The 53,835-nt window shown below is 43.6% G+C and overlaps 2 protein-coding genes across 4 annotated transcripts; one reads left to right on the top strand and one right to left on the bottom strand.

Annotated features, from left to right (window-relative positions):
- Nucleotides 1–12,088: 12,088 nt before the first annotated feature.
- Nucleotides 12,089–30,892, top strand: VBP1 (VHL binding protein 1). Of its 3 annotated transcripts, none has more exons than XM_039489734.1 (6): nt 12,089–12,215; nt 22,472–22,596; nt 24,386–24,452; nt 24,938–25,036; nt 28,402–28,540; nt 29,620–30,892. In XM_039489734.1, the coding sequence occupies exons 2-6, from the start codon at nt 22,490–22,492 to the stop codon at nt 29,688–29,690; spliced, it is 483 nt and encodes a 160-aa protein (XP_039345668.1). In that variant the 5' UTR covers nt 12,089–12,215; nt 22,472–22,489; the 3' UTR covers nt 29,691–30,892. The 3 variants fall into 3 exon arrangements, with proteins under 3 accessions (XP_039345668.1, XP_039345667.1, XP_039345669.1); XM_039489733.1 differs by lacking the exon at nt 12,089–12,215 and adding an exon at nt 16,155–16,308; XM_039489735.1 differs by lacking the exon at nt 12,089–12,215 and adding an exon at nt 16,722–16,864.
- Nucleotides 30,893–34,989: 4,097 nt separating this feature from the next.
- RAB39B (RAB39B, member RAS oncogene family) lies at nt 34,990–50,215 on the bottom strand. The gene is made up of 2 exons (XM_039489238.1): nt 48,824–50,215; nt 34,990–37,996 (listed from the first exon to the last, which is right to left on the bottom strand). The coding sequence occupies exons 1-2, from the start codon at nt 49,036–49,038 to the stop codon at nt 37,570–37,572; spliced, it is 642 nt and encodes a 213-aa protein (XP_039345172.1). The 5' UTR covers nt 49,039–50,215; the 3' UTR covers nt 34,990–37,569.
- Between the last annotated feature and the right edge of the window lie 3,620 nt (nt 50,216–53,835).

The following is a 53,835-nucleotide window of genomic DNA, read 5'->3' as shown; positions in this document are numbered from 1 at the left end:
ATGTATATCTGTGCTGTGGAGCTGTTCCATAGAATGTTGTTATACTCTTGGAATTGTGTGCCAAAGAATTAAAAATTCTGTAAAATTTTGCATATTTTGTCAAAATAACACACTATAATCACCCCAGTTTCAATTATTTTGGTAATTTATTTCAAAATACCTATTAACAAGTACGTCAACAATACAGACAACAGCAAAAAACGATTCCCTTACCAGCAGAGTTAAAGAAAGCCTTGTTACAACTCAGTTCCAGTTGAGGAGTGCTGGAGGGGGCTGTGTGGGACCCCCAATGCCCTGACATCTGAACTTCCATCCTATTCCAGAGCCTCGTTGCAGGGCAGTCCTATCCCAAACACCAGCACCCCCTCCACCCCGGCCCAGACTCCACCACCTCCTCCCCCCAGATCCCAGCCATGGAGTACCACCGGCCCAGACACCAGCGTCCCCTTCCCCCTAGAGCCCAGACACCAGCACCCTCAGAGCTTTTACTCCCCGAAGCTTCTTTACTGCCCTGCCAGGGGGTGTGGTGTGGTGCAGTCCTGCCTTTCCTCGCTCCTTGCCAGAGTTGGGGTCCTTGTCCGTTCCTGGGAGAATGAGCATCAAGCAGAGCGTGCAGCCTCCAGGCTAGGCAGACCCCTCTCTGCAAGCTGGGCTCTACAGAATCCAGCAGTCCCTAGTAGCAGCCAGCAATTCTGTGGGGGAAACGGAATTCTGCAAAATTCTGCATTGCGCAGTAGCACATAATTCCCCCAGGAGTAAAATGTATGCTTTGATCCTAAAAGTGGAGCTTGGTAGGCAGTCCCTTGTACCTGCACATAGTCCAGGGAAGTTGACTGTACTCAGCTCCTAAATATTCACTATAACTTATATAAAGACATATTCTTAAATTATTTGTATTATCATAGCACCTATGAACCTTAATCATGGACCAGGCCCCCATTGTGCTAGGTGCTGTACATTAGGGTGACCAGATGAGAGGGAGAAAATATCAGGACACATTGGGAGGGGGTTTGCCAGCAGAGCAGCAAAAAAAAAAAAAAATGCTGAGTGTTGCCGGCAGAGCAGCATAAATAAATAAATAAAAAAGCGAGTGCTGCCGGCAGAACGAAATATCGGGACAAATTGCGTCCTGACCAAAGATCGGTCGGCACACGGGACAAACACCTAAATATCGGGATGGTCCCAATTTTATTGGGACGTCTGGCCACCCTACTGTACATACCCACAACAAAAATAAGACGTCTTATAAAAGGTTACAACCTAAGTATAAGACAAGAGACAACAGATGAATGTAGATTGACTCACTGATGGGAGTTTACAAGGAACAGAGAGTCAATATTAGCATGATAGGCACATTTTGTAATCCAGCAGAAGCCACCTTTAAAGTACACCGGACCCTCACTAGAACACGGGATTTGGGATCCATGCGCTGTACCGCATTAATACGGGGACCATGTTAAAATGAATTACAATTAAAGTAATTAAATTTGGGATCCATGGCCGTGACTGCATTATATGCGAATTTGCAATATATTGACGTGTTCTAGCGAGGGTCCGGTGTATTATGTATAATCCTTAGGACCAGCTCAATTTCATATGTAACTGTAAATTCTTAATCCCTCATTTGCTACCCTTTGTTAGTTTCCGTATCCTTGTTCCAACTTCCACCTTCATCTGTGCACAGTAAAGAATATTTGCTTGTTCACTTTAAACAAGAGCCCATGGCAAAACCAAAAGGGTGAGATGTTCACACTGTTGCCATAACTCTGCTCCTGCTGAATTCAGTGGGAATAATGTTAGGGCCAATCCCACCCTATATCTACAAATATATGTTGGTACTTCCTTGTCTATTTGTCAATCTTAATTACAATTTCAACATTTTTAGCTTCACTGGTTGCAGCTGACCCTCCTTTAAACATTCTGAAAATATACTATATACCCTTAAAACTATTTTGCTAAATACTTTGACTATAATTAGAACTACTTATTTTTACAGCATATACAGAAATCAAATGATGAGGGAGGTTTGGAAACAGGTACGCTGTAGTGTGGTTTAAAAAAAATGTATACCTTTTTAAAATGCACAATAGGCTTGGAAAATTGTCAATTTCCTGAATTTTCTTTTGAGTTTCTGTAGTACATTTATTTCCTACTAAATTTTTGTTGAATTAAAAAGTATACGTAAGACCCGGATCCACAGAGACTCTAGCACCTAAAGTCCAGATTGAGGTGCTCCTGTGACCCACAGAATTCCTGCACAGTTGCCACAGAACCCTCTAAGGTGCCTAAACTCACTCCTCACCTAAATTTAGATTGTAACAGTCCCCAATGTGTATTAGTTTGTCTCTGTCTCTGGGCACGCACACTGCTGCTTCAGGCAGGCATGTGGATGCTTATCTCACCTCTTAAGCCCCACCACCATCTTCAGACCAGGTGAAGGTAAGCAGGGCAATGCTTACCTTTGCCCTTGAGACACAATCCAACTCTACATAAAACAGATATGCTGGTTTGGGTCATTCTCAGTCTCTAATATGGAAGCTGTTCCATTTTGTTTAAATATGCATTGGGCTAGAGACAGAATGATTCTATTCCAATGGTTAGGCCACTCACCTGAGGTGGGAAACTCCTTTTCATATCCCTTCTCATTGGGCAGAGGGGGAAAGTGAACTGGGCCTTCCTGCATCCTGGGTGAGGACCCTAACCATTGGGCTAAAAATGAAAGAGGACTCTTGTCTTTCTGGGCCCCCAATCTGTTTGGAGTTAGGCATGCACTGCTGCTGCTCTTGCAAGAAACACTTTATGTGCCCAGCTTCAGGAGTGGGTGACAATTCATGGCTGTGGATCCCAAGCAGAGATAGGTGCCTCCCTTCAGCCCAGGCTTAGGGCTAGTCCACACTTGAAATGCTACAGCAGCACAGTAAAGCTGTAGCGCTTCTGTGTAAACATTCATTACAGCCACGGGTGCAGTCCTCCCATCAGTGTAGTTTATTCACCTGCCCGAGAGGCGGTAGCTAGGCCAATGGAAGAGTTCTTCTGTCGACTTAGTGCCGTCTATACTGGGGGGGATAAATCTGCTTAACTGTCCCTCAAGGGTGTGGATTTTTCACACCCCTGAGCAACATAGCTAGGTTGATTTAACTTTTGAGTGTAGACCTGGCCATGGACACCTAATTCCCTGAGAGAGGCAGGGCTTGGGGGACACCCCACACGTCAGCATCTGCAGTTGGTTAGCTTAGGTGCCTCCTTGCCTAGCATGCTGGCTTTTTGTAGATTCTATTCTCTGACCTCTCTCTCTCTTCCCACTTTATTGTTTAGAGAGCACTTAACGCAGGGTTTGTGGATTCCACTGGGTGCCCAGGCACCCAAAAGTTACGCATTACAACACTGAGTGTGGATCCAGGCCTAGCCTTTTTTCAAATACAGCCAAGTTTTTTATTACTGTCTTGGATTAATAAACCATTTGCTTCCGATAAGTGAACTGAATTCAGAGACTGAAACTTAGATTTGGTCCCTGAATGTCCATATCTTGTTATACTGTATTGTTGTACTAGTAGCTGAAAGCCCATTCTCTCAGATGGTGTGGCAGTTGAGCCAAGCAATCAACTGCCTGTGCAGTCTTTCATACAAACCATGCATATTAGCTGTAGAGTAAGTGGTGATTGAGCTAAGTCTGATGTCAGGATAGACATATGCCTGACTGTAGCTGAACACCAGAAAGGTGTAATTTGTTAAATCAAAGTGGCTGCGGATTTAAAATGTTGGATGGTAACAGACTATGAATCTCAGTGATGATTGAACCTGGTGATCATTTAAACAGAGTTCTCAACCATGCTTGGAGCTGTTTTTTCCATCATTTCACACTGACTCAACAGCCATGCTAGGCTTCAGAGTGACACACAGTGACACTTCTGGAATCTTATGTAGATTCTTGCACTTTCTTTTGAAAGGAAGAAAAATGTAAGTATTTCAAAAGCTTAGTGACCAAGTAAGAAATTATTTTTTCCTCATCTGACCTCCTTGCTTTTTCTTTCCGCGTGGCCTATGCCATCTCAGAAGTTAAGTCAGGGTTTCTGCTGCCCTCAAATGGAATAATTAGTGAATTGGAAAACACGTCTGCCCTATTCTCTTGTTCATAATTGCACAGGTATCCAAATCCAGACTGACAGTTGTGGAAGTACAGAACACTTATTATCTGTCTCATGAGATTAATCTTTGGAAAGAGTAAATTAAATTGTATCCAGGCTTAACAGCAGTGGTTGTGCTGGCAGAAGGTACAAGGTCACTCTTCTTAAAAAAGCAAAATAGTTTTCAAAAATTGTATATTGTACTTGAGCAGCATCTGTTTAGCAGAGATGTGCTTGAAATGCAGTCCACAAACCTCTAGAGGGCTTTGTAACTAATTTATACTTTCCTCTCTCTTCCTCCTACTCAGTTGGTGTGCTCCTAATAGCTTGGCTCCATCACTGCACTCTTCCCTGAAATTGCAGCTGCTAAAAAGCCTTTGGCAAATATATTCAAAAATAGGAGCACAAAGTTAGGCCCCAGAATTGATAGACTCATAGTCTTCAAGGCCAGAAGGGAACATCTAGTCTGACCTTCCGCACATGGCAGGCTACAAACCTCACCCACTCACTGCTGTAATATGCTCATAACCTCTGGCTAAGTACTGAAGTCCCCAAATCTTGATTTAACGACTTAAAGTTACAGAGAATCCACCATTTACGCTAATTCAAACCAACAAGTGACCCGTGGCCATTGGAGATATTTGCTAATAGCAGTCCCAGATGTCATCATACACTTACCCCCCATAAACTTACCAAGTTCAGTCTTAAAACAAGCAGGGCCGGCTCCAGACCCCAGCGCGCGAAGTGCGCGCTTGGAGCGGCATTTTGCCGGCAGGGCGGCAGCCAGCTCTGGCGGACCTTCTGCAGTCATGCTTGTGGGAGGTCCACCGGAGCCGCGGGACCAGTGGACCTCCCGCAGGCATGACTGTGGAGGGTCCGCTGGTACCGTGGCTTCGGTGGACCTCCCGCAGGCATGACTGCGGAGGGTTCGCTGGTCCCACGGCTCGGGTGGACCTCCCGCAGGCGTGCCAGCAGATGCTCCACCGGTGCCGCGGGACCAGCGGAACCTCCGCAGGCATGTCTGCAAGGGGTCCCCCGGAGCCGCGGGACCGGCGACCACCAAAGCGTGCCCTGCGGCGTGCCGCCCTGCTTGGGGCGGCGGGATTCCTAGAGCCGCCCCTGAAAACAAGTTAAGTTTTTTGCTCCCACTGTTCCCCTTGGAAGGCTGTTCCAGAACTTCACTCCTCTGATGGTAAAAAATCTTTGTCTAATTTTATGCCTGAACTTATTGATGACCAGTTTATATCCATTTGTTCTTGTGCTAGCATTGGTCTTTAACTTAAACACCAGGGAGGGAGAGGAGTTATTTATCTCTGATGTATTTTTAGAGAGCCATTATATCTCCCTTCATTTTGTTAGGGAGCTTCTTAAGCCTGCTCTTGTAAGGTAGATTCTCCATTCCTCTGATCATCCTAGTAGCCCTTCTCTGCATCAGTTCCAGTTTGAAATTAATTCATATTTCTTAAAGAATGGAGACTAGAATTGCACAAAGTATGCCAGATGAGGTCTCACCAATGCCTTGTATAATGTTAATAACTGTTCCCTCTCTCTACTGGAAATACCTTGTCTGACACACTTAGGATTGCATTGGCCTTTTTCACAGCCGTGTCACGATGGCTCGTAATCACCCTGTGATCAACCAGTACACTCAGGTCTTTCTCCTCCTCTGTAGCTTCCAACTGATATGCCACCAACTTATAGCAAAAATTCCTATTGTTAGCCCCAAAGTGCATAACTTTGCACTATTAAATTTCATCCTATTTCTATTACAAATAAGATTGGTCCTAAGATGGATCCCTGTGGCACTCCAGGAACTCCACCTTTCAGCATGACCCATTGTAGTCTGCCTTTCAACCAGTTCCTTACCTACCTTTTCAATTCTCATATTAATCTCATCATCTCCAATTTAACTAATTTCCCATGTGGAACTGTATCAAATGCTTTACTGAAGTCCAGGTAGGTTAGATCTACTGCATTTCCTTTGTCCAGAAAATCGAGTATCTTCTCGAAGAAAGAGATCAGGTTGGTCAGGCACTGTCTACTTCTGGTAAATCCATGTTGTATTTTATCCCAGTTACCGTTTACCTCTGTCAGTATCTACTCTCTCTAACAGGGAGTTTCACAAGGGAGTTCTCCAGGTGAAGGAGGAAATAACCCCAACTATACATACAATATGATGGGAGCTAATTTAGGTACAACAAAGGAGGAAAAAGATCTTGGAGTCATCATGGATAGTTCGCTGAAGACGTCCAAGCAGTGTGCGGCGGCAGTCAAAAAAGCAAACAGGATGTTAAGAATCATTAAAAAGGGGATAGTCTCCATCTTATTTTCTATCTTATTGCCCTTACATAAATCCATGGTATGCCCACATCTTGAATACTACATACAGATGTGGTCTCCTCATCTCAAAAAAGATATACTGGCATTAGAAAAGATTCAGAGAAGGGCAACTAAAATGATTAGGGGTTTGGAACCGGTCCCATATGAGGAGAGATTAAAGAGGCTAGGACTTTTCAGCTTGGAAAAGAGGAGACTAAAGGGGGATATGATAGAGATATATAAAATCATGAGTGATGTAGAGAAAGTAAATAAGGAAAAGTTATTTACCTGTTCCCATAATACAAGAACTAGGGGCCACCAAATGAAATTAATTGGCAGCAGGTTTAAAACAAATAAAAGGAAGTTCTTCACACAGCGCACAGTCAACTTGCGGAACTCCTTGCCTGAGGAGGTTGTGAAGGCTAGGACTATAACAGCGTTTCAAAGAGAACTGGATAAATTCATGGAGGTTAAGTCCATTAATGGCTATTAGCCAGGATGGGTAAGGAATGGTGTCCCCAGCCTCTGTTGGTCAGAGGGTGGAGATGGATGGCAGGAGAGAGATCACTTGATCATTGCCTGTTGGGTTCACTCCCTCTGGGGCACCTGGCATTGGCCACTGTCAGTAGACAGGATATTGGGCTAGATGGACCACTGGTCTGACCCAGTACGGCCGTTCTTATGTTCTCTTTCAAAATTTGTTCTAAGACCTTGTGTACAACTGAGGTCAAACTAATGGGCCTGTTGGTTCCCAGATCACATTTTTGTCCTTTCTTAAATATAGGTACCATATTAGCAATTCTCCAGTCATAGGGAACAACCCCTGATTTTATGGATTCATTAAAAATCTTTGCTATTGGACTTGCAATTTCATGTGCCAGTTCCTTTAATATCCTCGGATGGAGATTGTCTGAGCCCCCCGATTTGGTCCCATTAAGTTGTTTGAGTTTGGCTTCCACCTTGGATACGGTCATTTCTGCTTCCACCCTGCCACTGCCTCCAACCTTCTCATTAAAATCTTAGGCAAAGTATTTGTTTAGGTGTATCTTTAATCTCCATTCCATCCTCAGTGCTTAGTGATCCCACTTCATTGTTCCTTGTTTTCTTTTTATTTGTATGACTAAAGAACCTTTTACTATTGATTTTAATTTCCTTTGCAAGATCCAGCTCTGCTTGGCTTTTGGCAGTTCTCACTTTCTCCCTACACTTTAACCTCCAAGAGGAAAGTTTCCTTGCTGATCCATCCCTTCTTCCATTCCTTGTAGGTTTTCTGCTTTTTCTTAATAACTTTTGAGATGCTTGTTCATCCAGCTTGGTATGCAACCCTTCCCTATGAATTTTTCTCCCTTGCTTGGGATGCAGCCTTCAGATACTTTAAGTCAAAGAGGCAGAAACTAATTCCAAGCCTCCTTGAGTTCTTCAGTCCTGTCGACTTCTGTAACAAGCATGCATTTTTGAAATCAAGAACCCTAGCTGCAGACCTATTTCTGTTTATCCTTCCATTTAGTTTAAACTGAATTAACTCATGATCACATAAACTATGGTTGACCTTTACAACTAGTTCTTCTTTGTAGTCCTCACTACTTACTAATAGGAAATCTAAAATGGCATCACCTCTCATTGATTCGGTGACTGATTAAGAAATCTGTCAGCTATCACATCCAGGAATATCTGGCCCTACCATTATTAGTAGCACTTGTTCTCCAATCTGTATCTGGGAAATTAAAATCTCCCATCACATTCCCACTACTATTTATTTAATCAAAAATATTCTCTGTCCGTAACCAGATAGGCTCCTGGGGGTCTATAGCAGACCCCAAACGCTATACCAGTGGTTGTAAAGATAACCTCTGTTACCTTTCTTCCCCAAAGTGATTTTAATCCCAAGAAATTCTGTTTATCCACTCAATCATTTCTAAATTCTTTACAATCTACCTTGTAATTACAATACAAGTACTACTCCACCTTTTATTTGTCTTTCCTGAATAGCACATACCCTTCAATATTTGTATTGCAGTCATGACTACTGTTCCACCATGTTCCTGGTATCCCTACAATCCCTGCCTGCACCAGTAGTTCTAGTTCCTTCTTTTTGTTACCTAGGCTCCTTGCATTGGTGCACAGACATCTTAGTTGTTTCTGCTTGGCTTCATCTAGATTCCTTGCCTGATTAGGTACAGTCATTTAACTGCCAATATCGCCTGTTGCTGTCCGTGGGATTGGCACTATGTTTCTTCTAGTTGTCCAGGCTCTTACACTCCGTTGTTCCTTTCTCCATTGCTGTATCCTCTTACTTGATTTTTGTCCTGCTCTGTATTAGGATGAGGTGTGGAGATTGAATGTGCATCTCCCAACTGTCTCTCCCAAATTCCTAGCTTAAAGCTCTTTTAATCAGTTGTGCCAACTTCTATCCCAGACATTTATTGCCCTCCCTACTCATGTGGAGTCCATCTCACGAGAACAGTCCTCTGTCCACGAATGCCTCCCAGTAGTTGAAAATCCCAAAGCCCTCCTTATAGCACCCTTTGCCCAAGCCATCTGTTGAGCACCATAATCTTGTCTGGTCTTCATTGTCCTCTGTTAGGGACAGGTAGAATCCCACTGAAGATCACCTGAGCCTTCATTTATTGTAAGCATCTTCTCTAGCCTGGTGTAGCCTTCCTTGGTGCGTCCCAACAAGAATCTAGCAGTTATCATTTGTCCCCATGTGAGGGGCAATCTGGATTCTTTCCTGATCCCAGGAGGATCCTCTTTAGCCTTAGCTCTACATTGTGTATCTTTGTTCCCAGCAGACCCTTCTGCCTGTGTAGACATAGCCCCAGAGAACAATTGAGCAACAAAACTTTTGTCTTTCATAGGTGTTTTTTAAAAAAAAACCCAACAACCCTGAAAGACAAAAGTTTTGCTGCGACAAGCGCCAGTGTTAACAGCATGTTGTTGGTAGGAGCACTCTCCTGTCGACAATACAAACGCCGCTCATTGGGGGTGGAAGTTTTTTGTTGGCAGGAGAGCCTACAAACAGTGGCTACACGGCGTGACTTAGTGGCACATCTGTAGCGAGACAGCCATGTTGCTAAAAGCTGTGTCATGTAGACATAGCCTGGGTCAGCTTTGGTGACAGGCTTGTCTGTTCTTATAGGGAGTCTCCAACACGTAGACCTCCCTCTTCCTGGTTTTTGTGTGATTCTCTGGCCTTCCCCCTTCTGTTCTTTTTGGCTGCAAGTCTTGTCTCCTGCTCATGTTTAAGTATCTATAGAAGTAGCCTGACTTCTGAGGAATTCTGAGCACTTACTGCACCCTTCTGGGAGCAGCTATCTTTGCAAATCTACATACCTAATAAAGTGAGGCTCCTACATCTATATTTACCTTTATTCTCTCTTTTTTTAATCTCTCCCACTTTTCTTCATACTGTTCATGTTGCTTCTCCTTCACAAACATGTCTGTGTCTGTTTTGCCTTATCTGCTCACTGTGGCTTTTTTCATTCTCTCATCCTCTGTTTGCTAAAATACACTCTAGTCCCTCTGCATTGTGTGGCTATTTAGGATGTTCTAGAATCTAGGTTACCCTTATTAATTCAGCCATTAACCTGAGGAGTCAGAGAAAAAGACACCTTCTTGATCTGGCTTGCATAGCTGCATGCCACCCAGTGAGACAAAGCAATTCACTACCATTCTGTTGGGAACAATTCCTGGCTAACTGATGTTTATTGATGCAAAGGCACCCGGCTACACCCCTTGTACATCACAAAAGAAAGATGCATGTCGCTATGGAAACTAAAAAGGAAGAGCACCAGCTATGAAGGATACTTACATATAACAACAGAAACATACAGTGTGCAAAACAAATGCCTGGGCCATAAAGGCTCCGACTCCCATGATTAAGCAACGCAAAGCATAAGTGATAACAGGATGGCATAAAGGGCATGGAATTTCTGAAGCAACTTTCAGACCTACACTTCTGAGTGTAATTAATAAAAGGAAGTGCCCAAGTATCCATGATTTGATGACAAAGAAATAAAAATACGGACTTAAGAATTGCTAATGTGCATTACTAGTGACTGAAAGGGTTTTTTGGCGTGCGTGTGTGGTGGGGGAAGGTGCTGGCTAAGGAGAGAACTATTATGGGAATACTAAACAAGCTACAGCAATCTCTAACTGTTCCCTTTCCCCCTCTCAAAGTAGTATGAAGAGATACAGTGTCATTTTCATAAGGTTAATAGGCTAGTTAATTCTCAAACAAGTAATTGCAAAGGAAATAAAATGTGGAGAAAGCACAAAGCTAATGGAAGTGATGAGTCTACTCAAAGCTGTGAGGAGATTGATTCGGGGCATTGTGCAAGTGCAGTTTGGAGTTAAGAGCATCATTTTTTATTATGTCCAACAAAATGTGATAAATGCAAAATTTCCTGATGAAATAACAGATTGGAGTCAAGTTTATCAAGCCCAGGGACTTTAGATTTTGCCCTCTATCTTAACCTATCTCCCTTTCACTGGCATATTTAATACTGGGTGTGGTGTGCCATAACAATGAATAAACATATGGCAGCTTCTTGATTTCACATTCAAATTTGACATTTAAGTCATATAGAAATAGTATTAAAAGGCCTGAGTTCTACCTATATTCAGCTTCCACTGTTTCTAACACTAGTGGCCCTATTTTGGGCAGGTTTGACAGGCCCTGTTAAATCTGCATTAGCGGTTAGTTGGTCATCACTTTAATATCAAAGCTGCATCTCCTAACAGGCTTTCAACTGATGCATGAGTTTACCTTAGCAGGCAAAACCGGTTAGTCAACTGTAAACTGATTTGATTCATGTTGGAACAGGGACTGTCTTTTTGTTCTTTCTTTGTACAGCACCTAGCACAATGGGGTCCTGGTTCAAGACAGACTCTTAAACAATATAAATAATAAACCCAGCCATATAATAGTAGCAAAACTGTACCTCTGTAATGCTATTATGGCTCTTAATAGCAACAATATGGTTGACTTTTTGTTCAATCTTTTTAATTTCTTTTGCAATGAGTAGAAAACACAGTTGTGAGGTTTCAGCCCCCTAACTAACATCAAAAAGCAAAATCAAGATTATCAATAAAACTTTGCATGCAGAGAGAACTGGCTGAATGCAGGGGAGTTCTGCAGGGGTCATGGGAAGAGTGAGGGAATTCTTTCCCTGCAGCCCATCATGTGCTATGTTAAGAAAAGCTGCTCTGCAAGCAACTGCAGTGAGGGTCCACCCGACCCTGTGTCACCCTAATTAGTGTCATCCCCCACTTCTATGGGAAGTATTAGCCAATCAGCCAGTCAGCTTCACCTTCAAATTTCCTGTGCATGCAACCTGTGCCAGAGTTCTTGCAAAGTGCAACTGCAATAACATAGTAGGGCACCATGCTTTTTTGCCTCCATGTTCAGACCATATGGGTTGTTCTATGCTCTCTGGCTGTGGAGAGCAGATTTGCCCCTAGTGTTTACAACTGAATTAGTGGATGTTGCTTGTATGTAATGGGCATCTGCCCCATGCTGCCCTTTAAGGGGTTAATAGAGTGTGAAAAGCAGCCAATAGGAGAGGAGCTCTGAGGAGCAGCCAATCAGGGCCTAGCAGGCCCATATAAGAAGAGCTGCTGGGACGAGCAGATTCAGTGGTTCCCTGGAGCTCAAGGAGGGAGGATTGCCTTGCAGGCAGAAGAAAGCTAGTACTCTGGACAGAGCAGTGTTGGGCAGGAATAGGGGAGCGAGAGCAAGCTCCTGCTGGCTGCTAAGACTAGTATGCTGAGGTCCTGAGGTAAGGGTGAAGAAGGTGCTGGGATTGCAGGGAAGTGGCCTGAGGAAATGTACTGAGAAGTTGGAGGGGATGCAGCAGCATCTTCTGGGTCCCTGGGCTGGGATCTGGAGTAGGAAGTGGCTGAACAGTTAGACTGCAGTGTTGGCCTCCAGAAGTGGAGAGCACAGATTGTTGTATGGCTGCAGGGCAGTATCACGAAGAGGATGCTGCAATCCTTAGAATGATGTGGGTCCAGGAGCAGAAGTGGTGGTAGACAAGATACCACCAGGAGTGGGTGTACCAACCTGATCCCTAAAATAACCAGCAGGTGCTGCTAGTGTGATGAATGGATCCCTGTCACATAGCAGAGGAATATCACTTCTATGAGATTTAGGAGCTCTTCTTGATGGGTATATTCTCCACTTGTGTAGCTTCCAAAGTTTAGGTCTCCTGAACCACTTAGAAGCAGCACTGGAATAGAGAGCTGCCACCAAGTGGCACCCAGAAGCTGTACAGAAATGGTGCTTTCTGCCCCATACCACTGCCAACACTATCAGTATGGCAACTGAATCATGTTTCCTGCAGTCTTGAATTCCAAAGGAGGTTCCTCTCTGTCTCCTTTGAGGGCAGCCATGTGGAGAACTCCCTGAGCAACTTCATGGGGCGGGGCGGGCTGAGGCAGAAAAACACATCTATGGACAAAAGGGCAAGTTGCAGGCACATAGAGGAGCTGGAAATTGGCAAGGAAATGACCATTTTTATGGAATTACAAGACTGATGTCTTAGGTAGCATCTTGACAAAGAGCTAAATTTGGATAGAAGCATAATAATATATTATACATAGGGACCTGAGTAGCTATTGATTATAAAAATGTTAGGAGGCTTTTTTCAATTGTATCCTGTCATTCTCATTACTTGCCAGACTCTCTGTTCTTTTCTGACTTGCAATCTTCCTATGAGGGGGTTCCTAGAATTGAAATATAAAGGTCAAATAGCATGTGGCTTTCAATTATTTATTACAGAAGCATACAAAAAAATAAAGTGAGCTTTTTAAAAAAGACAAATTTTAGCTTGATTGACTGGAGCTTGAAGTCCACCTACCAATTACAAGTGGAACACATTTTTATAATTTTGAAGTACAAAAATAAGTTATGAAGTGGTGCAGTATGTTAGAGTCAATGTAGAGAAAGTGTTATAGTACTCAGCACATAGTATGCATCAGTTACTACCTCAAATTTCTGCTATTTCTTGACTGGTTGAAAATACATACATGAATGGATCAAAGCCTCAGCTACATCAAAGATCAAAGTTTGATCTATGAACAATTGTGAGAGTTGTGCCCCTTGGACAATGCAGATCACAAAACCAGATGATGCTTCTGGGATCTGGAGACAAAGCATTCTCAGTGGAAGGGAGCTGGTTATGGAATAATCTCCCAGAGGAGATCAGGGGAAATCAGAGTCTGAGCACCTGTGTGAAACACTGCAAACTTTCTCTTTGAGAGAACCTCTCTACCATAAGTGACACTCACACTACGAATGCCCCCTTTATTCTTAAACTCCTACCACTCCACACAACCTACTCCCAAGTAGAGTTTTAATCCCAGAGAAGGAAAAATGCCAGGAATTCCACTGACTATTGATTCTACATGGAAGGTAGGAATGTAAATATCTGTTTAAAAAGTTAACTTTAAACTATTACAATTATCGTTTAATCAGTTAACCAATTAAAGGGAGAGGGGTTAGGGCCACTGGGGCTCCTCTGGCTGGGGTAGATGGACTGGTGTGGGGCCAGGGCTGCTCCAGCTAGCTGGGGTCAGCACAGCTGGGGCTGCTCTGAGTGGCTGGACTGAGGCTAGAGCTGCTCGGGCTGGATCTGGGGGTGGGTTGGTTAACCGGTAAGACTAATGCTTACCAGTTAACCGTTTTAATATTTTTACATCCCTAATGGAAGGTGCTCAGGATCCCTAACCTATGGTGATGGGCAGCAGTATAAAACCCTATCATTGAAAGACATAAGATACACATGCTGGATATGATTAACAATGCTAATTTAAGCCCTGAAGCCTTGTTTTGCAGGAAGTGACATTCCTGTAAACATCACTATGCTAACAGACAGGGCCCCCCTGGGGTGGGGGCAAGTGGGGCAATTTGCCCCAGGCCCCACAGGAGCCCTGCAAGCCCTGGCCCGGCGGTGGTCTGGGTCTTTGGCAGGGGGGCCCTTCAGTCGCTTGGGGGCTTCAGCGGCATTTTGGCAGCGGGGGGCTCTTCAGTGCTACTGAAGACTCAGACTCCCACCGGGTCAGTACAAGCACCACAGCTTCCCTGCATTACCCCAGGCCTCCTGAATTCTCTGGATGGCCCTGCTAACAGAACCATAAATATACTATCATGTGTTTTGTAAAGTCATGTCAGTGCTAAGGGTCTGTAAAGGTGGGACCAGCATCCAGTTCCACAATCCTTTTCACAAAAAACTGGAGATCCTTCTTCCAACATGGAAGAAGAAGCTCTTTGGGGAAAGAGGCCCAGTTATTTATTTTAGAGAACCAACACACAATGCAAAGCTTCTTCATCAAGCTCCTCAGGTTCCTCATGCTCCTTATTCAAAACAAGGTTCTCAACACACACACAAAAATATAGCATGTTTGGCCATACATTTAAAAATTAGCTGTGCTGGGCCTTGTTAACAAAATATAGTAATGCCCATTCCCTGGAGGCACAGCTATGTTAAATCAGAACTATCCCAAGAATTAATACAACAGTAGATGGTGACGGTCATCAAACCTCAAATAGGCTGTCAAGTATCTATCATGCTGAAGACTGATCTGAAGGTTGGTGATGTGGGAAGCACTTTACTTGACACATTTCCCCTTTCCTGCCTGAACCCACCAATCATAATCCAAAAGATGGTAACAGAGGCCAACAGCAGAGAGATGAGCACCAAGGAGAGATGGGAGGTTGAAGGAGGGAGAGAGTTCAATGGGATCATCAGCAGAGCCCTTGCTGCTCCTAACAGTGCCCTGTCCTAGAGCCCTGCAGCAGGCCTGTGATCCTGCAGGACCTGCTGCTGTAATAGTGGGGGATGGGGGAGGTAAAATGTAATTTGTTGCAGGTGGGACTGGATGGACTAAAAAAACCCCAGACCACAGCTGCTGACTTTCCAGTGTGCCAGGGGTGATTAACCCCTGGCTCTGCGTCAGGTCCTGCCCCCACCCCACTCCTTCCCCCAGGGCCCTGCCACCTAACCCGAGTGTGCTGTGACCTCTCTCCTCCCACCCTGCATGCCACAAAACAGCTGATCTCGGCAGGCAGGAGGTGTGGGGGGAGAGGGGAAGCACTGATTGGCAGGGCCTGCGGGAGGGAGGTGCCGGGGGGGAAGAGGGGAACTGATGGGGAGGGGTGGTTGCCGATGGGTGCTCAGTACCCACCACTTTTTCCCTCTAGGTGCTCCAGCCCCGGAGCACCCATGCAGTTGGTGCCTAGGCACTGGACTGTATTGATTTGTGGGAAAACACTAAATCTCTCGCCAGTTTGTCATACATATGATTTCAGCAATGAAAAGCAAGTTGTTTCAATGCCTCCGTTCCACAGGTGGCCAGGAAGGGGCGCGCCTCCTGCGCAGGGAGGCAGCACAGGCAGTAAGACCGCCCCGCCCCGCCCGGCTAGAAACCCCGCGGCAGCAGCAGAGCAAGGGGACAGCACGCGGCTGGGACTGGACCACTCTCTCTCTCCCCCCTTCCCTCTGCAGCCCCCTACAGCGGCAGCGGTTCCCCTCTTCCAGCCCAGCGCTACGCCACGCCCACTAACACTACCCTATCCCACCCACCGGACCCCGCCCATTCAGCTAAGCCCCACCCATCGCCGGGCCCACCATACCCTGTCAGTCAGAGCGCGGCAGCCAATGGGCGCGGAGGGGAGGTGGGCTTCACGCTGACGCAGTGACGTAGGGCTCGTGTGGCTCGGCGGAGGCAGGCCGCGCGGACGCACGGCACGCACCGCCGTCGGTTCCCCAAGATGGCGGCGGCCACCAGCGGCGAGATTTGTTGCAGCGAGGCGCCCGCGGGCGGAAAACGGGGCCACCTGGGCATCCCCGAGGCCGTGTTCGTGGTGAGAGCCGCGCCCGGCCCGCTAGGGGGCCGCGGGCAGAGCCGAGCCGGCGGCGCCGCGGGGGAGATGGGCCCGGTCCCGGGGAGGGGGCACCTGGCCCGGCCCCTCGGCCACGCCCCGGGGTCCCTGCGCGGGCGTGGTTGGCTCTTGCCCGTCTGCAGCTCTCGGCGGGGGGTTCTGCCCGGGCGGGGGCCGCCCCTTGGCCCGTAGCTCCCCCGGGTTCGCGGGTCCTTTGCGCTGGCGGGCGGGGGCTCCTGGGCCCCGTTTCCGTGCGGCGGGGGCAGGGCTGGTGCTGAGCAGGGGGGCTGCGCTCCGCGGGGTCGGGCGGGTCGCTCAGGGCGCGGGTCCTGCTGTCCCGTCTGCGCTGAGAGCAGGCCGGGCCGCTGGGGCTCACAACCGCCATCGCTGGGGCGCTTCCTGGGGCTGGGAGATAAATAACCCTCGTGGGTGCAGTTCTGGATTCAGCATCGTCGCTACTCGGTCGTGTCATCTGCCTGCCCCAGACTCGGATACTAATGCAATTTATGGTGGCGATGGGTGCGCGTTTAGGGAGTGGGTCGGTATCCGAAATCTGAGGTTTTCTTTTGTGTAATGACCTCCTACAGGTCAAACCGAGTAGAGTCTTGTACCGTACAGCCCAGTGATCCCTGGTTAGCCCATTGTCATCTGCATCCACAGCAACAATACTCGGTGTGGAGTGCTCGGTCTTTATCTAAAACCTTGTTTTCCGTTAAGGTGTTTTGATATCTCCAGAGCTCTTGGGAAAACTGGTGTTGTCCTGTACAGAGAAATTATTTTGACTCTAAGGTGGTGAGCCATCTTTTTTCCTTTCAGAAAATTAAACCGCATCACGCATCGTTGAAATGAAGTGTGCTTTTTTGCTATATTGAATTTTCTTCAAAAGTCTGAGGGGAAGATTAAAATAAATAAATTTGCATTATGATCAACTTGCCTTGATGACTGAGTTTAGACTGAAAACTGACATGATTAATGACCATAAGTTATTTAGTTTGGTCAGTATACTAATGAAGTTGTAAAGGCAACTCCGTATTTAAAAAAGGAAAAGTGAGTTTGAAAAACCTTAATGAAAAGACTGAATATTGTGTAATGTGATGTAATAGGGAAAATTTTCATAAATTCAAAATCATTTTAGGAAGAAGGAAGTTGCCTTAATGGCTCAGAGAAGCGTACTGTCTAGTTTGGTGTCTAGTCTTCAAGAGTAGCCAATACTAAATGCTTCACAGCAAATTGCTAGAATCCCTGTAATGGATATTTATAGAATAATCTATTTATTTGGGAAGCTTCTGGTCAATTAATACTTGCGAACCAAAGCATGAGGGTTTATATTTATCATAACTTTTCTAGTTCTGTATAATTTTACTATGAATGTCCTTTGTATCCATACAAATGGCTAATCCTTTTTGAAGCCTAAGACTCAATTTGATATTGGGGCAGGAAGATCCACATGCATTTTATTTTTTAAGTTTTAAATTTACCTTTCAAATGAATTGGCTGTCCCCTCATTCTTGTATTTTGAGAAACTTTGTTTATTAATAGGAATGCCTGAATGACATTCTCTACCATTCATTAAATTAAGTCATGTTCCTTCTTATTCACATCCCTTTTAAAGTAACCAGTGAGCTCTTTTCTACCTCTCCTCATATAGAGCTTTTCCCATACCTCATATCATTTTGCAGTGTGGGCAGAACTGAACACTGGTCAGGATTTTCAGAGGTGACTGTAGGTGCTCAGTTTGACACTTCTTAAGTGTGACTTGATTTTCAGAAAGTGCTGACAAGTTGGGCACAGAATCACTAAACAGTTTAAAAATTATTGACTGTTATTCAAGGGAAGGTAGTCCATCAATTTGTATAAAGACAATAAAATTTCAGAATTATTTCACAGTCTAGTTCTTTCTATAGCTTATCACTTTGGTGTTTTGACTGCTACTGAACAGAACTTTTTATCGAGCTGTCGGTGATGATATCTAGATCTCTTCTTGAGTGCTGTAGTTAATTTGGAACCCAGAATGCGTGTATATACACCTCTATCCCGATATAACACTGTCCTCAGGAGCCAAAAAATCTTACCGAGTTATAGGTGAAACCATGTTATATCAAACTTGCTTTGATCCGCCAGAGTGCGCAGCTCTTCTCCCCCCTCCCCCCAACGGAGCACTGCTTTACCGTGTTATATTTGAATTCATGTTATATCGTGTCGCGTTATATCAGGGTAGAGGTGTATATATATCTTAAGTTATTTTTCCCCACATTACTTACTGCCTTGCATTTTCTAGCAATGAATTTCATCTGCCATTATCTATCCAACTGTCTAGCATTTAGGAAGAGACATGCTTTTGAGTTTCACAGAGTTTTTTTTTTCAGACCTAAGGAAGAGCTCGATGAAGCTTGAAAGCTTATCCCTTCCACCAACAGAAATTGGTCCAATAAAAAGATATCTCGCCTATCTTGTCATTGGAAAATCTTAAACCATTTTGCTCTTTCTCTTGTCTCCCATTCCAGGTTATTAATGAAAATATAAACACCTGGTATGGACCCTTAGGGTGTATTTCACTATACATCTTTTGCTACAATAAAAAGTTACCATTTAGTTTCCACTCTTTGCTTTTTGTCTCTTACCCTTAAAAAGGTGTGGATTTAGGCTCCTAGAGATGTAGATAAGCACCTAATGGGATTTTCAAAAGTACAGTAACTCCTCACTTAATGTTGTAGTTATGTTTCTGAAAAATGCGACTTTAAGCAAAATGATGGTAAGTGAATCCAGTTTCCCCATAAGAATGAATGTAAATGGGGGCGGGGGTTAGGTTCCAGGGAAATTTTTTTTGCCAGACAAAAGGCATAATATACATTTTAAACAATTTTAACCAACCATTTAATACGTTTGATTGCTGCAGGCAGGGAAGGTAGGGGGGAGGCTGCGTTCCGTGTCCTTGCTCCTCCCCCCAGCCTCCTGACCACCACAAGACAGCTGATTGCCGGGGGCAGGAGGCGGGGGCGGAGGAGGTGCTGATCCAAGTGGGAGGCATTGCGGGGGGTGTAGGGGAGCTGATGGGGGACTGCCAAACATGAACAAAGCAGTTGACCAAACGATGATGTAGGGGAGCATTGCGCAACTTTAAACAAGCATGTTCTGTAATGGAGCAGGGATGTAACATCGAAACAACGTTAAGTGAGAGGACATTAAGTGGGGAGTTACTGTACCTATGCACCAGACTCCCAATGATTTCATTACTCACTTTCTAATGTATGACAGAATTACCTCTATGCCATGATTACTTAGTTTAGGTTCCCTTAATCCTTACTACCTCTTGGTGAGGGATTTTGTGAAAGACTTCTTGAAAGTCCAAATCCATTATGTTCATCAGCTCTTTCCCTCGATATCTTGTTGCTTCATCAGAGAACTCTTGGTGACTAAAGAATCATGACTTTCCTTTACAGAAGCCATGCTGGTCTGATGATTATATCATGTGAATTTAGGTGTTTTATAATTCTTGAATTATTGCCATCAATTTACTTGGCAGTAAAATAGGTGCTAATTTGGCAGTAAAGTAAGGTTTGCAATATCCAGGATCATTCCTGCAGCTTGCTACTGTCTAGTCCTCTGGCACAGTAGCTGATTTTAATGAGAAATTGCATATTTTGTTAGTAACTTTTCTACCCCTTCTCAAGTTCCTTCAGAACTCCTGAATGAATGCTATTGATCCTATTGACTACTTGCTGTATAATTTGTTCAACTCACTGTTTTTTTGACACTCCAGTCTCTGAGAGTCTCCTTTTTATTACTTGAAGAATAGGTCAGGGTAGGTATTGCCATGTAGTACACAGTTAGCTTTGTGTACCCGATCAAAAGTAGTGGTTAACTTTCTAATCTTAGTAAAACCTATGTTACTCAGTGTGGGGAAACTGACCTTTTTCACATACACCAACAGAACAGCTCCTACTTTCAGTGTCATGCTACAATACTTGGAAATTGATATTAACTTGGTACAGAAGGGATCTGGAGGTATTTTTCCAAGTGAATGAGGTGTCAAGTCTCATTGTATTACAAGTAGTTTTTAATGGTGTTCCATTGTGGGGCCGTCTTGAATCTTTCGTGTTTTATGGCTATTCTTATTGTGAATTCTTCTGGTAATGATATATTCTTGAATTGCCTTGAAATTATTGATGCATCTGCAGTGTCTGGCAGCCCATCTCATGTAGGCAACCAATTCTCTTATGTGTGGGTTGATTGAAAAGTGTTAATGAAGGTGTTGGTGACTTTGTACACTGTTGAGAATGTTGTGTATGAATCCGTGTCCAAAAAGAGATTGATTCAATATGGAGTATGTCACTAGGTATGTTGGAAATAGATGATAAATGCGCATGCTTTTTGACTTGACTGAATGTATAACACCCTGTTGCCAATTAAAAGACCATCAGAGAGCCATATTGTGACACAGTAGTGGATTGTTTGAAAACTGCAAAAGTGATAGTCATATTTTGTCATCTCCAGATGGAGAAGGTAATGCCTTTAGTGAGCTGCTGAAATTCCTGAGTGAAAGTAAGAGTAAGAATTAGCACAGTTAATGCAGCCCCATGAGTTGGGTGCCACAGCTGGAATCTCTTTGTAAACTATTTACCTGGGAAAGCTGCTTGAAGTCTGAGGGATTTTGTGAATCAGTTTTGCAAGTTGGTCCTAATGTACTTTTGCAAGCTGTCCTCAAGAGGCAGGAATGTGTTTTCCTGGTTAAGGAATTAGTCTGGGAAGATGATTATTTGTAATTATAGATCAGGGTTTCCTCAAACAGGGGTCTCCGCTTGCGTAGGGAAAGCCCCTGGCAGGCCGGGCCAGTGCATTTACCTGTGCTGCCCGCAGATCGGACTGATCGTGGCTCCCGGCCAATCGGAACCGCTGGAAGCGGAGGCGCCACTTCCAGCAGCTCCCATTGGCCCAGAGCAGCGATCCGCAATCGGCTGGACCTGCGGATGGGGCAGGTAAACACACCGGCTCAGCCCGCCAGGGGCTTTCCCTGCACAAGCGGAGACCCCTGTTTGAGAAACCCTGTTATAAATCATGTTTATATGGTGCCTCACATCCAAAAGGTGTTACATAAATAGCATCTATGGAATGTGGTCTCTTGACTCCCAGTCTAGTGTCCTGTCCACTAGACTTTGCTGCCTCCTGATAAATAATCTACAATGTGAATTCCTCCTACTTCAGATGAAGCTTGGAATTCACATTTGGTTGTTGGTTCTATGCTGAGAAAGCAGGTTGACTGCACTTGCCTGTTTGGGCAAGTGCACAGTGAGTCTCGCTAGCCCAAGGGGATTCATGCTGTCAGTGGCATAGTAAACTATAATAAAACCAACCACTCGCCTGCCTGTTTAAATAAATATCACTGCAATAAAGCACCATGAACATACATAGTCTGTATTAATGGAACTGGGTTTTTTTTTTTGTTTTTTTTTTTTGCATTGGTAAAGAATGGAAGCCTCTAGCTAGAAAAAAGTAAATTGAGAAAGGGCCATTTTTTTTGTCATCTAGCAAGATGTATGTATGTAAAAAATGCCATCAAGCCAATAGCTTGTGACCATATTTCTTTTTCTTATTTCTTTAACATGAATGTCACTACTTTCCTGACAAAATACCCAGTGAGAAATCTAAAAGTAGCAGCCCTAGAAAGTTTAATTCTTCGTATTGCAAAAGTGCCTACAAGTCCCAACAAAGATCATGGCCCCTTTGCTCTTGGCACTGTATTTATATATAGTAAGATGGTCCCTGTCCCAAAGAGCTTACAGTTTGAATAGCCAGAGTGTGAAAAAGAAGTATGATCCATATTTTACAGATGGGGAAACTGAAATACAAAGAGGTTAGGTGATACTACACTTTGAATGGAAAAGAAGATAGTTTCATGTTGCATGTGGCTGAAACTGTAAGGCATACAGCACCAACAACTCTAGCACTGTGAAATACCTTCTGTGTTCACGGTACATGATCTAGGTTCTAAGTAAGCAATGATCTGAGTGATGAGTCAAAGGAAAATAATGATTGAAGGTATAAAATCACTTTTAGTGCAAAATAACTTTTGTCTACCTAATCTTTCTGATCACATAATTAGACCTTGGGTTTCTATAAAATTCTTAATTTTATCTTTTTCTTAAAGGAGGATGTAGATTCTTTTATGAAACAGCCTGGAAATGAAACTGCAGATGTAGTACTTAAGAAGCTGGATGAACAATATCAGAAATATAAATTTATGGAACTTAACCTTGCTCAGAAGAAAAGGAGGTGAGTTACAATTTTTTCAAAGTTTGGAAAATGAAAATAAGATGTCAAAAAAAGGTTATATTTTGTTAAATATTTCCGACTGCCATAAGAAGTGATAGGAAGTGTAGTACCAATAATGCAGTAAATTTAAAAAGGTGCAACTCCACTTTTTTTTCCCCACAGACTGATCAGCAGTGTCAGTAAGCCTGAGTTTATAGCTTGATAGACTTTAAGGCCAGAAATGACTACTGTGACTGTCTAGTCTGACCACCTGCATAACACAGGTCATAAAATTTCACCAACGCACTTTTACATCAAGCCGGTAACTACTTTTTTTTAACTTTTTTTTAATATGAAATATAAACACATAAAAGAAAAGTATATCAATATAGGCACAAGATAGAAATAGCATAAACATAACAAAATTCAACGTTAATTGTTTGCAAAACCTGGAAAAAGCAAAGAAAAAACCCCAAACCTGCAGAGGTCATGAAAGGCATCAGTTATTAAAGTGACTAAATAGATAAGTGAGAATATAACCTACGAGTAGCGGGGACTAGTATATACTAAACTGCAAAAGTATGCAATAGTTTCATGTATGACCAGACATCCTCAATTTTTCCAAGTGTTTTTATTACAGTCATTTTTTCCGTTAATGCAATAGTAGAGAGCTCACTATGCCAGTCTTTGTATAAGGGAGGAATTTCAGATTTCCCATTTTTTCAAAATAAGTCTTGTGGCCACTAAAATAGTTAATGCAATCCATTTCTTAATGTTAACTGGTAGTACCAACTGATCCAGCACCCTTAAAATTCATAAGCTTGGAGAAGGAAAGATAGCATCACTTAATTTTTGAGAGAGCACTGACTGTTTTAGAACACATGCATTTTTTTGACAGGTGAAGAAGATGTGTGAAAGCCCGTAACTTCTGTTTTAGCAAGATGATATCTTTTAGAAAGACATCAAGTCTTGATTTAAATACTTTCAAAACTTTTTGGTGTTGCTGAAATGAAATAAGATGCCCTGGGATCTGGGAACTGCGTTGTGGCAGCCTGCCTGCTTGGCTGCCCAGTTGCTTGTGAACCTAAGAAGTTGACTGAAATTGAAATGATTGTCAGATCCACTGCTGCCTGCCACTGAATAGCAGTGTGAAACTGACCAGGCTTTATTAATTTTACTCAGCTGCTACTTTTGGAGAAAGCTCTGAGCAATAACAGAGGCAGATACTGGGGCTTGCTTTTATTGAGGGGAATCCTTATCTATGAATAACTCCAGTGCCTGCCTTTGCAGCCAACCTGGCAAGCTGCTGGGGTGTCTGGGTTGCCAAAGAGGTGGATGCACAAGCAGGGGAGCTGGCAGTAAACCAGGCAAGTTTCCGTCAAAAGATTTGCCCAAATTGCCACATTCCCGCAAAACATTTCAATTTTGAATAATCAGCATTTTCTGATGAATGTTCCATCAGAAAATTTCTGACCTGCTCTAACTTTAATTCTTTGCTCAGAGTAACACACTTGTTCCATCAGAATTTTCCTTGTATTCATTGTATTGATTAGAATGTTGGAACATGCCAGGTATACCCAGCCTCCCTAGTTAAGTGTACTTGCTAGATCTCTTGCATATTCAGAAGTGAAGTGTTTGTGTTAACGTCCAGGCCTAATTATGACTTTTTAACAGCTGATTAAAATGAATAGCGAATGCCTGTAGAACTTGAATTTCTAAAATTTAAAAAAAAAGTTGGATTATTAATAGCTAACTGGGGAATCTATCTGTATGTGCAAAATACTAAATTATGACTGTTGTTAATTCACAGGCTAAAAAGTCAGATTCCTGAAATTAAACAGACATTAGACATTTTAAAATATATGCAGAAGAAAAAGGTAAACTATTTTGATTATTTAATGGGGTATGAATAAATAAAGTTAACAGCTTTTCCATACTAGCAGAAAACATTTAATAAATGTTTTGGAGAGCGCACACAATTCGCTTTTATAAAATATAGTGGAATTATTCTTAAGGCACATAACTTTATTTACTAGCTTTCAGAAAATTAACATTCCCACTGTAAGCTTCACTTTTAATAGCTGCAAATGATGCACTAAGCTTGGGCTCCATGGGCTGTTAGTCTTTGTAGCCATTTCTAATTTGTGTATAAAATCACCACCTTATAACATGCTGTCATCAAACTTAGAATTTTAACTTCTATCTTGAAGTAAAAGTTTACAGTAGTCCCCCAAAAGTTTAATATTCACATTACTTAAAAAAAAAAGGGCAGAAAAGTATATTCTTTACTCTAGTTTCTGTACTGCTGTCTTAACCATTTGCAATGCAATTAGCAACTTCAAGTTCTGTGATCTGTCTTAAGGAATCCACAAACCCAATGGAGACCAGGTTTTTATTGGCAGATAATCTCTACTGTAAAGCATCAGTTCCTCCTACGGATAAAGTCTGTTTGTGGTTGGGGGTAAGTAACTACAGAATTCCTTTAAATATTTTTTTTAAATAATTAAATTGGCAGGTTCATAATCTTATTTGTTTATCTCTACCACTCACAGCGGGACAAAATTCTGTGCAATCATTGAGTTTAATGGAGTTGTATGAAGTATGAGGAAGGTTAAGTACCTGGTGTAATTATGGTCAAAACTAGAAAAACAGCACCTTTAGGTGATCACGTAACTGGTCCCTGTACCAGCCTCCAGAGGGAGTTCAGTGCAAAAAGGTCTTCAGAATGTAGTACCTACTATTCCATGGACAAGTAACTTGCATAACAAGGATAAGAAAATGCTGTAAATTCAGTTCCATAATTTGTGCATAATTTGTGAAGGGAGACACACTGGTGTGTGTTTGTTTAAAAAGCTGTGTCTTTGTTGATTCTTTGCCCATCTCTTCCATTTCTAACTTTACCTCAGCACTTGTAAGCTCTGTGAGGTATGGACAGGTTTTTTGTTCTGTGTTTATACAGCATCTAGCTCAGTGGGGTCTTGGTTCACGACTGGGGCTCGTAGGCACTGTGGTAATACAAATTAATATTGCAGTAATAGACATCTTAAAAATATCGGTGAGAACCCTTCATCTTTGGGTCTGGAAATCAAGCTGTATTCTTTGTTTTGGCTTTTGCATCAATCATTAAGATTCTTCAGCTACCCCTGTGCAGCACCATTGTCTTTGACTTGGCACAGCTTAGCCAAGTGCGGGACCAACTGGAATGTCGAAGCCCAAGACAGAACAGACTCCAACTATCTCTCCCCTATATCTGTTGGCTCTGCTGGGGTAACAGGAGTACCAAGTAGTGACACACTTTTTTTTGGTAGAGTCAAATATGACACAAAAAATCACATGGGCTAGAACTCTTGAGGAAGAAGCTGACATCTTTATTTGGTGACTTTTTCTAACCGTAATTGTACATTTTCAGTTTGCTTTTTCTTATTTTATGTATAATTACCAACGTCTGTCAAATATTCGCGGCTCAGAATTTAACAACTCGCAATCTTGTTGATTCTGCTTGCAGCAGAACATGATGTAGCTAATCTGCAGTTTACATTGGTTCTACTGCTTGCAACAATAAAAACTGTTTTGTCGGTGATGTAAACCTTGCAGGGCAATTTCAACATGTTAGGGACTTAATTTAATCTATTTTATTCAATGCTCACACTTTTTAACATTCTGATGAGCCATAAATTCCAATTTGTCTTTTAAGATTAAATTAATCAGAATGATTAATTATAGGTATTTCATTATTGCACTGTGGTTCAGAATACCAGTCCACCACCACCTTGAAGGCACATGCCCAGTAAAGCAGTTTGTTTTGACAATTAGGTCTGCTAATATTTTTCTGTTTTGTCTTCTGTATGTTTAGCCATGTTTAGCCTCTTACTATCCTATTCACAAAGTACATTGTATTTCAGATGAGGGAAGGATTTGTCTCCTATCTTACATATTTATAGGGCACTTATCAACTTTGTATCTAAGCACAAATAACGGGTTGGCTGGGTCAAAGGTTTTAAACAAAAGAGATCTCTAAGTACTTAAGCAGTATCAAGCAGGGATATCTGTGTTCATACATTTCCTTATCTGCAAAGATAACTAACTTACTAATGTTTATTTTGAGACCACTAAGTCCCTGAACTCCCCATGCCAGAACTGAGTTATCTGCTTAGGACAAAAACATTGTCTGCACACAGTTAATCTGCACAAAGGCAATGTTAGTGTGAAATAAGAGTGTCCATGGGGGTAGTTAGTGCACACTAGCTATTTTGGGCTTTCTCCTTATGAAGACAGGCATTTAGTGAAGGCTGGAAGTGTGGAAGTTTTGGAAACATTTAGAACTTCATTCCAACCTGAGCATCCTGTATTAAATGTTAACTTTTCGGAAGGATTTCCCCCTGGTGCCCATTAGCGTAAAAGCCTGAGAGCAGAATTCATATAGCTTTGGCTCCATGAAAGCTGTTGCAGACTTTTAGGTGTGGTGTATTCACATTCATTTACAACTGTCAAAATATGGGGCCCAGTGACTTTTTTGCATTGAATATTTGTTGCCATTAATTAGTGTTCACACACAAATCTGCTACCAAAAATTAGTCATGATAACAATGCATTTTATGTGGTTTTGGGGCATGCCTTGACCTTACTGACTCATCATGGCTTCCAGCGTATATTGGTTTGTATTGGGCTGTGTATGCTCTGTTTCTAATTGCTTTCTTGAAAAGTTAAGACTTTCTATGCCAAGGAAAAAATGAATTACTAATATAGTGCATCCTCAGTCTCATGGAGGCTACCTGTAAGAGGAGTTAGTTGCCATAAGATGCAGCATACACTGATCCAAACCAGTGTTGACAAGGTGTTTCTGTGGAATGTTTGCTCAATGTTGTTCCGTTCTTTGCCCCACAATCCTTCAAGAATGTATGTTAATGTTGTCTTCCACTATTAAGTGCCAAACTGCCATTTATGCCTTTGAAAATCACTCCCAGAATGAGCTTAATAGTCTGGAGATATAACAGAGCTCTTCTATCTCTAACTCTGATTCTGTGAAATTCCACTGACTGATGATGCACTTGACTGATGCTAGTTGCTACATAGATGTGAAATGGTAAGCACCGGTCTCCAAATAAAGAAAATAATGTTGAAAAACTGTGTATAGCTCTTACTCAGTACTCACAAAGGACAAAACTGCTCTAGGGTCTCCAGCACTTTCACTTGACATTGTTGGTCTTTCTGCATGGGGAACTTGTGCACCGAGAGAACAGCGTATTAGCAATAAGATCTGCCATGTATATGTCAAAAAAGAATTTTGTCCTAAATTGCGTCAGATGGTTCTGTTGATTTCTGTTGTTGATACTAGGGTAAGAGCATTCTGCTATTGAATCTGGATACTTCCAGAAGACTTTAGTATATTGTTTAACATTTCAAAGATACTTTGGAGAAACTCTTGCTGAGGGAGCCCTCTTCCATTTTGAAAAGAAGGTGTTAGAATTGTGTTAATTAAAATGTATGTAATTCTGAAGACATTAAAGTCTTGCTTTTGTTTGTATGGACTGCTGGCCACAACTGCAGCAAGCATCCATTTGTTGCTTAAAATGACATGGGGAGAAGTATTTGCAAGCCTTTTGTGGGTTTTACTTCTCAAATACTGAGGTGATAGAGGTCGCAAATGGATCCCTGCATTGCACTTCCTTTTTGTTTACATAGCTTTGGTGTGTGCCTATCTACATAGTAGGTTACAATCTGTCTGAAATGTTTGTAACGTTCCCCTTGGATAGAGTTAATGTTTTCCTTAAGGTGTGCTCAACCTAGAGTAAAAGCTTTATTAAAACGAAATATCTTTTCTCTTAGGCCAATGTGATGCTTGAATACGATATCGATGAAGCCCAGGCTCTGTTAGAAAAGAATCTGTCAACAGCCACAAGAAATCTTGAGTCTCTAGAGGAAGACCTGGATTTTCTTAGAGATCAGTTCACCACCACAGAAGTTAGTATCCTTTTGGAGAAAAACAACTTTACATTAAACACTGGTACAAATTTTTTTCACCTTTCCACAGATAAATAGAATTTTAGAAAGAGAAATGCATTATTCAGCTCTGCTTATTTGGTTTCCTAACCAGACTAGTGGATGGAGAATTAGCAAGTAGCTGTCTTGAATGGTAATGGTGGACCTTGTGTCTCAAATTCTGAGCAAGGGAAGGGACAGTTTAATGCAGCTCAGCTAGTCCCTGTTGGAATTCCATCTCTTAACAGACAGAGCAGGAATATGGGCTGCCAGTGCAACCTATTGTGATGTGCACTGCTGTTCTAAGTGGGTAACTTGAGGACATGGCCTAGTGCTTAGAGTTGGTAGCCAATTGGATTTATTGATGCTTCAGAGCAAAATGGTTCCTTGTCACGACTCTGGATAGTACACAAGTGCTATTCTTTGGGTTCTCCACCAGCAGAATGCCTAATTCAGCTTTTCTGAGCAAGAAAGCCAGTGCTAGAACCATGTTAAATGAACCTCTCTGGGGAGTCTTGATAGTATCACATTCATTTTGCGTTATGTTTTTGGATTTTCTGCTTCAGACCTGCCTTTCTCAAAGAGCACAGATTATTTACCTAGTTGAAGACCGATACTTTAGCTATTTATTAGTACTGGAGGGGAGCTATTAAGGGTTCAAATGTTGCCAGTGTTAAAGGACATTCAGTGCTGAATAAAGTCATGTATGGCTGAAATAGGTAAATGTTGCAACCAAAAAGGGATACGTTGTAACTGGAAGCAGTTTTAGCTTTGGTACATAGGAGTGGAAGTAAATATGAAGGGAGAAATGTCTGTGCAAAAATATTTAACTGTTAGCATGTAGCTCCTCTGAACAGAGGATGAGTAGTGACCCATCAGTTGTGGAAATTCTGACAGCATCAGGGTTCTGCACTGCAGTCAGCTGTTTTGTTAATCCGTTTCTATGTTGTCTGTCATGCATCAGTGAAACAAGCAAAATTAACTTGGATTTAACTTACTTAGGTGGTTCTGCAATTAGTTATCTCTCTTTTTGCATTATAGCAGCTTCCTTAACTATACCCTCAGATATGGCTAGAGTTTATAATTGGGATGTAAAGAGAAGAAACAAGGATGATCCTTCCAAAAACAAAGCATAGTTCTACCAATTTTAAATGTGCTTACGATTTCCAAATACTTTTATTTTAAACACCCCCGAAATTCATCCTTAAGGGACTGAGTTAAGTTAATCATTTCGATAAATGATGAAATATATAAAATCAGTAATAATGGTGAGCGCCATTTTATTTATTTGTAAACTCACAATTTGGTTTCATGCATGCTTCATGAAATTCTGAATTATTTGAAAGGATACCACACGGTCCAACAAAGGGCATAGCATTTTTGACCAGTTCAATCTGTTTGTCATAAGTAACTTCTTTACCTGAAGGTTTGTCTAAATATGTGAGGTGCATGTATGAAATTGAGTTTAGGACATTTTATAAGGTTATTGTAATGTAAGGGTTTACTTGTTTCATGTTTGCTGATGTGTTGTATACACTTGATGAGGTGAAAAATAACTTTGGGGTGGGGAAGACATGCAGCTGATAATTTAGCAAACAGAAAATACAGTGAAATCCTGGGTTACATTTCTTAGTCAATTACTGCTTTGGCAACATCAACCCATAAGCATTCCCAGAGATGTACTTTGGACAAACTTGATTTTAATCAATTCTGGGTTAGCCAACTGATAGCTACTGAATTTTCTGCACTTTACATACAACAGTTCATGATTTGTCTTCAGAAAAGAACAGTTAATGGATTTCATTCAATAAACAGCACAAGCTATATCAAGACTGCACATCGTCTCGCCCCAGGTCCCTTTCACATACACGCACACACTGTTTATCTTTGCAAATCTATAGAACTAGCACCTCAAAATGCTAATATCCTATAATACAAGAAAACCCCCACTTACAGCCCTTAGACAAGAAGACGACTAGTTCAAATGTCTTAACACTTTTGCAAAGCCTCCTAGGTGAAACCTGTATTAACTATGGATGGTCTATTGGAGCACAGCTTCTGTTGTAAACAGGCTTAATATTTTTTTTTCAGTTATAATGAAGCCTCACAAGATTGTTGCCTTTTACCTCTGCAGTTTTCTCCTAAAACAAAATGCACACATGGTGGTGAAATTAGTGGTTAGTATTTACACTGCTGAGTGACTGGTAATACAGGTTTTGCTAGAAAATAAATGCAAATGTTAACTGTTCTATCTTCATGTAATAAACAATATACCTGTAAAGTTTTTGTACTTTTATTTCATGATATTAAAATAGTGAAACTCAGCACTTGTGGCGAATATCTCTTTTGTGAATCTTTCTTTTTCAGTGCAAGATTACAAGTCTTGCACCTAAGCTTGTATAACTCTTCAATCCCTTGGAGGGGGAAGAGAAACTTGAGTGAATCAACAGGTAAAGAAATTGGCTAGGCTGAAGAGGGGAGAGATGACTGTAGCTCCAAGGAGACACTTCCATGGTGGGAAGCAGGATTTGAGGACTGAATATGTCGAAGGGCTAGATATTAATGCCAGAGGCCCCAGCTCCAATTTGGCAATATCCTGAGTGGGAGTAGACCAAGCTAATTCCATGATTTCAAGTTTGAGAGCTGGGGGGAAGAGTGCAATTGTCAGAGGTAGTGAGAGAGATTAGGAGCGGGAAGTGAAAAGTTCCAGGTTTATCACATTTCAACAAACCAGTGGACCATCCACAAGGAGATGAGGGTAGGCAAGTAGACTGCAATCTTGACAAAAGTGACACTCTAGAACAGGGGTGGGCAAACTTTTTGGCCTGAGGGCCGCGTCGGGTTTTGGAAATTGTATGGAGGGTCGGTTAGGGGAGGGCGCCCCCACCTCCTTTCTGCCCCCCCGCCCCATCCACACACCCCTGTCCCCTGACTGCCCCCTGCTGCCCCATCCAGCCCCCTCCTCCTCCCTGTCTCCCCAGAACCCCTCCCCCATTCAACCCCCTGCTGTTCTCCCCCTGACCCCTATCCACACACCCACCCCGACCACCACCCCGAACTCCTCTACCCTCTATCCAACCCCCTTAGCCCCGTACTGTGCTGCCTGGAGCACCAGTGGCTGGCAGCGCTACAGCCGTGCCGCCTGGCTGGAGCAGGGCCACGCAGCACAGAGACTGGGTCAGGCCTGGCTCTGCAGCAGGGCTGCCCCAGGAGCTCACTGTCCTGCTGGCCAGAGCACTGCGCTGGCGGTGGGGCGAGCTGAGGCTGCGTTGGAATGGTGGGGGAGGGGCCAGGGGCTAGCCTCCTGGGCCAGGAGCTCAGGGGCCGGGCAGGAGGGTCCCACGGGCCGCATGTAGCCCGCAGGGGCCGTAGTCTGACCACCTCTGCTCTAGAAGGTCACTGACAAGAGACTAGTGAAAATAGAAAGTGGAGCCTCTAGTGTCTTACTAAAAGAGCACAAAAGTTAAATATACATACCCAGGGTATCCAGTGAGAGCCTGATCTAAATTATCTACTCGTTCCTAACCTTTCTGAGAGCGAGACCCATGTTTGTGATCTGTACCTGGGCATGCCATAGCTATTGCACCAGTTACTGCAATAACGGGGGTCGGCAGCCTTTCAGAAGTGCTGTGCTGAGTCTTCATTTATTCACTCTAATGTAAGGTTTTGCATGCCAGTAATACATTTTAACGTTTTTAGAAGGTCTCTTTCTATAAGTCTATAATATATAACTAAACTATTGTGTGTAAAGTAAATAAGGTTTTTAAAATGTTTAAGAAGTTTCATTTAAAATTAAATTAAAATGCAGAGCCCCCCCAGCCCAGTGGCCAGGACCCGGGCAGTGTGAGTGCCACTGAAAATCAGCTCACATGCCACAGGTTGCCTACCCCTGCGCTAAATGGTGCAGGCAGCTCAGGAGCCACTGCCCTCACTGCTTCCTGTCCAGCCTCCTAGCAAGTGACTGCCTCTTTAGGAGCTGGGAGAGGGCGGAAGGAATCTTGTAGTTTCCCCACCCTCCTTGACTCTCTCCCCAAGCAGATTATAAATACATGTCCATTCAGAACTACCCTCAGAGTGACTTGTGAATGCTTGTGCCAGGCTGGTCCCCTGCAAACCATCTCCCAAGAATTACCTGCTGGAATTTGGTGCACAGCGTTGGTGGACGATGTCTGTTGGGGCATAGTGAATGAATTAGCAGAGATGGGGCAAAATTGGTTGGATAAACTTGTAGGAATTAGTTCCCTACCCCTAGCTTTAAGAAGCTAGGAGATGCAAGCGAAGAAGTGAGTACCTAGAGTGGGAGTGTGGTGGCCATTAGAACAGGGTAATTCTCGCTAATGGGATTAGGAGGGTTCTGCTGTTTTCTTTCTGCTTTTCTAGCCCCATTGCCCCAGTCACTCCCAGCTGCAGCATGCTCCGGCTTGGCTCATCTCTGTGCCAGACTCCGTTTGCTCCTCTCTGCAGTAGACAAGAAAGGGGCTAGTGGATTATTGCGTTAGCTGGCAGCTGTAGATAGTGGAGCTGCTTGTGGTTAGGGGCTGCCCAAAAAGTGTGAAGGAATCACATAATGTTTCTAGGGAGGGGCAACTGCAGGCCCATGTAGTTTTCCACTGTTTTCCCCCGGCACCCTCTCCCCCGAGGTGGATTAGTATGAGTCTCACATTGGGAATTTCTGCCTGAAGCTGCTCCCTTTTGGATGGCTTCAAGGCAGTGATTGCATTTCTTCACCGTGCCCAGTAAAAAGCCAAACTAAACGTTTACAAGCCAGCAAAACTATTACCAGCTAGTGCTTTGGAGTAGAGAGGGATCAGCAATAAAACCCAAACAGTATCCCCACCAGTTGCACCTAACACCCAATCTTGAGAATTTATGTTTTGAGCATAATGAGCAAGCAGAGCGATTCTGTTCATGGTGCAAGCAGTGGGGGCCACTCTGAAAAGAGATTGAAACGTTTACGTAAACTTATAAAATGTGTCTCTGCTAAACAGAGACCTGCTAATGGGTTTCTGAACCATCCCCATTTCAGGCTAACTGGTCTCTGAACGATGGAATATAGCCTTATGCATACAGCCTACAGACAATGGTAACCTTGCTCTGTTTTTTGTTTTTAAACCATTCTTTAGGATTTAATTGCAAATCCTAGATATTAAATAATGGTGTTTTAAAGGAAAAAACTTACAGATGGTCTAACTCTGCAGATTCTGGCTAGTTAGTCTTATTCTCATATTATAGTCTCTTTAAGTTCGCTTTGCTTTATATGGGGACAGATCAGCAGCTGGTAGCATATGTTCTAGCTTCACTGAACTCAGTGGAGCTAGGACAAGTTACACCAGCTGAGGATCTGGCATATGGTGCTTTCATATTTTGAATAACGACTGTAACTGTCACTGGCTGTGAAGCAATGAATTACTTTTAAAAAAAATCCATTGGGTTTTTAAAATAATTCCTGTTGAGTTGTATTGACTTTTGATAGAGCCCTATTGATTTTCCTAGGACTCTTTCACAAGGACAATGAGCGCATCTCAAATAGCGGCCACCAAAGCACACATCATTAGAGAAAATGCATGGTAGGTTTGTTGTAAACAGAGTGCATGTTGTTTATTATTTTGTATTGGATTTTCAGTCACGGTTGCTGTGTGGAAGTACAGAGTCACTAGATGGCTTACTGATGACGAATGGGAGTGCGGGGGAAGGAAAAAACACAAGTTTTTCTTTACAAGATTTGAATTTCACATAATCACATTAACAATTTTGCTAAATACAAGCATGTTTCATTCACATACAGCTAAATACAGCGAGGGGTTTTCACATTTCATTACAGTGCATAACAGAAAGCAAGGAAAAGTGTACAGTATACTTTATTCTGGAGGTTCTGAGAAATTCCAGTCCAACATGCAGATTGTTTGTTTGTTTTTAATCTGTGACCTGTACCACAAAAAGTTTTTTCCTTTGTCGTAGGGTAAAACCTCCTGGATGTTTCTTTTGAATGATCCCACCATCTGATTTCTCTAATGCCTTTTGCAGTAGTCAAAGCACTAAAACCAGTTGTTAGAAAAGAAGGTTTATCAAAGCCTATAAGGTTTTTCATTTTAGAAAAAGAAAAAAACAGCCCAGACTTGTACACAAGACTGTATTACATTGTCTATTAGTTTTTATAAGCTGCCTAGAAAATGCAAGGAATTAGAAAACAGGTGTACATAATGGTCTTTTATTCAATATTAACCATGTCCTTTTGTTTCATTATTTTTAAGTAGTTAGTTTCAGACAGCACAGATTTTTTCTCATATTGTACCTTTTTTGAACTATACTTACAATACAAATTCAAGGTTTACTCAAAGCCTGAACAAGCTTTTTTATGATTTTTCTAAGTTTTATATTTAAATACTAAAAACCCGACGCCACTAACTGAAAAGTAGATTTTCTGTATCATTTAAAAAAAAAAAAACGGAAATGCAGTGAAAAGCTCAATTATTTTCCCCATCAGTGAGGTCCTGCTATGCTGGCTCATGAGACTTTGGTGATACAGGAAACATGACCGGCCCCAAAAGTTTTACTTCCATCTATGTTCACAGAGTATTACTTGATTAAACCAAAGTCTCTACATTTAAGATGGATTGTTGTTTAAAGTAGAAAATCGGAGACAACTTTAGAGCTGACTCAGCCTTGAAAGGCTAAAACGGTAGCTTGGCATATTTTCCATTCAGTGAATAAAGGTACATAAAGACACTGGACCCTTTTAAATATGGCTGCTCTTGTTTGTGAAGGGGAGAGACTGACAACTCTGGGTAAATGCTGCATGTGCCTCACCACGCTCCACCAATGCCCCTCAGTTCTCGCTGACGTTGGTGTAAGCTGAGGGGGGGATTACCTGCAATACCCATGTTGTTGTAGGTCTCTCCTGAGCCAAGACTCTCAATCATGCCAAATTGGGCCATTCAAGAAAGAGGTTTTGTAATGCTCGCTGCAGACAGAGGGCCATCTCTACCTTCTCTTGAAAGCACTGGAAAGGCTTCCATGGACTTCAGTGAGAGTTGAATGGGAGTCTTAGAGTTAGGCCAGCAAACTGAATACAGCTGTGACCTAATCAAGATTGACCATTGGTATTCAGAAGTAAAAGGCTGTTTCATTTCCTGCAGCCAACCCCCATTTCAATATCCTCTGGATCTACATTTGCGGCCTATGAATTCACAGTGGCATACAATGTTTGCTGTCACCCGCTGAGCTCAAGGATTGCAAATGTTACTAGAAAATTTAAAGGTAAAATATTATTCATTTAAATTGTTTTTACAGCTTTCATACCTAAGCAATGGTCTTGTTATTTTTATGATACAGTCGGGCTCAAATGGTACAAAATACAAGAACGGATCTGAAGCGAGACAGATTCAACTTGTCAGAAATCCTACTCTTATGGAACATGGTACCTTAGAGGAGCAATTAGAAGTACTTTATTCTTGTCTACCTGGAGGCCTGTCTTCAAATGCTGGATCTCTATGTGGTTTGCCTAAGCCCTCATAACCAAATGAACAGTTTGGCTTGTAAAGCTTGCAAACTTGAATAAATGTCGCTGTCTGTTCTGCTAACGTGTTGATCCTCCTCGGCACAATACAGGCGCATTGTTATCCGTCTGCATTCCAAAAGCTTTAGTTAATACAGTACTTACATGAAGCAAAGCTGAAATGGTAGATGGTGTTCCCAGAAAATGGACACTTAGTTACTTATAGCCTTTGTAAGTCAGCTACCTGCCTGGTGTAGGCTCCATCTTGGGTAGAATATAAATAAAACAAAGAGAAGAGATTTTCTCCTATGCTTCTCTCATCTTCCCTTTTCACCCTCTCAGACACTTTAGCTCTATACCTCTCCTTCCACTTCCTATGTCTCTCCTTCCCCAGACGCCAGTACAGAAAGCAACCCAGTAAGAGCAGAGAATGCTGCCCCAGCCACTGCTTTCAGTACCGGAACCAGCTCTTTCCCATGTTCTTTAAAAGAAACCCCCACCTCCAGGGATGTATGATGCTCTTGATTTAAATCTTCTTTAGTTTTCTTTTGTTCTTTCCTTTTTCCCTAAGGAGCAATGTAAGTTTACAGTGAAATGCTGCCAACGTCACTCTGTTTCTGACAGTAAGACAGAAATATTCGCCTTTCCCAACTGACTGCTCATCATTGGTTGTCATGACCCATCTGTGAGATACTGGATGTGAGGATACACTTAGGAAGCTTTATACTCTTGATCTGTTAATGATATTGGCAATCCATATAGTCGAGGTACTTCTACTACAGTCATGTAGAGAGAGAACAGTATTTATAAATTCATCCAATGATTATAATTGGAGCCATCATGCTGGATTTGGCCCTTAGTCTCAGCTAGGCACGGCAAGGAAAACACCCCTCTCCAGGGGGATGGAAATGCTTAAGTTTTAATTATCAGTAAAATAACCCCTATTTTCCTTTTAAAGGACCATATTATAGTCTTAGTCTATGTTTTAATGAGGTACAAGACTATTAAGCCCCAAAAGTGTGTGTGCCACATCTGTAAAATGTTTCTTTTGAGTTAACTGTGGAATTAACATTCGCACTATATTCTAATCTTCCTGGAAATAAATTGTTGATACAAACCAAGATTTTTCTCTCTCCTCTCGTGTGTGTTATATTAATAGACTGTTCAGACTGTGGCTTCAACACATGGCATACAAAAACAGTGCATGTAAAATTCCCTGTTCTGTACCATCTCATTCAGATCCCCTCTTGTTCTTATGCCTCCTGTCTCCTATAACATAAACATGCACCTTTGTTCATTCTCACATAGATTTGTAGGCCCTCACCCACCCACCCCCAATTCTTAAAGAGGTTATTTGGAACTGACCATTTCTTTCCTGGTTCTGTTCCTCTAGTGTCCAAAACAACGTGTGAGGCCATTCACCATGCTAGTGTTACAATCCCTTTTCCATCACACTGAGTTCACTTAATAGAGTATGTTTGATTAGTAGAGTTCATCATAGCTTTTCTCACTAGACGTGATTAGCACAAGCATCTCCTATCTGATTTCACCACCTCTTCTGAAGAGTGCACTACGTTCGGTACAAACCCACTCTTTACCCCTTCCCAGCCCTCCTGGATCGAAATTTCCCCCCTTTTAACAAGCTCGTATATATCTCGAGTTAGGTCAGTGAAGGCCTTCTCTACGTTAATGGCATCCCGAGCAGATGTCTCAATGTACTTCATGCCATATGCAGCAGCCAGTTTCTCAGCCTCGTGTCTAGTGACTTGCCGCTGTGTGTCAAGGTCGCATTTGTGACCTACCAAAACGAAGACAATCTGGTAGGGCTGGACGTGCACCTTTGTCTCTTCTAGCCACTCATGGACGTTCTGGAAGGACCTGCGGTTTGTAATGTCAAATAAGAGGAGCCCGCCTACTGAGTTTCTGTAGTAGGCTCTGGTGATGGATCTGAAAAAGAACCCCCCCGCCCAACAAGAAAGTAAAGATCATTTTAGAAGTTGAACATTTTTGGGGGGCAAGTTTTGTCCTTTTGTTGGTAGTGGTTGAAATTTTCATTTCCCCAAACATTTTTGACCAGCTCTATTTGTTAGCAGGTAGTTGGGTTCAAAGACTTATAAGCTAGAAGGGGTCATTATGATGATGTAATCTGACCTCCTGCACAACAGGCCAAAGAATTTCACCTGATAATTTCTGCTTCAAACCCATAACTCTCTTTTTGAAGTATAAAATCTCTTTTAGAAAGCCAGCCAGTATTGACTTACAGACTTCAAATGACAGAGAATGCACCACTTCCTTTGATAGGTTGTTCCAATGGTTAGGCTCCCTCACTGTTAAAAATTACTGCCTTATTTCTACTCTGAATTTGTCTAGCTTGAGCTTTTGGTCATTGGATCATGCTGTGCCTTTGTCTGCCATCTCAGAAATCTCTTCCCCGGCTACACCATGATCAAGTCACTTCATGTTTAGAGCCACTGTACCATACCCCTTCCCTAAAAGGGGTCTCTCTGGAACCAAGCACACAGCAGGTTCTAGCTTTTTGTAAGGCAAAGAGGAGAGTGTTTTCAAAGGCCTGCAGTGGAGTTGGAAGCTGGAGCCTAGAAACTGTGAAAAATCAGAGACATCATGTGCACACACGTGCACTTTCATTCTCTTACGGCTGCTGTAATGGCTTGTGGTAGAGGCATCACAGCCAACGCATTGCTAAGGAACATTCAAGCCGCTCTGTGGTGCAACACCTACTTGAAGCAAGGTGTTGGGGACAGGGATATTATTGATTGTTAGCAATGATACAGTTTAATAATAATGCTGGCTGAAAATATGGGGAACAAATTCCACTAGCAATGTTGTCTTTTTTTTTTTTTGGTCAAAAATGTAAATCTTTTCCAAATGCTGGCACCAGCACTATTTGTTCATTATAATTTTTGTTGCCCTGCAAGACTTGAACTCATGGGGCTACAGCCACAGAAGCCTTTACGCTCCTAACTGCCGCTTTTGGCATCTAAGTTCAAAATGTAGCCCCTCCACCCCCTGCTCGGTTGCTGCCTAACCCTGGAGGCACCCAAAGTTCCTGGGCACCTAAGTTTCCCCTGCTAAAGTCTCTGCCCGTAGGCATATGCAAATCCGTCGAAGTTCTGCCACTGCTGATGGAGACGGAGCGATTAGAGCACTCACCTGAGAGGTGGAAGACCCAAATGCAAATCCCCAGGCTGTCTACGAGGGAAGCGAGTGCCCGAACTACGGGGCTGTAGGGCATTCTGGGGTGGGCTCACTCGATCTTTTGTGTTGCAGCTGTTTCACTTTGTATAAAATACTTAAACAGTCATTGGGCCAAAGAACGAATGACTCTATAGCCATGAGGTTGGTGCATTCTCCCCGCAGCCCCAGGTCCCAGGTCCCTGCTCTAAGGGCTAGCTAACTTTTATACAACGCGGAACAGTTTCAACAGGAGAGACCTGTGACCAGTATGGCCCCTTCCTGCAATATCCTCAGCAAACCTTACTGAATTAAGTGTCTTTGGAGTCCATTGTATTAAATACAAAGGTTAAGTATTATTCGGGGCTTGGATGATCAAAGGGCTATATTGAACAATGTGTAGGGTGGCCAGACAGCACATGTGAAAAATCGGGGCCGGGGGTAGGGGGTAATAGGAGCCTATATAAGAAAAAGACCCAAAAAGTGGGACTGTCCCTATAAAATCAGGACATCTGGTCACCCTAACAATGTGGCAGACAAGAATGGGCTTTTGGGACAATAGGTATGACATGGATTTCCTGGGGAATCACTGGGGGAGGAGAATGCAAAGTCCCCAGGTCCGGTTATGCAAAAACCCAGCCGTTTGACGCCCGGCCCTGAGGAGAGGCCTGTGTTCCCAGATCAAAGGGCCAAGCTGGGCACGGGAATGCTGAAACTATTCTGGTTCTGAGCCAAGATGGTTATGAATGTGTAACCACAAAAAAAAGCCCTTGGTGGGTTTGGCTGGACTGGCACCTACCAGAGTCCTTGTTGGCACTGAGGTGGTGATCGTTAATGAAGAACCTACAAGCCTGCTAATAAACGGAACGGTTTTTAATGTTTTCTCTGTGGTGCTTTTACCTTAAGAATAAATGTGCTTGCTTAGAAAGAGCTGTGGCGTAACTTGGAACGGCTGGCCATTAGAGCTGCTCATGGGCTTTGAAGAGAATGGAAAGTGTAGATGTTGGCCTGGTTATGCAGTCTGGCTTGCTGGGGATATCACAGGTCAGATAGGGAACTGTGCAGCCTGGAAAAATTCCAGTCCGGAGGGCCATAGTCAGAGATGCGGTTTCTGCCCAGGAGAGGTGCTGACTGAGGAGCTGGAAGCCTACAGTGGGTGCCCTTGGTGGACCATGATGGGGAAATAGAGGTGGCATTGCCCTGAAGTGGGACAACCCCCACCCCATAATACCTATAGCCTGGTGGTTAGGGCACTCACCTGGGGTCAGGTCCCTGCTCCGGATCAGACAGAGTGGGGACCGAAGCAGGGTTTCCCACACCCTGGCTGAATGTTCTAACCAGTGGGCTGTAGTGTAAAAGGAGGCCCACTCCTTCCCCTCACATGTTCACAAGAAAGGACTGACCTGCTTTAAGCACCTACTGCTGGAGAGGGCTCCTGGCTCTGAATCCTGAGTGGAGGGAGGCACCTAACCACCTTTGACGGCCAGGGCTTGGGCCTCCCCCCTATTGGCTAGCTTAGGTGGCTCCCTGATCAGCGTGTTGGCTTCTGGCTCCCATCGTTAAGCTCCTGACTCTCCAGCTGCATTGTCTAGGGAGCTTGGGGACTGAGGACTCCAGTGGGTGGCAGGGCACCTAAAGTTAGGCATTGCAATGCTGAGCCTAAGTCCCCTTTGTGGATCTGGCCCATGGTAACTGAAGCATCTGGATTTTCAGGTGGAGGATGAAAAATGAAGGCCCCGATAAATGTTTTACAGTCCCCAGGTGTTACTAAAATGAGTGTGGTTTTCTTTTCTGTACAATATGAGGCATACAGGAGTCTGACCCAACTCCCTTTGCTGTCAAATAGGAGTCTCTCCATTGCCTTCAGAAGAACATGGCTCAGACAGGCCCACAAAGAACGGCTCCTACATCAACACTCATGTGGGCTGATCTTCCTGATGGAACAATCCCAAGCATACAACGAAGTGTAAGAAGGGCACTTTGATTGGCATTAGGCCTCTTCCTTTTGTTTCCAGCTCCACTGAATTACGGCCATAGGTACTTGATCCTTCTACGACCAGTGATGCTTTAGGCCCCAATTCAGTCGAGCACCTGTGCACCTGCTTTTGCTATTAGGCTTCTAGTGGAAAACAGCAAATGCCAATGGATTTGTGTCCTTACATGCCTGAGGGCTGACCATTCACAGGTTCTCTGTTCTCACTGCTGCAAAAAACAACATGCTGGGAACCGTGAGGCACCTTACAAGAGCTTTGTGAGCCAGGGCAGCTGCATGTGCAACGAGAACTGTGATGTGAGAGCAAGCCAATCTGTGTATTATTCATGCTGGAAACTGAAGTACAACAAAACCTGCCCGTGAACTTTAGCCCGAGCAGATTTACATTTTGATGACAACTCAACTTGAGTAAATACCAAAGAAGCTGTAGAATGCTTGCTGACTGGTGTTTTCTGTGCAGGTTAAGGGATTCGTTGTCAATCCAGAAGGAAGTACACATTTCTCCCTGGAGGAGATCAGGCTCCTGAACACTCTTGCCTTTGTGGGATCCTCCTATTTCATGATGGAACGTATTGCTGCTCTTTTATCATGGGACAGGAACCGATTTCTCAATCTAGAGCAACCAGAATCATAGCGAGGGGTCGGTGGGTCCTGCAAAATCTTTGTGTATCCAGAGAAATTGCCCCACAAATGACTATTTGGGGCTTCCAAGTTTTGCTTTATCAACAGCAAGCAGCACTGCTGTAGTGTGATGGGAGACGAGCCACAGGGCAGAGAGAGAAGAGAACAGAGAAGAAGGAGGATTTCTTGCCTGTGCTATAGATAATCAATGCCCTCCCAAGTCTCTGGCTCTGAGACATAAGCAGCTCTGAATATCTGGGTGAGTGCTATCTAGCCGGGTTCTGGAGCCTTTAAGTTCTCCCCTACACCACACAGAGCATACTGCTCCCCAGTGTATTCAGTGCTTTAGCCATGGCCCCTCTTCTCTCTGGGGCAAACTCACCAGTGATGCGAGAGGTGCCTTAGAAAGATTTAATAGGACGTACATTAAACAGTGGGAGGGGTGGGGTCTCAGATCATATGGCTGGTGAGGCCTCCCACCTTTGTTGAAAGAGGAGAACTTGTAGGGGGGAGGGGAGGATTCAATCTTTAAGCAAGATGCCCTTTTTCCAAAAGGTTTGTTAGTCGTTGGCATTAGAGAGGCAATAATAAAACCAAAAAGAAGATTTTGCACGGTCAGACAAAAATCATTTCCCCTCCCCACTGCTCATCTTTCAACTTCTGGAGCTGTCATCATCTCACTGGTTAAGAGTCAGGCAGGGTTATCGTTAGGATGAAGAAAGAGTTCTCCTGCTCCCATAGTCTAGCCAGGATGGACAAAGACCAGAATTTCTAATGTAAAAAGCATCAGGAAAAAACCACCAAACTCCCTTTTCCAGGTCTTCTTTGTATGGCATCAAGAATGAGTCCGTTTTTCTTTTTGCCCCTTTACCGGTCTCTCTTAAAACGGTGATGTCATTATATATGAGAAAGGTCATTTTTACAACATTGTGGAGGTTTCTAAAATCTGGTAGCTCGAATTTCTTCTCCCTGTGAGGGCTGCAGGCTTTTCAGGCTTGCGTGTGAAAGCCAGTACCAGGGAAATACGCTAGCACCCTCATGGTGGTGTAGGGTGATACTGCACTAGCTCCCAAACGTTTTTTCACAGGTTGAACTACTTGAGATGTCCTTTCATGGACACACCCCCTGCCAACCCCAGCTTCCATGTCTTTGCTACAGCAATTCCATTGTTTGCTTACATGGAAAAAGTAACTAGGGTAGTATTAAGACAGGGGAAAATAAGCTCGCTTTGATCTCATGGCTGCGGCTCCTCCTGTTTTGTAGCTGTGCTGTTCCTGGACCTGGATTAGGGTTAGAGTTAGGGATACTTCCAGCATCCTGGAATGCTCTTCCTGGACCTGATTCTGACCTCAGTTATTCTGGTGTAAATCAGGAGCAACTCCACTGAAGTCAGTGGCTCAGTCAAAGTTAAGCACGTGCTTGAGTGCTTTGCTGAACCAGGGCCCAAAACAACATGGTCTGTGGGACACACAATATGCTGTGGACCCAGCGTGCACCTAGCCGGTTTGCTGTCCCAAATGTCTGTCATTCTGTGATTTCATGTCTTCTTGCCCTGAATGTACTGCTGAAGGCCACGCGATTGGGTAACGTTAACAAGAACAAAAGACTTTGTAACCTGTGTTATGTGAAGATTTGTGCAGCCACCTGCAGCCCAGCTGTCTAATTTCATCAGGCGGCCTTCCAGCCACTTACAGGAGGAGGGAAAGATTCAATCAGCAATCGACTCCAGCTCGGAGTCTCCTGCCCAGGTATAGGGCAGAACAGGCAGAATCAAGATTCAGAATTGGTGGGCCAAATTAAGACCTGGTCCAAATGGGTGGAATCAGGGGATTGGTGTAATTTGCCCTATTTAGCATTCGAGGTGTATGTAAAACAAGGGGTAAGCAGCCTCAGTATTCCCACGATTTCTAAGACTTTAAAGCAAGAAAAAATATTGTAGGGGAAAATCACAAGAGAGGCGACTTAGAGAGAAGCTGGATAGAGGTAGCTGAGATGAGAAATGAGAGTATAGCAGACAGCTGGTGGCGGAAATAGTGACCATAATAGCATAATACACAACTGTGGTGGAACAAAGAACATCTCAACTGCCCAATCAAAAACTGTCATTCAAAAGGGAACTATACAAAAAGGGGGTTAGTTAAAAACAAAAATGAAAAGTGACTGTAAAAAAAGTAACAAGTTACACAAAGTGGTGCCCCAAGTTAACACCATAATAAAAGCCCACCCAACTAAACCCCAACTAAAAAAGTAAACCCAAATTAAAAAAAAAAAAAAAAAAAATAAAAAGAACAAAAAAAAGAGAGAAAGAAAAGAAAAAGCTTAAAGTTTTAAAAAGTGGAAGTAAAAAGACAAAAAAGAAAAAAAAAAAAGACAACAAACACCAATAGCAGAGTGCTAAGTTAACAAAGAAAGCCAAAAAAAGAAAAGAGAACCAAAAAAAAAAAAGAAAATAACAAAAGGTAATAAAAAAACAAAAAACATCAGAAAAAACTTAAAAAAAAATAACCACAGAAGCCCCCAAAACCACCAAAAAAAAGCAAAAAGGAAAAAAGAAAAAAAGTCAAAAAGGAGAATAAAGAAGATTTTCTTGCTTAGTCGAGAACGGCTGAGGATGTTAGGAGATTCCCAAACGGCTGAGGATGTTAGGAGACAAATCTGATCTGACTGACTTTCTGGAGTGAACTGAGAGAGAGAGGAGATCATGGTAAATTCAACATAAACAAGACATTAAAGTCACCACTCAGAATTCACCCAAGAGTTCTGAAAGAATGAAAGAATGAACTAGAAAGGAAAAACTATTAACTAAGGTTTAAAAACTGTCCCTTAAATTTTTAACTACCCAATGACTGGAAGTTAGCTAATTAATAATCTATAATTAAAAAGGGGATCGGGGGTGAATCTAAAAATTACAGACCGGTAGTCTGCAAATTAATTGAATGGCAAATTAGTGAAACAAAAAAGAAAAAAAAAAACATAACATAGAAAAAAATAAAAATTGCAACACAAAAAAAAAAAAATAAAGAAAAAATAAAATCGTCTCTTCTTAATCTGTAGGAGAAAGGGTCAACAAACATGTGGACAAGGGGGGACAGGGGGACATAGTGTATATAGAACTTAGATTTCCTTTGACAAGGTCCTCACCAAAGGCTAAAGGTAAATTAATTATTTAAGGGATAAAAGGAAAAGGAAAGGTCATGGATTGAGGAAAAGGACAGGGAAGGGAGGAGGGAACAGGGGAAAAAAAATTAATAAATGGGAGAAAGAATGGGTAATTGTGGGTTGTAGAGGGGGGTCCAGTCTAGTGGTCCATTCAATTCAATCATTCAATAATGATCTGAAAGAAAAAAGTGGAAGTGGCAAAGTTGGTAGACATACTAAAGAATATACAAGATATAGATATCAAAGAAAAAAGAGAAGAAAAGAAAAAGAAAAAAAGAAAAAAAAAACTAAAAACAAAGTGGCAACAAATGAAAAAAAAAAAAAAAAATAAATAGTAATAATGTAAAATAAAAATAAATATAAATAACCATACACACAACATGATGGGGGCTAGCTATACTGAGTCAGGAAAAAAGAAAAAAGATCTTATTCTGGAAAGTTCTCTGTATCTAAAGATGTGTGTGTGCAGAGCGGTCAAAAAAGCAAACAGGAAAAAAGGAAAAATTAAAATAAAGGAGATAGAGAATATAATATATTATAGCCCTTATATATATATATATGGTCCACACCCCACATCTCTAATGTGTAGTACAGATGTCTCTCCCTCAAAAAAAAAAGATATTCTAGCACTAGAAAGGTTCAGAAAAGAGCAACTAAAATGATTTATGGTTTAGAGAGGGTCCATATGAGAGAAAGATTAAAGAGGCTAGACTCTTCTCAGAAAAGAGAAAGACTAAGGGGGGGACAGATGAGGTATATAAAAATCATGATGATGTTGAAGAAAGAAAGGAAAAGGAAAAGTTATTTACTTATTCCCATAATACAAGAACTAGGCAAAAAAAAAAAAAAAAATTAGCAGTTAAAAAAAAAAAAAGAAGTTCTTCTTCTTTCTTCGTTCAGTCAAACTTGTGGAAACCCTACCCCCTGAGGAGGTGAAGAGGAGGCTAGGACTATAACAATGTTTAGGGGCTGGGGGAATCATCATGGTGGCTAAGTCATAAATGGGCTATATTAGCCAGGATGGGGTGGAATGGTGTCCCCTAGCTCTGTTCGTCAGAGGGGATGGATGGATGGAGAGAGAGATCATTTGATCATTGCCTGTGGTTTCCTCCTCAGGGGGCACCTGGCATTGGCCACTGTCGGTAGACAGATACTGGGCTAGATGGACCTTTGGTCTGACCCGGTACGGCCTTTCTTATGTTCTTTCAAGCCTTCTTTGTGCAGCATAAAGCATGGGGGTGGGCGCACACTGGCATAAGCTCATTTTTTAAAAATTCCTTAACTGGTCACCTGTCCATTCCAAGCCCTGGATAGCGTCTGTAGCAACTGAAAGCTGGGACCTGCCCTCTCCCAATGGTATAAATCTGGTGTTTCTAGCCCTGAATGAATGCAAGATATTAGACCTTAAACATATCACTAGCTAAGGACTGAACACTGTCCATCCTGGGCCACAGCCAGTGGCGTCTGAGCAAATGGAGGGAGGGATTCAGCAACTGAAATGTTTCTGAATCAGGTTAACAAAAAATGGCAGCTTTTTGAAGCTGCTCAGAGGTTTGGCAGGATGGAAGTGGCCCACTAGGGAGTTGGATGAGTCAGCAGAGGGCAGGTGAAAGAGCTATGATAAATACAATTATCACATGGCTGCAATTTACCACAGGGTTCTGCAGTGAATCTCGTGGCTATCCCCCCATATAGTCCTTTTCTTTGCTAATGAAGTCAAGTTTGCTACCAATTAGGCCTGGTCTACACTGGGTGTGTGTGTGGTGTCGATGTAAGATACGCAACTTCAGCTACGGGAATAGCGTAGCTGAAGTCGACGTATCTTATTTCGACTTATCTCCCATCCTCACGGCGCGGGATCAACAGCTGCAGCTCCCCCATCGACTCTGCTCCCGCCGCTCGCCCTGGTGGAGTTCTGGAGTCGACGGGAACACATTCGGGGATCGATATAGCGCGTCTAGACGAGACAATATATAGATCCCTGATAGATCGATCACTACCCGCCTGGACGTACCCTTAGTCTCTTAAATTACTCGTCCCCCATTCAGTATTCAGTGCTAGAGGCTGTGAGGCACGCTACCACAGTACTCTCCTATATGTAACTGTTATTTCCAGTCAGCCTAAAATCCTTGAACAGCCCTGGTTGATCTCCATCCCATAGCCTAGAGCCTTCAATGGAGCTGCTGCACTACTGACAATCCGGTTGAATATTTAGATGCTTCAGCTAAGGCCTTAGGAACCTAACTTTAGGCAACCATGTTTGAAACGCTTGTCTGCTGTTTCTTTACTCCAGCCTGTTCCATGTTCTTCCTTCATCTTCCTGCATAAACTGCATTTTTGATGTGTAGACGGTAACAATTTGCAATTAATTTGCCTCGACTTTCTGTGCTTGGTGAATATTTATGTCTGTTCCCATAGCTAACACGCAGAGATCTGTTTTGATTTATTTTCACTCAGGCCAGTGGGAGGCAAACAAGCCTTGTTATGTTTCAAAATCTTCCATTCATCCTCCGCAGTAGAGAGAGAGGCTGTGTGCTTCTGGATAACTTGGACAGACGTTAATACACGCTCAGAATGTGTATTTTGCCTACTACATCTTTTTGGGCTCAGCAGAAAATTAAACACTAAATCTTCTCTGTGCCATTGACTTCAGCGGGAGTCAGACGTGAACAAAGCAAGCAGGATTTGGCTCTAAATGGAACTACATCTGGGTCTCTGTGTTACAATTTATAATTTTGGCTTGCTCGGTATATTGCACAGATACTTACAAACCAAGTCTGAAGAGGGTATGTATGGTGCTACATCTTGCTGCTCGACAGACCATTTAGAATTCCAGTTTGCATAAAATAGCATCAATGGACAAATAATTCATAATGACATCGAGGGACCATTTTTTCTGGCTTCCAAGGGCCTGATTTCTCAACCTTCACATGTTAACAATGATGGTTTTTCTAATCAGAATTGTACTAACTCTTTCGATTTCATTCATTCCACCTCTGAGGTTTGAACTTATTGTTCTGTTGCATCAAAAACCAGAGCAGGCTCACTGAATGGAAACCCACCTAGTTCTTTGTGCAAAAGGCAAAGGCCTCACAGAAAAAGCTGAACAGCTGCTAGCTAATTTCATTCAGTGGGGGCTGGACAACACCCCCAGCCAAAGGGGGAAATCCAGATTCCCTCCACCTAACACACTTGAAAAGCCAGCTCTGCTCTCCGGCCCAACAACCAGGGACCAGCCTTTTCGCCATGCCCAGCCAGGTGTCGGAGGGTTGCAGTGTAGTGGAGGGCGAGCCCTGGGGCAGACAGACAGGCCACTTCGATTTGCTCCAGCCCGGGCGGGGCTTGCTGCCTTCCCTGCCCCAGTGGCAGACGGTTGCCCAGGCCCGTGTAGGGTCACAAGGAGAGAGGGAGACAAGGGATGCGGCCCCTGCAGCCGGTGGGCGCTGCTGGGTCCCAGACGAGGTGCCTCCATCCCCTCGCCCTCCGGGAGGCCCCGGCTGAGGCCAGGCCGCTCTCGGGGAGCTGCACCGCGCTGGGTGCGGGCGAAGGGCCCTGAGCCAGGCCCGCGGGTGGGCTCCAGCTTTGCTCTGTCGCCTGGAGCGGGCTGGCTCCTCTCCCCCGGGGCCGCCCCTGCAGCCCGCACTGCGCGGCCAGGGCGCAGCGCTTCCCTCGGCTCCATCCCAGCGGCTCCCCTGCTACCCCCGGGCGGGCCCTAACTGAGCCACCCCGGCGGGCTGCAAACCAGCCCCGGGCGAGCTCGCTTCCCCGAGCCGGCGGGCACAGCTCCCACCGCCCCTGCCTCCTCTCACCTGAACCGCTCCTGCCCGGCCGTGTCCCAGATCTGCAGCTTGATCCGCTTCCCCGGCTCAATCTCCACCAGCCGGGAGAAGAAATCCACGCCCACCGTGGGGTCCGAGACCTGGGCGAAGCGCCCCTCGGTGAAGCGGCGGATCAGGCAGGATTTGCCCACGGTGGAGTCTCCGATCACGATCAGGCGGAACTGGTAGAGCCAAATCGCTTCCATGCTTCCCCCCCCCCGCAGCGGCTCGCCCGGGGCAATGCAGCCTCTGCACAGCGCCTAGGGCCGGGCACGCTCCGCACAGCCCATGCCGAGCCGCGCGCGGGTGCGAGGGAGGCTCTGCGGCCGGCAGGTGCCCGGCGCTTCTGCTCACAGTCCTGCAGGCACCCAGCAGAGGGCGCTGTAGGGACGCTGCCCACCAGAGGGCGCGCTGCGTGGCCCGCACTGCCCACCAGAGGGCGTCTCAGCCTCCCCGCTGCTGCTAGGTGCTGGCTCTCTGCTTTAGGAGAGAAATAGACGCGCTACAAGGGCAGGTCTGCGTGGCAGGTGGCTATCAGGGAAGCCTTCAGAATGCGTGGGCTCGCTGTTCCCCTGTCCAGTCATGGTTTCTGGCTGCTGGGAAATCTTCTTGCAGGAGATGCGGGTGGCAGGATTGTACCCCCGCCTCTGCCTCCAGTTCTGCAACACACACGCGAAATGGCTCTGCTGGAAATGCAAAGGTCAGATGGTCTCCATTTTGCCCCAGACCAGCCTAGATTTCCCTCTTCGCCAGCTTGTTGTTTTGCTTTTTTAAATCAGGATCCGACATGCATCTTGCTACTGATCCGTGTTTCCTGTTGCAATGGCAGAGAAATGCTTTTGTAATGCATTGAAAAGAACTTGGCAATGGCTGGCCTGGTTACAACAGCAGAAAGGGGGTTGGAATGAATTTCCAGCTCTCATTCAAGGGCTCCAACCTTTTCCCCCCCGCTGTGTTAACACAAATATCTAGAGCTATAACTCAGCAGCCTAAATCCAGATCAGCAAGGAAGGACTCCAAGAAAAGGTTCTGAATCCCCCTCTTCGGTACCCCTCACCAAAACAGTATCCACCCTGCATACAGGAAGATCAAAGCCTCCAGGCTCAGGAAGTCCGAGCTTGATTAAATCAGAAAAACAACCCGATGCTAGAAGGCTTCCTAGGCTCTATTATTCTGTGCCTCCAAGCAGGGATTACAAAGGGGATAGTCCTCAAGGGCATCCGGCTAGCTCCAGAGAAGAGGTTTCATTTCCCTGCAGACAGAAGAATCGCAGCCCTTCCTCCAGTGTGGGCTTCAGTCGCAGAGATGCCCAGGGTTGTAAAGATGGAGAGCTGGTGAATAGGGGATGCTGGGGATCACAGAGCTGATGAAATGGCAGCAACATCAGCACCAAACACTCTGACTCATCATTGGCATCAGCAGCTACTGTAATCTCTAGGATAGAGGAGCAGCTGCCTTCTGTCTTACTCTACCACATTGACTAGAAAAGAAACTACTTACCAAAAAAAAACAAAAAACCCTAACACAACAGAGATTCATATTTGAGCTGAAGACAAAGGAAATTAGCAAATGGATCAACCTGGTAAAAGAGGAGGCACATTGTGCAAGCCACCTAGACATGCTGGCAGTGAACATCTAATATTATCATGATTTATTTTTTCTATGTTGGGAATCCCCATAATGTGCTAAGTGCTGTCCTCATGTACAGAAGAAACTGTCCCTGGTCCAAAGAGCTCACAATCTGGATAATGATGCTTTTAACTGGGTGACTAATGGAACACTTTGTACTTGAAATAAAATAGCTACACTGGTATATCTTTGCAAATATTCACCCCTAAAACAAGTGGCTAATAAAAATATTCAAATAAGGAATTATTTAAATATCACAAAACTTAGCCAACTCATTGATTAAATCTGACACTATTATTTTTGCAATGTTTTGAATGAGCGTTCCTATCTGCTACACACGATAGTTTTTTGAGCAACATCAGCATGGTTAGTGCTGTCCAAACAAAACCACAGAAACAAGTATCTGTATCTAGTAGCTTTCATCCTGAAGGAGCACACAGCATTTTGCACATTTAGAAGTTGCTCCACCCATCACTTGCAATGCAGCCATCTCTGGAGTGGAACATGGCAGCTCTTTAACACCACATAGCTGCATCATACATCAAAGCCATGTGGGACAAGCTAATTAGATTATAAACTCAGGGTGGAGACTATCTTTAACTCCGGTGTTTGAACCTAGTACAATGGCACGTTGATCTTGACTGAACTCTTTAAAATAGAAAAACAGTATGCTGAAAATGACAACAGAAACGTTGATTAAAATTTGTAATGTAGCGAATCGTGAAAAAATTCAAATGTTGAAAATGTGGACAATTGGCGAATAGTTTTGATTAAGAAAAAGGGCCATTTTTTTGAACAAAAAGATTTGTTTTTGTTCAAAAAATTTCTACTAACTCTGACACTGACCTGGTAATAAATAATAAATGAAGAACAGCTGTGTCCAGGTGACACTGCAAGGGCATTTATTTAGGCAGATGTGAATTTCCTAACTTGGCATTTTACCAGGATACTTTAGTGTTTTTATGCCTGAAAAAAATGTCAAGCGATTTTTAATGGACTTTAAATATATAATTTATTAATTTAAAATATTTACCCAGGACGTGCTCATTTTAGTAATATCTTGGGAATGGCGGGAAAGGATGCTTCAAGTAGCTATAGAAATAGGGCAACAGTGTGATATTAAAAACATTAATCAAGGTTAGCTTGAAATTAACCAGAGCGTTGTTAGCAGTAATACTTGGCACATATCAATTGTATTTTACCCAACAATTTCAAAGCATTTTGCAAATGTGAATTAAGCCTCACAACAGATCTCGCTGCTTATCACTATTTTTTCACACTTCGCCTCCCCCCCATGTGTGTCTTACATTTGGACATTACAGAAGGCTAGTGAATCTAATGTTACAGTTATTATTAGTCATTATTTTAGAGCACTTGAGTGTGTATTAGCCACTTTAAAGCATTTCTGAAAGACAAAGACCTTGCCTCTGTCCTTACAGGAGTCCTAGTGCACAGCAGCTGAAGGCCATGGCAAACAAAAGAGAAGGGATGAGTAGGGCAAGGGTTACAATAATAAAACCACTTGGTTACTCAGCTGCAGGCAACTGGCCAGCTGCAAGGTTGCTAGCGTGTGCCTGAATTAACTTATTTTCTGTAGTTGAAACAAGAAGAAATGTACCTGGGGGAGCTATGAAGAAGGAGGAGGTAGCATCATGAACTGGGACTGGGAGGATGGTCCACTAGAAAGAGGCATAAATGTGAAGGTGGGTGAAGCTCACAAAGAGTCCTCAGACCTGGTATGGTGGGTGAGGCAGGTAACTGCAAAGGAACCAGGGCTGAGGTCACAGTCTGATCACTGAGCTCCAGTGTGGCTTTCTTCAATGTGGGGGGACTGAATCCCGAGGAATTCCCTGAGCATTAGGGCCTGTATTTCCCACCAGACAAGCCAGTAGGGTCACAGGAAATGTCCTTATTTTTATTTCCTTTAGCCACATGAATATAGATGACCATAAACGGCATGACTAGGCAGCCCAGACCTTAATTAGTAGCAACTGAGAAAGCAGAAGAAAATGAGAGCCTCAGAGAAATTTTGTTCTGGGGCAATTTTGGAAAGTGATAAAGCTGGTGCCTAAAAGAAACAAAAGTGTGCAAAATACCTACTCGGACTAGCTAGCTAGAGTATGTGAATATTTGCAGTCAAGTCAGTAATCTGCAGAGTGCATAACTGGACAGGAGAGATCTTAACAATGCCACATAGCGTATCAATGATCTGTGGATTAAAAAAAACAACCTTTCAGGACTCTTTCCCATTGCTGTAATGACAGAGTATGGAAGGAGTTCTTTTAAAAAAAAATCCCGTTCTAGAGGTCAGTGGACGCTTAGTGAACTGCATAGTTCAGCCTATGGCAGAAAGTTTCAAGGCTGCCCTGAGGCACCATTCACATCAGCACACCTGGAGAAACCTTTGGCACTAAGCTAGCAGCCAGTGTGATGCAGGGTTCCTTGCTAGCGCCCTTCATGTCCCACACGCTGTCGCTTTAAGCCTGGAAAGCCTCGTGCCAGCTTTGAAAATGGCCTCAAGCCACATTCGTGAAACCAGCTTAGCACATTGGCAAATAAGGGGCTAGCTCCTTCCCTGACTTTTGCCCTGGCAGCCCACTGAACTCAAAGGGTAGGAACAAGGCCAGCATTTGGCTCATACTAACTGATATTAGCCTCAGAATTGGGCTGACAGTTAACCCCTCGCAGGACCACTCCAGTGCTGGCAGAGCTGCACAGTTGTGTCGTGCTGCCGGGTGGACGGGGCTTACCATGTAGGCCTGGCTGTAGCTAAAACACACATTTGTTTGCTGAGAGTGTCTTTAGGCTACAGAGGACAAGGCTCACTCAGAAACTTGTTTTAAGACAGGAAAATCCAAGGGCCTGAGGAGAGGCCCTTTTTCTGGCTACTCTGCAGCCTGGCTGCTGATGGCTGAGGCTTTAAGTGTATTTTGCAGGGAGAGGGCTTTTAAAATGCAATTCTAGCCCCGTTTCAAATCTGTGCTGGGCTCATGTTGCTGTGCCACTCCTGAGGCAGCTGCACGTTAGTGAAATGAAGCACTGCTAGCTAGATAGTTTCAAAGGCAGTTTAAACACCTAACGTCAATTACAATGGGAGGCCCATAGGCGCCGCTGAAACTTTCTGCCCTAATCCTTAACTCTTACACTGCATTTTTCACACACAGTTTGCTTTATGATCCCCATTTTGCAGATAAGGAAACAAAGCCAGCCTGCGCTAGCAGGCCTTGCTGTATCTCCTACAGCAAGACGTGCTAGTGTCTGTTCTTCCCCACTGTGGCAGGGCCTAGCTAGCTAGCTTCTGGGCAAGATGCCCCTGCCAGCAGGCGTTTGCAGGAATTACTCTGCATCTGCCTGTAAAGTGCTAACACCTGTGT

This window comes from Mauremys reevesii, linkage group 9, assembly GCF_016161935.1.
Source record: "Mauremys reevesii isolate NIE-2019 linkage group 9, ASM1616193v1, whole genome shotgun sequence".
In the NCBI taxonomy this organism is placed as follows: Eukaryota; Metazoa; Chordata; order Testudines; family Geoemydidae; genus Mauremys; species Mauremys reevesii.
This window is presented reverse-complemented; position numbering and strand designations above follow the sequence as displayed.

Coding starts and splice junctions, on each gene's coding strand:
- RAB39B (XM_039489238.1), bottom strand. CDS start 49,038: ATGGAAGCGATTTGGCTCTACCAGTTCCGCCTGATCGTGATCGGAGAC. Junction 37,997..48,823: donor GCCGGGCAGGAGCGGTTCAG/GTGAGAGGAGGC, acceptor GTTCTTTTTCAG/ATCCATCACCAGAGCCTACT.
- VBP1 (XM_039489733.1), top strand. CDS start 16,216: ATGGCGGCGGCCACCAGCGGCGAGATTTGTTGCAGCGAGGCGCCCGCG. Junction 22,597..24,385: donor CTTGCTCAGAAGAAAAGGAG/GTGAGTTACAAT, acceptor GTTAATTCACAG/GCTAAAAAGTCAGATTCCTG. Junction 28,541..29,619: donor GTTCACCACCACAGAAGTTA/GTATCCTTTTGG, acceptor CTATACCCTCAG/ATATGGCTAGAGTTTATAAT.